This window comes from Melanerpes formicivorus, unplaced genomic scaffold, assembly GCF_026170545.1.
Source record: "Melanerpes formicivorus ecotype bairdi unplaced genomic scaffold, bMelFor1.0.p_v2 SCAF_45, whole genome shotgun sequence".
Lineage (NCBI taxonomy): Eukaryota > Metazoa > Chordata > Aves > Piciformes > Picidae > Melanerpes > Melanerpes formicivorus.
Window position 1 is genome coordinate 566,471 of NW_027142397.1, and position 53,530 is coordinate 620,000.

Genomic DNA, 53,530 nt, shown 5'->3' on the forward strand with positions numbered 1-53,530 from the left:
GGAGCAGGGAGCAGGAAGCAGAAGCAGGGAGTTCCCAAGCAGCAGGGAAGTTTCCAGGTCTGGAAAATTAATTTCAAAAAGGCTTGACCACGTTCTACCAACCCGGGGGGGGGGGGGGAGGGGGGCGAGGGAAGGGCATCCCGGGGGGGGAACCACCAGAGGTGGTTCCCCCCCCACCCCCGGGGTGCCTCCCCCCTCAAAAGGAGCGCGCAACGGCTGCGCAGCCTTTTGCGCATCACCAGGGAGGAGAAAAGAAGGAAAGGGGGGGTGGAGAGGTGGGAAAAGAAAAAGAAGGGGGGGCGAAAAAGGGAAGGACTACAAGGCCCGGCATGCCCCGGCGGTGCTGCACGGCTCCCCGGGGTGCCGGATGCTGTTCGTGCCGCTGACAGCGGAGCACAAGCGGAGCCGCCGTCCCCGGGTGTTGAAGGGAGAAGGGGAGAGGAGAGAGAGAGGGGCAGGGCGCGTCTCACCGCCGGCTCCACTTCTTTTTTCTTCCTCCCCCACCCCCAACCCCAGCACCATTTCATCTTTTTATTTTATTTTATTATTTTATTTTTCTTTTTAAATCCCAGCCCCCACAAAGCCGGGAGCGGCAGAAGGCAAGAGAGAGGAGGGAGGAGGAGGTGGTGGTGGTGGAGGAGGAGGAGGAGGAGGGAGGAGGAGGAGGAGGAGGAAGGGGGGAGGCAGCAGCAAGCCAGGGCTCTGCTGCGCTGTGTCTTTTCTTTGCTTTCCGCAGGCGGCGAGCGGCGGAGGCGCAGAGGGGAGGTCGGTTCCCCTCCGCCTCCCGTTCCGCTGCCTTTTGTGTGTGTGTGTGAGAGGCGAGGGGGGGGGGGGAGGACGCTAAGGAAGGCGGGGGGGGGGGGGGATAAAAGGCAAAAAATAGGGGGAGGTGGAAAGGTACGGGGGGGGGGGGGGGAGAAACGGAGGAAAAATCACACCGAGGGGTGGGGGGGGGGGTGGTGGAGGAGAGGGAAGGAGGAAAAGAGCAGGCAAAGGACGGAGAAGAAGCGGGGGGGGTGGGGGGGTGGCTGGCAAGGAGCGGAGTTGCCTTGGGGAGAATGTGAGCAGGAGGCGCTGGAAATGCTTTCGTTGAAGGTGGCGAACGGTGCCGAGAGCTCCGGGACTCCCGCTCAGGAGGTAGCTCAGCCGGACGGCAGGAGCCTCCCCGGGCGGGCGAGCTCCGGGGGGTTCGGAAGGCAGCAGCCGCTGGTGGGTGAGTAAAAAACGGGGATCCCCCCACACACTCCCGCCTTTGTGTGTGGGGCTGGGAAGGCGGGGAGGAAGGGGGGCGAGGACACAGGGGACACCCCCTTGGGGCAGAGCATGGGGAAGTGGGGAGGGGTGTGGGGGAGAGGCGGCGGCGTGAGCTGTGTGTGTGTCGTGTCCCCCCCTTGTCCCCTCCGCTGAAGTTGCGCGGCGAGTTGGTGCCAAATTGCCGGAGTTTAATGGCACTTGGGGCGGGGAGGGGGAGCCCGGGGCAAGCCCCCGACCAGGGAAGGGCTGTGAGCTCCATGAGTTCTGTCGCCTCCCCCACTGGCTGGGCCCCCCCCCGCTCCACTCTCCCCAGTGTGTCCCTGTCCCCCCCCGGCTGTGAGCAGTGAGTGACAGCTGTCAGAACAGCTCTCTCCGCTAGAAGGCAGAGGCCGTGCTGGAGCCCAGCGTGTCAACAGCGTCTGGGGGGGACGTGGGGGACCCCCCCCGGGGCACAGCATCCCTCCCCTCAATCATCCCTTGGCAGCTGAGCCCCGGGGGGGAGCAGAGGGCTGGCCCGTGAGGCGTAGCCCCCCGTGGCGGTGACGGGGGGATGGTGATGGGTGTAAGGTTGGGGGGGGTCTCACCCCAGCCCCGCTGGCGAAGTTGCGTGGTGGTGCTCGGCGAGCGGTTGTCACTTTGGTGCCTGTCATTCCCCCTCTGATTTGTTTTTATCGATCAGCTGATTTAAATTCCCCCCCCCCCAACCCCCTCGGTGCTTGCATGGCGACAGGGACTGCAGGGGACCGGTGGCTCTGGCAGGGGCTGGAGCCTCCCCGTGGGGTCACCCTAACGCTGGACCCTCTGCCCACCCCTAGGTGATGCGTTTGGTTTCCCCGAGGCTGGGGCAGGCGGTGACACCCAGGCCCTTGCTTGTTTATGTGCTGGAGGGTGGACATCTGGCCTTGGCTACGACCAGGTGGCCTTGTGCGCCCAGCCCTTGGGTCCGTGGTGGCCAGAAGAGCCACCGGGAGCCAGGGGCTGAGCTCATTGTGTGCCGTGGCGAGCTCGGGCGCGCGGTGGAGTCGCTCCAGATTTATCCTGGCGTGACAAGAGAGCAGAAGCGAACCCCCGGGGCGACCGGCAGGGATCCTGCCCTCTCCCTGCGACCCAGGCGCTGCCAGGCAGCGGGGGCGCATGGTCCAAATCGGGGCACCCCCATTCACCCCAGGCCTCCTCCCTCCTCTCCTTTCCTTGCCCCCCCAGGTGTCTCCTTACACTGGCTTCTCCTGCTGGGCTGAGGAATTTGCAGGGGAGGGTGGTGGTGGTGGTGGGGAAGGGGGGAAGAGGAGGGGAGAAGGGGGGGCTGGAGAAGGGATGGCGCGGCGCCAAATTCCGCTCTGCCATGTCTCTGTAACCTGAATAGGCCAACTCCATCCCCGGTGCGAGTCCCCCGGGGCTCCGCCGCGCTCCGATGCAGTCAGGCGGGAGGTGCTGGCCTCTTCCCACCCCCCCAACCCCCCTTCTCCAGCACACCCCAGCCAGCCACAGGCCACTTCCCTCCCTCTGCTGTCCGGCGAGCGGACGCCGGACGGAGCCACCGCGCGCCCGCCGGAGCCACCGCGTGCCCGCCGGGAACCGACCGGGCAGGAGGTGGAGAGGGTTGGGGTTTTGGCGGAGGGGGAGCGGAGGGTGCGGGGAAGAGGCGAAGGATTGGCACGAAGAGGTTGGCACGAAGGGGTTGGCACCGTGGCGAGGACTGGGTAGCCAAGGACATGCCGGGAGCGGGGCGGCCGGCGGTGGAGAAGCGATGGAAGGCTGTGGAAGGTTACGGGAAGCCTGGGGGGGCTGGAGCTGGCCTGGCCTCCTTAGAGGAGGCAGCAGAGACCCGGGGCAGGCTATTTCTGCTGAGATCCCGAGGAAAGCTCTGGGAGAATTGTGGGTTCTATAAATAGTGTGTGTCAGCCGAGTGGAAACAGGGCCTTGAAATGCTCCTGCTATTCTCCCGAGTGCTTGGAACCAGCTCTTGGTAAACAGGGCAGCGCTGGGGAGGGCTGTTTCCTTCTTCCGGGCTCGTGGTGGGGGGGAGCGGGAGGGATAAGGGGGGGATTTTTCGCCTGGCGATAGGGCAGGGCTCCCCGCGCCGGGGCTGGCCAGCTGGATGCTGGGCTGTGGCTGGGCTGCCCGGATGCGGGATGGCCTCTGAACGAGTCGCAGATGTGTGTCTGTGTCCCCCGGCCGCCGTCCCCTCCCCAGCCCTGCTGCTCGACTAACTTCGGGGCTGGGATGTGCCGCGCGGTGCGGACCGGTCCTCGGGGAGCTGGCGACGCTTCCCGGGAGCGAGGGCTTGGCTGGCCGGGAGGTGCTTGGCCGGCCCCCTTTGCTCGCCGACACGGGGGGCTGTGGGGTCACAGCCTCCATCCCCTGCTCCCCACCGCGCGTCCGTCCATCTGTCCGGGCTGGAGTGGTTCCTGCTGTGCCTCAGGGGCACGCACTGAGCGATGCTGTAGTCCAGTGTGGGTGCCCGAGGGCAGGACTTTGGTCCCATGGGACTGTCCCCAGGCACATCTGGACACCCAGTGTGCCGGGGACCCCCTCCCTAGGGGCGTTGTGTACGTGGAGGGACGTGGTGACGTGTGCCAGGGTGGCGCTTGGCTCTGGGGTGCATCCCCACGATCCCACCGCCACGCGTGGGCACTTCAGCTTTGCACAGGGACCCGGCGTCGTGCGCGGTGTCACCTCCCCCTGCACCCACCCCCAGTGTTTGCCCTGTGCCTCGGAGAGGGGCTGGAGAGCTGTGTGACCCTTCCTTTCCCTTCACAGTAACAGAGGGGAGAGAGAGGGTTGCTACTGGGGGGCCCGCAGGGAGTTTGTAAGGCAATGGACTGCGCCTTGACAGGGATCCAGCGTGGTGAGAGGGATCCAGCGTGGTGAGAGGGATCCAGCGTGCTCACGGTGGGATCTGGCATTGCAGACTGCAGCAGCTGGGAGTTCACTGGGATGTCACGGGGCTGGGGGGCACCCCGGAGCCGGGTGAAGGCTGTGGGGTGCTGGGTGCCGTCGCAGCGGGGAGCAATGTGGCTCTGCGTGGGTGGGAAGGGGCCAGCGCCAGGCCAGTGGTTTGTTGGGGTTTTGGTGAGTTTTTGGTGGGTGTTGTTGTTTTGGTTTTGGTTTTGTTTTGCTTTTGGTGTCTCCATATTTTTTATTTTTTTTTTCGTTTTTCCTTTCTTTCCTTCCTCTCCCCCCCCCCCCCCCCCCCCCGCGGGTTGAGCGTTGGGGCGACAGACAGGGAAAGTCTGAGCAATGGTCTCCGCGCTGGTGCTGTCTTCAATCACCGTGTCCCAGAATCCCTCGCTCTGGGCCTTCTAGGCACAAGGGCTTACAGCGAGAATCGGCAGCTGCAGCTGCGAGTGAAAGCACAAGAGCCCGGCTGGGTCTTTGGCATCGGCAGGAGAGCAAAAAGCTGGGGGAGGCGAGGAGGGAAAGAAGAAGGAGGGGGGGGGGGGGTGAGGGGGGGTGGAAATGTGCCCTGTGGTTTTTTTCCAGGCTTTGCCACCGAGGGTTGTGTTTCAGAGCATCGGTTCCCGGGCGCGGGAAGAGGCGGGAAAGGAGGGTGGGGGGGTGGGGGGTGCAGAGCGATGCCTCCGGGGAGCTCATTAAAATCTGCCGGCTCCCCTCTTTGCGCCGGCCGAGGGAGGCTGGATACGGAGGGGAAGGAGGGAGGGACGTGCTGGGAAGGAACATGCCTGCAAAGCGGCTGCCCGGTGGGGACAGCTCTGGCCCAGGCAGGAACGCAGCCCCGGGGGCTCACACGTCGGAGCACGTAGGACGCCTGCGTGCCAGCGAGGCCGTGACAAGGGCAGGAGCTGTGCCGCCACGCCAGGGACTCCTGCCGCGCCCCCCCAGCTGTCCCGCCAGGTGTGATGAGCTGCCATGGGGCAGAGCTGTGGTGAATGGGCTGAGGAGCGCTTGGCTTGGGGGCACAGGGGCCCGGCAGGGTGTGGGGAGGCAGGAGAAGGGTCAGCAGGGGATGTTGGCATGTGCATGGGCAGGGTCTGGTGTGCGGGCAGGGCACAGGAAGGGCTTGGTGCATGGACAGGGCTTGATGCATGGGCTGGTGACGGGCAGGGTTTGGCATGCAGGCAAGGTTTGGCGAGGTTTGGTGCACAGACAGGGTTTGGTGCGCAGGCAGGGCTTGGTGCACAGGCCGGTTGCAGTGAGGGTTTGGTTATGGACAAGGTTTGGGGCACAGGCTGGCTGCAGGCAGGGCTTGGTTCATGGCCCAGGTTTGGTGCACAGGCAGAGTTTGATGCCCAAGGACAGGACTAGTGTGAGTAACTGAGATGCACAGGTGGGCCTGTCAGGTGCTGGCAGGGAAATGCCACCATGGTGAAAATGCCTCCTTCCCCTCCTTGGAGAAGGGGATGGGGACAGGAAGTAGCAGGGAGCCCCCTCCCCATGCCAAAGCCCACCCCACACCAGCATGCTGGTGGGTGAGAGCTGATGCAGCCTGGCCTGGTGTGATGCAGGGAGAGGCAGGGGAGAGGCGAAATGTGGTATTGATCCTCTTGGAGGGAGAGCAAAGCAGTTCTGGCATCTGCCAGCTCCAACCTCTGCCCTTCCTGCTGCTAAATCAGCTGCAGGCGGAGGGAGCAGCAGCATCCCATCCCATTCTGTCCTGTTCCATCTCACCCCACCCCACCTCATCCCATCCCCACTCCACCATCACCGCCGCCGGCAGGGCCCCCAGCCCCACGCTCGCTCTTTGCTCTTCGCTCTTCGCCTCCTGCTGACTTCAGCTCCTCGGCTTGGGCTCAGCGCCTGAACATTCCTCCCAAAACCTGGGCCTAAAATATCTGGAGGAGGACAGAGCGCCTTGGGCGAGGGAGATGAGCTCCTCAGCTGCAGGAAGGAGGGAAGCTGCTCCGCTCCCTGCCAGCTGCCAGCCCCACTGGCCCCTGGGAATTGGCCGGGAATAAATCTTGCCCGGCAGACTCGGTGGCTCAGTTTGGGATGGATGTGGCCGAGCAGGCGCAGGGGCGGGAGGGGAGTGTGTCACCCTGAGCATTGTGGGACCAGAGGCACGGGAGCATGGTGACTGGGGAGAAGGGGGACAGGGAGTGGGGTGGAAGGGGATGGGGTGAGCAGGGTGGCAAGGGAACAGGATGGGAGGGAAACGGTGTCAGGGAGCAGGGTGACATGGGAGAAGGGTGGCAAGGAGCATGATGACGTGGGAGCAGCAGGTCAGGGAGAAGAGTGGCAGGGAGCAGGATGGCAGAGAAGAGTGGCAAGGAACAGGACATGGGAGTGGGATGGTAGGGAGCTGGGTTGCAGAGAGCAGAGTGGCAGAGAGCAAGCTGGGGCTGGGTGGCTGAGGAGGGACAATAAATGCCGAGAGGGAGGTGCTAGGCGGGAGCTGTGTGAGAACCAGTTTGCGAGGTCCAGATTGGCAGCAGATCCTGAACCAGGAGGAGCTGAGCATCCATACGGCCCCTGCCGAGATCAGACGAGACGACAGCGACTCGGTTTGGGGGAAGAAATTGGAGGCGGGGGAAGCTTTTTTGCTGAAATGAAATTTGAACCCCAAAGTGGGAGGGAAGTGGAGGTGGGGGGCACGGCTCTCTCCACATGGTTATTACTGCTGTTTTCCACCCAGCTGAAAGGAGAATGTAGCTTAATATGGACCCGCGGGGAGGAGAAGCGATCGGGAACGGGGATTTGTCAGGAGGGAGCTGGGAAACAGCGAGAGAGACGTAGAGGTGAGAGTGGCCAAGAGCATTTGCCCGGGGAGGTGTTTGCAGCCCAGCAGGAGAGGACAGAGTCGGGCTGGAACAAGGAGCTATTGTTCTTGGCGAGCGGGGGGCCGGCCCGCGGCCCCCCCAGAGCAGCAGAGCTGGCGCGGATGCGGGGAAGGCTTCTTTGGGGACTGTTTTTCCCAGTGGATTGTCGGCTGGGGAATGGGAAGAGCTCTGGCGGTGCTGGGGTGCACCAGAGAGACTGCTTGAAATGCTGGGGGGGGGGGGCGGGGGAGGCAGCACGCTGGGGCCTGGGAGTGGAGGGGGCGTTACAGCAAGTGAGAGGGGAGAGGACTGGCATGAGCTGGAGGAGTTTTGGATTGCTGAGTGGGAAGGTGGAAATGGCAGAGTGGGGGCTTGGTGGCTGGAGGCTGGCGTGGGGATGTGGCTGCTGTGAGCAGTGGTGAGGCAGAACTGAAGTCCTTTGGCTGGCAGATGTGTGAGTGAGTGGGGCTGCCCTTGGTGGCCTGGGGACACCCAGCACCCCACAACCCAGCTCCTGCTGCATTCCCCTCTTGGCTCTGGGTGTCTGTCTGGCTGCCATCCTGTGTGTCCCCCTGGTCCCTCGCCCCAGCGCCTGCCATCGCCACCCTTGGCATATGCCACTGCTGTTGGCACAGAGGTGTTGGTGAGAGCAGATGCCCTGTCCCACTGCTGGCATCAGCTGCCACAGTGCCACAGCTGCTGGCTGTCCCCCAGGCCACATGGTGCTTAGGGACACCCCAGGGTGCCAGGGAGTGGGAGTATGGGAGGTACACAAGAGCTGGAGGAAGAGGAGGAGGAGGAGGGACAGACACACAGCTCTGCAGGGTATGGGGGCTGTGGCCAGGGAGGGGCCAACAAGGCAGGAACAGCCTTTGCACAACTCAGGGTGAAGCTTGGCCTTGCCCCAGCCCTCCCTGAGCTCTCATGGCCACCCATGGCCCCTCCAGTCCAGCTGGGAGGAGAGAGCAACCTTCCTGCTCCCAGTGCAGGCCTGACACCTGCATCCACAGCCTCCCTGGGCAACCTGTGCCAGCGTCTGCTCACCCTCGCTGTAAAGAACTGGGTGGCTTTGGCTCATAGGTGTCATGGACATGGGTGGCTTTGGGGCTGCTGCTGCTCTTGTCCTTCTCCAGTCCTGTTCCTGGTTGCTGTGTCTCTGGAGCCCCCAGATTTGAGGGTTACCTGGAGGGGCTTCTCCTCTCCTCCAGCCCAGGGGTGCCACATTTGCTTGGCAGCTCTCCCTCTGAATCCTTTGCTGTGCTCCAGCCCAGCCAGGCAGTGCTCAGCATTGCCATCGTATCACAATTGTCACCGTGTTTGTCATTCCCTTCCCCCAGCCCACCGCTGCCAGCCCTGCCCGCACGTGGTGGCACCGCGGCACCGGCGCGACGCCTGCCTCCCCGTCCTTCATCCTCCATCCTCCTCTTCCTCGCAGGCTCAGCACCCTGCAGCCGGGCTGGGTGCCCATCTCGGGGTGTGTGTGTGTAGAGGGGGAGCAGCATTCCCCTCCCCTCCCCGGCATTCCTCGGGAGTGAAGCACAAGAGCTGGCAGGGCACTGCTGCTTTCTCTGGCCTCCGCTCCTCCGGTGCCTGAACAAAGCCCTCCTGCCTCTCCCGGGAACCCGGGGCTGGAAATGGGAGAGGCTGCTGGTGCTGTGTGGCAGGAGAAATCTCCTCCTCCAGAGCCTATTTTGGGCTTGTAGGGTGGGTGGGGGACGGAGGAGGGCACAGTCCCCCAGCGATCCCTGTGAGGGGCAGCTCTGGACAGACTCAGCCAGGGGATTACTGGGGGACTGTGCCCACCTTGTGGCATGGTCCCCAGCCTGGGTTTTGCATCCTCGCCATCTCACTGCCATCCTATTGCTATGGTAACTGAGCCCTGGAGAGGACCGCTTCAGCCCCAGTTTGGCCCCAGTTTGGTCCCAGCCTTCATGCATTACCCTTCCTGCTAATACAGCTGGGTGCATCCAGACCCTCTATCCAACAGGATGTGTCCCAAGGGGATTCTGTGCTCCTTCCCAAAGTCCAACACCCTTCTCCTCGCAGAACAAAGCCCCCCTTTTGCTCTCTCCCCACCGCCCCCGGTAAGGCAGGCCCCCGTTGGAGCGCAGTCCCCGACAGCGAAGGTTATTTTAATGGATGCATTACTTTAAACGAGCCCTCCGCCATCTGTTCCACCCCCTAATTACGCATGCAAAAAAAGAGCCCAGCTCGCAGCCAGCGCAGGGGAAAGTACAGAGCTCGGTGATTTAAATGCCTCTATCCGCAGCTCCGCCGGCAGCTGGGCTGGGCTGCTCCTCTCCTTCCTCCTGAATCCTTGCCTTGCTCCCTGCTCCTCGCCTTCTTCCTGGCTTCTTACCTCCTTCCTGACTCCTCGCCTTCCTCTGAGCTCCTCATCTTCCTCCCGATTTCTTGTTTACCTCATGACTCCTTGCCTTTCTCCTGGCTCCTCAGCTTCTTCCCACCTCCTTACCTGCCTCCCAACTCCTTCCTTTCCTCCTGGCTCCTCATCTTCCTCCTGACTTCTCAATTTCCTCCTGACTCCTTGCCTTCCTCCTGACTTCTCACTTTCCTTCTGAGTCCTCACCTTCCTCCCAGCTAGTCATCTTCCTCCTGACTCCTTTCCTTCCTCCTGGCTCCTTGCCTTCCTCCAGACTCCTCACCTTCTTCCTGGATCCTTGCTTTCATCACAGCTCCTCACCTTCCTCCTGGCTCCTCAGCTTCCTTCAAGCTCCTTACCTTCTTCCTGGCTTCTTGCCTTCCTTCCAGCTCCTCACCTTCCTCCTGGCTGCCTTGGGAGCTGGGCAAGTTTCAAGGAAGAAGACAAAGGGATGATTCTCCTGGGTCCAGCAGCTGCCAGCGTCTTGGGAGGGTGGCTGTGCTGCCGGACAATGAGTGTAGGCAGGGTCTGGAGTTTGGTGTGTCTCTCCCTCCTTCCCTCCTTCCCTCCTTCCCTCCTTCCCTCCTTCCCTCCTTCCCTCCTTCCCTCCTTCCCTCCTTCCCTCCTTCCCTCCTTCCCTCCTTCCCTCCTTCCCTCCTTCCCTCCTTCCCTCCTTCCCTCCTTCCCCCCCCGCCATTGCCTCCCCTCGCCACCTCTCCTGAAGGTGAGCTCTGCCCAGCGGCTGCCAGCCTCGGTGTGGCAGCAGCTGAAGCCTTCAAAGCACAGGGACGCCACTGTCCCCGGGCTGCCGCGGTGCACGGTGAGGCTCTGCGGGGGTCACCCCGGGCCGGGCTCGTTGCTCCGATGCTGTTTGGTGGTGGCTGGTGCGGGCAGGGGGGTCTCACGGTGCCAGGGGACGCTGGGCTCCTCGTCCCTAGGAGCGGGGCTGAGAGGGAGGCTCACCCTCAGGCTGTGCTCGGCGCTGTGGGGCTGTTTCCCAAAATCTAGGAGTCTGGGCCCTGGGGTCCAACCCCGAGTGCCCCCAGGTGATTTTTGTCCTGGGGGATGTCTGTCCTTTGGGGCTGTGGAGAGAGGGGGCAGAGTGGGGGGGTTGGAGAGGTTGCCTCGGAGAGGCAGTCTGTAGGTGTTGGGAAATCCTTCTTTGAAGTCGGTCTCATGGTTTGGGGAGTGCCAGCTGGGGACATGGAGGTGAGAATGTGCCGTGCCCAGCCACCACCTCCAGCTCAGCCCCAGCCTGACTCAGTTTCCCCCATCCCCAGTGCAAACCCCGTCTTGGGATCTGGGTCCAGCACGGCTTCGGGTGACCCCAGGGCTGAGAACTGCAGCAGCACAACCAGCACAGCAGGGCTGCCTCCTGTCGCCGACTCCTCCAGCGTCCCTGGGTGCCAGCGTTTCCACCCCCCCGCTTCCCTCCTTTTCCTCCCCTCCGTCTCCCCTCTCTCCGTGCCTGACTGCAGCAGATGCGCCAGCTCTGCAGGAAAAGGGAATTAAGTTGGGCTGGAGGAATTTTAAAGATTGCTGCAGGCCTGAGGGTCTCGGATCCCCCCGCGGAGATGGGCAGTCATGCAGAATTAATCCTATCGCAGCCTGGCTCGGCTTCAGCCGGTGCAGAGCTCCGGGAGAGCGCCAGGGAGCGCGGGGGGTGATGCTGGGGGCGGCTGAGCAAACCCCACAGCTCCTTGGCATCGATGGGAAATTAAGAATGAAAAATTAAAAGCCCCCAACTCAGCTTTCTCTCCCCCTCCCCTACATCCACACCTCCCCGAAATCCCGAGGCAGGGCTCGTAGTGGGGGGTGGGAAGGAGGTGGGAGGATTCTGGAAGGCTTAAGGAAAACCTGTTTGCTGGAGCCAAGGCAGTTGGTGGGGGGGGGGAGAGCGGGGGGAAAAATGCTGGGACTGCATCCTGCTGCTGGTGAACCCTGGCACAGCTCTGCCCTCTGCCAGAAGAGAAGGGCTGGCTGGGGTTTGGGTGGGGGCACCCCTTTGCTGCCATCCCCCGATCCCATCTGTGGTGGGCTCCTGCGGTGCTGGGAGGCGGCCTGGGGTGCTGTGCCGGCACTGGGGACATGCCAGACGTCCCCATGTGCCTCACCAGCCGCCTGCCACATCCAAAGGGATGCCAGGGTGGCATCTGGGTGCCCTGTGGCTCTGCCAGCCCCATGGGCAGCCTTGTCCCCATTGTCCCTCCTGGCTGCCTGGGCTGCAGTGCCATGGTGCCAGCGGGCTCTGTGGCTGCGTGATGCCAGGCAGGGTGGCCCAGGAGGGTTCTGCAGCTGCCGAGGCCTCAGCTCCTCTGGTTTATAAATAATGCAGCAGCGAGGTGCTGGCAGCCCTGGCACGGCTGCAGGGGCGCCGGGGGCGAGCAGTGGGTGCTACCACCCCAGCTGGGTGGCATCAAGCCAGGCAGTGCCCACAGTGAGGAGGGCAGCCCTGGTGTGTGTCCCCCGCCGTTGCTCCCCATGCTATCTCCCAGCCCCACGATGCCTGGGGGTGGGGGTGGGAGGGTGTCCGTGGTGACCCCACGTGCGGGGATGTCCCCACGCCTCGCGGCGGTGGCACCGCCGGCGGCACGCAGCTTGCGTGGTTGCCATGGTGATGTGCTGGCACTAACGAACCTGAGTAAACATTAATGAGGGAGAGCCCCATGCCGGGTGGGTGGCTTGGAGGCTGACAGAGTGGGGGGCTGTGGCACTCAGACCTGGCCACTCAAGTGTCCCACGAGGCTGGGTGCTGGGGTGGGCATCGTAGGATTGTCTGGGTGCCACAGTGTGTCCCCAGACCCCCGGGTCTGCTCTAGCTGATGTGTGAGGTTGTGCTTTGAGGGCCAGACTGGGGGTGATGGATCCTTGCGCAGGACGTCTGTGTCCCCTTGGGGACCCTGGGGGCACCCACAGTGTGAAGGTGCTGACCCCAAGGACCCAGGGGTCCTGTCTTGCCTCCGTGTGTAGTGGGCACTGCTGTGCAGCACTGGCCACTGTCACCCTCTCCATGCGGCACCCATGGGTGCAGGTGTGGGGTGGGGGGATGCAGCCACACCTGGGTGCCCCCCCGCCAGGGTTGGTGGGGAGCTCAGGGCGTTCCTGGCAGCCGCTGCCACACGGCCCTGCCACCACCGCTGCCTGCGGTTGTCACCATGACTCAACTCCCCATATCCCTCTCTTTGCCTCAGCCACGCCAGCGTGGGGACCCACGCCAGGGTTTGGGTGAGGGTCAACCCTCCGCACCGGCAGCCCCACCGTGCCCAGGGTCCCTTCCCGCATTCATTGGCTCCGCAGCTCATTAATCAGAGGTGCAGCTGCCCTGGGTACCTTCCTCCTCCCGGAGGGCTCCTAATGAGCGGCTGCTAACGAGCGCCTGCTCCCCGCTCCTCTCCCCAGCGCAGGGAAGAGGCTGATTGGCACCTGGCAGCGACGCGCGGGCTCCTTTCGGGAGCTCTTAGGGGTCGAGTGACCCCCACCTCTACTTGGCGTGGCCTTTGTGCCACGCATGAGGGTCTGTCACCATGCCAGAGCTGCACGGTGCCCACCGGTCTGCTGGTTCTTGGAGCTCTCCTGGCCCTGTTGTCCTGATCAGCTTGAGACTCAGCTCCGCCTGCAGCCTGCCTGCAGCTGCCTGGTTCTGCAGCAGAGCATTTACCTGCGGACAGGGCTGAGGGCTGGCACTGTCCTTGCAGGCGTGCGCGGATGCAGTGGCAGTGCCACCTCTCTCCCTGGTGCAGGGCTGCTGTGGGATGTGCGTCATGGGCACCTGGTGCCCTGTGCCTCAATTTCCCCTCCTGGCAACACAGGGCCCAGGCTGGGGGCTGGGTGAGGATGTGGGGTTGTGGTTGGAAGCTTGTGTCCCCCTCGCCCCTTTTTTGCCCCCATAATCACATCTTACAAAGCCACCAGACCCCTGGGAAGCCTTTCTTGGGTCTGCCTGCATGGGGGGGAGGGGGGCTCTGGAGGGAGGTCAGTCGAGGATCTGTGGGTCCTGTGCACCCCAAAACTAACCCAGGGGCACTGGTGCGGGGGTGCAGGTCCGTTTGGTACCCGGATGAGGTGGGCCGAGGAACCTTTAGGCTCGTCCCCCGCTGTGGGCGGCTGCAGCGGGGAACAGCCCATCCCGCACAGAGCCATCGACCCGCCCCGGGGCCGGGTCCCCCCAGTGCTCGCTGAAGGGAGCCCTAATCCGCCGTGCCACGGTGCCCGACCCGGCGGTGGCTAATTTCAGTGTCCCCAGCTGAGGATTAGGGTTTAAAGCGGGGAAGGAGCAGCGGGGGATGAGTTCCTGAGCAACAAAGCTCCCGTGCCCCTGCAAAGCCACTTTTATTAGGGGTATAATTAAAAGCCGACAGGAGGGGAAGATCTCAGGGACGGTCTCTGTGAGGGCTGGGGTGAGGCATGAAGCCACTCAGAGGTCCCTGTGCCCCCACCCCAGGCGCCTGACCCGCCAGCCCCCCGCTCTGACCGCAGCGTTTCTGGCAGGGCAGAGGTGCTGGGCAGGCAGAGGAAATCCAAACTCGGCCCCTATGAAAGGGGCTTTGTGTGCCCGGGAGGGAGCAGCCCTCCTCCTTCTCCTCCTCCCCCTTCTCCCCTGGCCACGAGGCTGCTTTCCCGCCCGGGGCTGGCCTCACCGTGGGTGCTGAAGGGAAACTGAGGCACGGGGCAGCCCCATGGCCTCCTGCCCTGCTCAGGTTGCCACAAGGGCTTTTCTCCAGCACTTGCACCCTGACGGTGGCACAGCCACACGCTGCAGGTGAGATGGGTCCTGGGGACATTCTAGACTCCCCCAGGGGTGCCCCAGCCAGTGCCATCCCTGCAGGGTGCCTGGGGTGGGTTCTCCCTGCCAGGCCAGGGCTGGTCAGGTCTCTAGCAACGGGGAAGGAGCTGTGGGGACAGAGAGACATCATGGAGACAGGAGGACATTTTCCCCTGTCCTCTTCATGCCCTTCTCCCAGCGCTGCCTGCCTCAGCTTCCCTTTCCCTCCCTGGTCAGCTCTGTGGCCGATGTCCCACTGCCCCCTGCTCGCCTTCAGGGGTTCAACCCGCACGCATTGGTGACCCCACAGTTGTCCCTGCCGACGTGGCTGAGGGCCCCTGGGAAGACGACACACTGCAGCACCCAGGGTTTTGCACAGCCCTGGGCAGAAGCTGGCAGGAATGTCCCTCCCGTGCCGGTCAGGTCCCTTTGCTGGGAGCCGGGTGGGTGCAGGCAGGACCTCCCAGCTGGGGGCTGGCCCTCTGGCTGCCTTGCCCTGGCCCGGCCGCGGCGGGCGGCGAGGGGCTCGTTCTGAGCCTGGACAGGAAGACGAATGAATTCCATTACGGGATGGCGATTTTATTCCACGTGTCAGGGAGCCTGAGATTAACTTGCTCACCAGGCTGTGACAGACCCAGACACCCTCCTGCGTGCGCCTGGGCACGGGGGTTTCGCAGGCATGGCGGGCACGGGGCCACCTCGGACCCCACCGTGCCCCCCCCCGGCAGCCAGTGCCGTGCCAGTCCCCAGTGCCATTGCTCAGGAGTGCTCCTGGCTGCTGGGGAGGGTGGCACAGGCCAAGGTGGGGGGCTGGCGCTGTCACCGTGCTGTCCCCTGTCCTAGAGGTCCTTGGGCCACCCCAGGATGTAGGTCTTGAAGCCGGGTGAGGGGTGAGGCAGCCTCTCAGCACAGCTCCCCTGCAGCTCGGCACTGTGCCGGGAGGCCTCCTGCTGCCAAAAAACAGGCTGGGAAGGAGGTGGGAAGGACGTGGGAGTTTGGGAGCCTGTTGTGATGGCTGCTAGTGCTGGGGACACGGCAAGGCCAGTGGGCTGCTGTCACTGCACCCCACAGGAGTGGCTGCCCACCCAGGGAGAACGTGTCAGGATCTCGCACGCATGTTGCAGTCATGCATCCACGTTGGGGTCATGGATCCACGTCGGGATCAAGGATCCACGCTAGGATCAGGGATCCACGTTGGGGCTGTGCATCCATATCGGGGCTGCACATCCGTGTGCACGGTGCCGTGCCGAGCCATGCAGTGTTGTGCGGTGCTGTGCTGTGCAGTGCTGAGCCGAGCCGAGCCGAGCCGAGCCGAGCCGAGCGGCCGGCTGCTCTCCCCTCGCCGCCCCTCTGCGCGGGCGCAGGCAGCTGGCTCTGTTTGCTGGAGGCTTTGTGCATTCCAGTTCGTGGGTCACTCGCCTTCAAAACCTCTCCGGGGACGGAGGCAGTTGGGAGCCGTAACAAACAACCCAAGGGCTCCGATGACGCCCGCGCCCGGCGCTGCCTGCCAGCACTTTGGGGAGGGGAGGATGGACCTGGGAAACGACCCCCTGCTCCCTTGGGGTGCCGGAGGGCAGCTTTAGGGTGGTGCTGGGAGGTCCCTGTAATAACAGCTGGGGAGGGACGTGCCGAGTGCGTTTCCCTGCGGGACGTGGGAGTGATGTGGTTTGGGGAGTGCAGGAGGGATGCTGCAGTCCCCTCTACTTCTGGGGTGTCAGAGGGGAGGAGGGGGGTGCTGGCTGTGTGGCACTGGCAGCCATATACTTTCAAGGGCCACCTGGATGCGTTCCAATGTGATCTGCTTTGGGTGATTCTGCTCTGTCAGGGGGCTTGGTCTCAATGGTCTTCAGAGGTCCCTTCCAACCCCACCACTCTGATTCTGTGATACGGAGAGGGGCAAGGGGAGCCAGCTGGGCACGGCACAAACAAGATGGCCAATGTGGGCAGGGAGCTTGAGGTGTTCGGGCTGCGGTTTGCTCAGGGCTGGTTAATGTGTCCTGGAATGTGTGTCGGAGCCATCCTGGGGAGATCAAGGGTCCGGCGAGGCTCGGGGGGCTGCCTGGCCACATGCTGGGGAGGCTGCGCTGGGCGGCCCGGGGAAGGTCAGCCTTAGCCAGATGCAGCCACTCCACCCTCCTCCAGTGCTTTGCACATTAATGCAAATGCACTGGCCTGAGTGGTTCATTAGCAGCATGTGGAATGGAATAATGCATCCGCATCCCATTAGCCTAATGAAAAAAAGGGAGCCGGCACCTGGAACAAAGCTGCCGACTCTTGGCTAGTGCTTTGGCTCGGCCATGCTGGGCCGTGGGGGCCCCCCTTCCCTTCCCCTCCCCTCCCCTCCCTTCCCTTCCCATCCTTTCCCCTCCCTTTCCTCTGCTGCCCCATCCCCAGGCCATCGCCTGCCAGCTCCCAGGGCACCCTCACAGGGCACCGCATCAGGGGAACCCCATCCCCAGGACGTCCTCACCATGGCAAGGAGGGGGACCTCGGGGTGGGCAGAGCCGGTCCCAGCATCACTCTGGGTGGGTGGGGAGGGACTCAAGCTGGGAGTGCCACAGAGACCCCGGCTGGGGTGTTGGTGCCGGGCGACGAGATGTCCCCAAGTCCCTGGGGCTGGGAGCTGGGAGCCTGAAGGATTAGAGGAAACATTGCCAAACAAACCAGGCTGTGCCGGAACCAATTAGCCTCCAGCAGGCAGAGTTTCAGATGCTGTTATTTCTGCCTCTTCTCTTTTCTCTCCCTCCTTCTGTCTCCCCCTTTCCCCCCCCCCCCCGGCCCTCCCCAGCCCCTCCTGCCCGCCCCCAGCATCTCTGCTCTCGCCATTCCTCTCCGTGTCGGAGCTTGTTTTGGGCACTGGCTCTGGAGTGACTCATGCCGCGCGTAGGGGATTTTAAAAGCTTTCTGCTGTCGCTGGGAAGCCGGTTTGGGCTGCTCCGACACTGGGGGTGGAGCGCGATGCCTCGCAGACAACCCTTGTCTAGGGAACCCAAAAAAATTAAAAAATCGAAAATCCCCCACCTTGGCGCTCCCCAAAAATACCCCTGGGGTCCCACGGGCCCCTCTTCGCCACGGCCGGTTCGGTCAACCCAAGCCAACGGTTGAGTCAGAGGCGAAACTTTCGAGCCGTTGGAGCTTCCTCCAGCGGGGCCCCTCTCCGAGGAAGTGGTCTGCTGGGGCGTCGAGCCCGGCGGGGCGGTTGCCCGGCCTCGGCGGGCGCTGCACGCAGGCGCAGGCTGCCGCCGCTGGAGGCTGAAGCGTGGGAGATTTTTTTCTTTTTCTCTACACCCCCCCCGCCCCCCTCTTCCCCTCTCTCTCCTCCCCTCCTCTTGTCACCTCCTCCACTGCCAAACCCTGGGGTGGGGGCCCTCGCGGCACGACCGACCCTCCCGTCGATCCGCAGCTGGCCCTGGTTTCCCCCCCCCCCCATCCTCCTCCTCCTTCTCCTCCTCCTTGCCTTGAGCTGTGCTGCTGAGGGACTGCAGCTCCTGTGGATCAGGAGGAGATTTAGGTCAAGCGCTCGACTGAGTCGAAACAGCCATCTGTGTGCGGAGGAAACCGGCCACCCAGAGCCCCCGGCGAGGCCGGCCTGGCACCGCCACCGGGGCCTGGCACCGCCACCGGGTCCGGCACCGCCAGCACCCTCCAAACGCTGCGCCCGGGCGCGTTAGGCTGCCTTTGTCTCCAGCGAGGCAAAAAAACCCAACAACTACCCACCAAATAAACAAGCAGGGGAGAAAAATCCCCCTGCCCACCCCTTCCATCACCCAGCTCTGCCGTGGGCATCGCCGCTGGGAGGTTTGGCACCGAGCAGCCGCGGCAGCGCTCCAAGGTCGCCCTGACACACGGTGTGCGCCCGGGAAGGGAGGTCGGAGAGATCCGGGCTGGGATGTGGGTGCTGAGGGCTGAGGTTGGTGCAGGCAGGGCGGGAGGTGCGGGCAGGAGGCAGGCGCTGGCTGCGTGCCCAGAGCCTGGACTCCTGGGTTCCTGCAGGAACAGGGTGGAGCGGGAGGAGGCCGGGGAGCTGGTGTCATCCCGGCCGCGGAGCGTTTCCCTCCCTGGGAGGGTGGAGGGTTCCGCGTTGAGCTGCTCCCGCCTCAGCTGTGCCTCAGTTTCCCCAAGTGCAGAATCGTCCACAGAACAGCCTGGAGCTGGCGGCACAACCGGGCACCCTGGCAAGGTGGAGAGCCCCAGATGACCCTTGGTACTCCGTGCCAGGGTGGGGGTGGTCACAGCCCCTCCTGCTCTCCACCTGCCGACTTCTCGCTTTCTCCATTTCCTTCCGGAGGCTTTTTTTCGCTCGCCGGTGTGTGTGGCCGCGCCTGTGCACACGCCCGTGCGCGGCGAGAGGAAGTGCTGCCGGTGCCGGGGCAGGGCCGGTGGGCTCCGGTCGGGACTTCCCGCCGCAGCCGGCTCGACGCGTCCCGGCCCCGCTACGGGTTCTGCCTGGCCTCGGGCTGGAGCCCGACCGGGCACACGGATGGTGCCCGGTTCCTCACCCTATCCGTCACCCATCCGATGCCCTGTGTACGCCCCGCTGGGCCCCTCGGGAGTCCGTTGTGCTGGGTAAGGAGCTTTGCCCGGTTAGCAGCCAGTTTGCAGGGTAATCCTGCCTTGGCCGGGGGGATTATGTGTGGGGAGAGCTGTGGGGGGCTGAGAGTGCCCAGGAACTGGCAGACGGCTTGGGGGCGTTAGGGGTTCCCTCGGTACAGCAGGGTTTGGTCTGCAGGGTGTTGAGGACTTTGTCCAGAGAAGGGCAAGGAAGCTGGGGAAGGGTCTGGAGAGCAGGGCTGGGGAGGAGCAGCTGAGGGCGCTGGGGGTGCTCAGCCTGGAGAAGAGGAGGCTGAAGGAGACCTCATTGCTCCCTGCAGCTCCCTGAGAGGTTGGAGCCAGGTGGGGGTTGGTCTCTTCTCCTAAGGAACAGGTGATAGGAGGAGAGGAAATGGCCTCAAGTTGCAGTAAGGGAGGTTTAGGTTGGAGATTAGGAACAATTTCTTTGCTGCAGGGGTGGTCAAGGATTGGAACAGGCTGCCCAGGGAGGTGGTGGAGAGCCCATCTATGGAGGAGTTCAAGACCCCTTTGACCATGGCAGTTTGGGACATGGTCGAGGGGCTGTGGTGGGGTTGGGTCGATGGTTGGATCTGATGCTCTTGGAGGTCTCTTCCAACCAAAGCAGTTCCATGGCTCTGTGACTGCTCCAGAGTGGATCTGGGGACCACCAGTGTCTGCCCATGGCTCACTCGGTGCTAGGGTGAGCAGTCAGGAGCAGGGTGTCCCTGCAGAGTGTCACCAGGCAGGGAGCTGGCAGCCCTGTGCCAGGGCTGGGCATGTGGCAAGCGTGGCTGCGCCCTTTGCCTGCGTCCCTCATGGCATTCAGCCTGGCAGCGTGCAGGGAAGGTGTCCGGAGCAGGGGCCTGGGAGCCGGCCTCGGGGACAGGCCTCAGCCAGGGGTCCCATCCTGGCTTCCCCACAGCCCTGGGTCCCCAGGGCGGGCTGGGAGGGGGTGGGGGCGTGCTGGCAGCTCGCTGGCTCTGCTCTCCGAGGGCTCCATGGATGCTTTAAATACCCAACCCTTCCAGGTGGGTTTTGTTGAAAATTAATTTCCGGAGCTATTTTAATTTTGCTGTGTTTAATTTGCTGTTTATTTTAATTAATTAACGTCGGGAAAATCTCTGCTCCTGAGCATCCTGCAGCCGTCTGGGGCGGCTGCACCCGGAAGGTGAGAGCCAGGGGGTGTCAGGGGTGCAAGGGCTACCAGCAGGGAGGGTGCCCAGGTCCCAGTGTTGCCCACCCAGCTCTGCCTCACCTGTGCCAGTCTGTGCAGAGCGAATGGGCTGTGGGCAGCCACCTGCCCACCTGGATGGGACTGGGGAGGCAGTGAGCTGGGCCCCTCCCCAGCTTCATCCCTGGCTCCAGGGCTCGTCCTGCAGTTTGCTGCTGGTTGCCTGGGATGGTTGCATCTCCTGGCTGGGATGTGGCTTGGGTACCACTTGGAGACACCTACCTTCCTCTTCCTCCTCCACCTCCTCCTGCTTTCTGGGGACCTAGGGGTCTGGCATCCATGAGGATGCAGTGTGTGTGGTGGTGTGGCCATGCCATGCTGTGCTGTTGCCATGCCAAGCATCAGAGCCCTGGTTGGTTTAAAAGCCCAGAGCTGTTTTACCCTTGCAGAGGCATGCAGGGCAGAGCTCAACCTCTCGCTCCCATTCCCAGATCACTCTGTCCAGTGCTTGATGTTCCAGGATCCCTGTGAGGGAGTCCCTGGAGGGGAGTGAGCTGAGTGAGGTTTGGGGGGGAAGGGACGGAGCTGCTTTCCTCCAGATCAAGGCCTCTGGTCTCTGCTGTCTAGACGCTGCCACACACACCTAATGTGGTTCTTGGCAGGAGCTGTGGCTGCTCTCTTGAGGTTAATTGCTGTGCAGAGCTCTGCAGACAGATAGCCCAGCTCTGTGCTTGCCCCTGGAGACATCTCCCTCACCCAGCCCCTGTGATGCCTGCAGACCTTTGGGGATGCTCAGACCTCCCTGCAAAGGATGCTCAGCCCCCTCCCCAAAGGGTGCTCTGACACCCCCCCACCCCCAGGGTAGAGGAGCAGATGGGAAATGCAGAGCTGGTGCTGCTGTGCCCAGATAGGTGGTTTGGGTGCAGGATCGAGTGGGGAGGAGGTGTCTGCCTGCTTTGGGGAGCAGAGGGCGATGGGGCAGAGGTGCTGGGGTTGCTTTGCAGGGGGTAATGGTGGCCCTGGGGGCTGGGCTGGGTGAGGGGACGTGCGGCAGGGGCAGCTGGGCAAAGGCAGAGCCTCACCCAGGCTGCAGGGCTGGATCCAGCCTCCGGAACGGGAGCCAGAGAGAACCGCGGTGGGGACTGGGCTGGGGAGAGCCGTCCCATCCTCCAGCCCCAACATCTGGTGGAAAGCAGGGCTGGGGAGAGGGAATGCAGAGGGGGCTGCAGGGGCAAGCCTGGGAGCTTGGCTGGATCTGGACTCCCTGGGATGTGCTGGTTGAGGCCATTCCCAGCAGCTGCTCTTGCAAAGGAACCCAGAGGTCTCTGGGATCTGCAGGGAGCTCAGGCCAGCCTGGCACAGGCACATTCTGGGGCAAGCACAGGCTGCTGTGACACTGCTGCTGGCACCATGAGTCCCTTTCCCTGCCCTTTCCCATGTGGAGGAACCAGATTCCCCATGGATTCCCCTTGCCAGGCCCAATGCCAGCTCCTGCGAACCATCCTCAGGGCAAGGTGGTACTAGGCAGGGTGCATCCCAAGGAGGGGAATCAGATCAGGTCTCCAGAGAGAGCCCCGAAGCACAACGTCCTCCTGTCTCTCATGTGGATGATGGCAGAGTTGGGGACCAGGCTTGGTCCTGGCTGCCAGGGCCATGCCAGAGTGAACCCCTGCCCAGGGGCCTGCCCCATGTGGCATTCCCCAGGGAACTGGGTGCAGGTTTCGGCTCGAGCTGTGTTTTGGTTTGGGGTTTCATCATGTTTTCATGGCAGGGAGTTTCCACTCCTAACCAAAGAGCAGAGAAAAGAAAAAATAAAGAAGAATCCCAAAGCAAAACAAAACCAGCAAACAGAACCCAACACAACCAAACCCCAACCCCTCTTGCACTGAATTTTTGCCAAAAAATTGGGATGTTTCCATTCTTGTTGTGGCTTTTGGCAGCCCCAAACTGCAGCCAATGGAAGAAAATGTCTGTATGGAAATGCTGCTGGCCCCCTCCGTGCAGGGCTGGTTCAGGGCTGGCTGGGCAGGCAGCTCCTGGTGGCTTTTGCGAGGGGGTTTTGGGTGCAGAAAGAAGACTTTTAGCCTAAGGAGAAACTTGCAGAGAGCGTGAGGAGGAGCGCTGGAGCCTGGCGAGCGTGGGGCCGGCCCCCACGGCTGCTGGGAGCTGTTGCAGAGGACATTGCCATGAGAACAGGGTCGCGGTGCGGTGGGGAGCACCGACACGAGGCAGCCGAGCGGCTGCAAGGACGCCGGTGGCACACGGAGCCTGCGGTTCCCACTTGTCCTTGCAGCGAGTCGCTCTCTCCTCCCCGCCTGGCAGCAGAGCCCACGTTCAGCTCTGGTGTGTGTGCTGGGCCTCCCACCTCCCTTCCCGGCAGCGCCCAGCAGCTCACTGCCAACCCTCTCTCTGCCCTCCAGCTTCCTGAGGGTCCCTTTGCAGGGCCGGGGGGCGTGGGGGGTGGGGGTGGGTTTGGGAGGAGCAGCCTCTGCAGTGCTTCAATGAGGTTGGGTTGTTTTCCACCCCCCTCCAATCCATGCTAGGAAGAATTACAGTCACCCAGGCATCTGTTCTGGCAGAGTCGAGCTAAAGAGCTTGTCCTGGGCTTGGCACAGCAGCCGCGCAGCCGACAGCTCTTCCAAGGGCAGCCTTGGCGACTGCGGAGCAGCAGGTTGACATTGCAGGGAGAGGAGCTCTGCACAGCAGGCATGGCCCCTCTGCCCCTCTGGGCAGGATGAGGGGCGTCCTGTGGTGAGGGTTGTAGGGGGCTGCAAACTTCCTGCCCAGATGGGCAGTGTCCTCCAGCAGGTCTTTGTTTGCAGCAGGGAGGAGGGCAGTCGGTGCCAGTGCATCCCAGGCCCCTTGTCCCCAGGCAGGCTTGTGGCACCCTGCTGGCCATGGCAGGATCGGTCCCTGAGCAGCCCTGTGGGGGCAGGCTGTAGAACCCTGCAAGGAACAACCACCCAACCCCCCTGCTAGCTGCTTCTGCCTCCCATCTGCAACCCAGAGAGGTGCCTTGGCATCCCCAGGCTATGCGGTGTGCCTTGCCACTGCCACCTCCTGCCACTTTGTGGCCACCCCACAGGTCCTTCCCTGGGGGTCTCACAGATGGGTACAGTGGTGGCACCAGGAGATGCTGAAGCACAATGAGCTTGGCAGGGCTTTGCTATCCCTTAGCTCTGTCCCTTGTGCCTCTCCCAGGCCCCTGTGCCCTGATCCTGCCCAGGCCTGTGGGCACAGCCATGGTGCAGGGAATTAGCCATAAATCGCTGTCTGTGTCTCCATTCAGCTCACGGGAGCCGGGCTTGGCACGGCTGGCAAGGAAGTGGCTGTTTGAAGGCACCTCTGCAACCATGCTCCCATCCAGTGCCCAGCACAGTGCCATATCAGTGCCACAGAGCACCCACCAGCACCATGGATGGGCCACATCCGTGCCCCACGCCGGCAGCAGTGGAGGCAGGGCAGTGTGGGGGCAGTGCTGGAGCCTGTCAGGCACAGATGGGATCCTTACTGGTGGTAAAAACGATCCAGCCTGGGCACAGCAACCTGACCCCGCGGGCTCTGGTGGCAGCAGTTCCCACCGGTGTTGTGCCCCCTGCCATCCCCACCCTTCCCCTGCCCAGGACACAAAGCCACAGCCACCCTCCACATGCCACAATGTCCCCACTGCCTGGTCCCCTCTGCTCTGCTGGCCTCTGGGCTTGCTCCTTCCCTCAGCCCCGGGGACAGGCGCCCTGACCCCGCACCCATCCTGGCTCCTGATGCTGCGGGAGCCCTGTTCCCACGGGTGCCCCCCCCCCCGCGATCCGACCCCTGTGATTTCCTATTGCTTTCTCCACGAGCCTCAGCCTCCTGTTTGCTTTTTTAACTGCAGTAACCACAAGAGGGAAGTTTCGGAGCGGTGCGAGCCCGGCTGCGCCGGGAAGGCAGAGCCAGCGCCGCGCTGCCGCCCATCGCCGCTCCGCCGCCCCCGGGGGCTTCGGCGGCGCGGTCCCGGAGCTGCTCTCTCCATCCTCCCCTTCCTGCCCTTCATCCCCAATCCCTTTTCTCTCGGCAGTGGTGAATTTAGGGTTGATTTGGCGCCGCCGAAGGGGCTCGGGCCCCCCGAGCACCGATCGATCGCTCTGCTCGCTCCTGCTCGCCTTTTTTTTCTGTTTGTTTGCAGCCGCTTGAGGGCTCTTGTGATGAATCCGGGCTGGACAGGTTTCAAGAACAGCTGAAACACAGCCCGGGTGGGGGTGGGAGTGGGAGGGCAGCGGGGCTGGCCAGCACCAGAATGCAAAATGGTGCTGCGGGCAGAGCTGGGGCAGCAGAGTGGGCACACACTGGGTCCCGCAGCAGGGGTGGAGGGAGTGAGTGCCAGCGGCCGTGGGTTGGCAGCGTGGGGGTCCTGAGGATTTGGTGGGGCTGAGGATTTGGGGTGATGTGTTGGGAGTGGGCTCAGCACCCTCTCCTGCCCCCCTCACCCATGTACTGGGCTGGGCTCCAGCCAGCTTTTCATCCTGCTGGTGAAGAGTTGATCCCACTGGCCTGGCTGAGGGTTTGTGGTGATCTGTGGGGAGTGGGCTCAGCCCCCTCGTCTGCTGCTGCCCACTGCTGGGAGCTGGGCTGGGCTCCAACCGGCCTCTCATCCTGCTGCTGAATGGTTGGACCCACTGCTCTGGCACCTGTGCCAGAGCAGTGGGTCACAGCTGTGAGGGGCAGGGGGTACCACACCATGCTGGGTGTGCCCCATCCCCAAATAGCCCCGGGGAGCATCCCCACAGCCTCCCATGGCTGTGAGATGGCAGCTTCCAAATGAAGGAGGAAACCCTCCCAAAAGCCTGAGCACGAGGAGGAGCATCAGCATCTCCCTGTGCCCCCAGCCTGGGGCTGCCAGCTTCGCTGGGGGGACAATGGTAGTAAAGGAAGGGGTGCACAGCAACCCCGGGGGCACAGGGGCGTGAGAGGAACTGGGCACTGGCATAAAATCTTCCCTGGCTGAAGTGGAGCTGATGGGCAAGGTGGTGGCTGCAGTGGTGCTGGGTGCCAGGGTGCTGGATGTTGGGGTGCTGGATGCTGGGTGCCAGGGTGCTGGGTGCAGGGGTGCTGGGTGCAGCGGGGCTGGGGCTGGGGCACTGGGTGCCGGGGTGCTGGGTGCAGGGGTGCTGGGTGCAGGGATGCTGGGTGCCAGGGTGCTGTGTGCAGGGGTGCTGGGTACTGGGTGCAGCAGTGCTGGGGCTGGGGTGCCGGGTGTAGGGGTGCCGGGGTGCTGGGTGCAGCGGGGCTGGGGCGCTGTGTGCAGGGGTGCTGGGTGCCGGGGCTGGGGCGCTGTGTGCAGGGGTGCTGGGTGCCGGGGCTGGGGCGCTGGGGCTGGCTGGCTGCAGCCGTGGCTCCGGGTGCGCGGAGTGCGCGCAGGCGGCAGCAGTAATTAGTTCCTACTCCAGCACTTCTCACTCAAAGTGCTTTTTAAAAGCCTCCATTCATTAGTCTCCGCTGCTCCCCCGAGGTGTCGTGTCCTGGTTCTCTCCCCTCTCCGACTCCCCACCTTCCCCAGAGCAGTTGGGGATCCTGAGCTGGCACCGGGGGGGTTGTTGCTGCTGGCAGATGCCGACTCCTTGTGAAACCCAGAGGTGGCAGTGAGGCTGCTGGGGTCTGTCCCGGTGCCCCCGAGGGGGCCGAGGGGGCCTTGTGGGCACATGGACACTGTCAGGAAGTTCGCATCAAGGCTGAGCTGTGATGGGCTGATAACGCTGTGGAGGAGAGTGGGTGGTGAAGGGCTGTGTGTCTGGTGGGTGCAGCTGGTGGTGGCAGGAAGAGCCGTGCCAGAGTGCCAGGGTGCCAGGGGGTGGCATAGCAGTGCCAGTTTCCAAATTACCCAGCGTGTGGCCAGCTCCCAGGGGTGAGCAGGCGGAAGGCTGGAGGGCGTCAGTGCAGCTCAGACCCCGAAGCAGAGCACCGTCGCTGGGCACAGGAGCGGGGGGGGTGCCCGGGTGCGTGCCCCCAGCGGGGTGCAGAGGCAGGCAGGCGCTGGCAAAGGGCCTCCTCTGCAAACCCTAACCTTATTTTCCCAGGTCCGACGCCAGTTTCCATGGAAACAGCCGGGAGCAGAAACGGGAACCAGAATCCAGGAACACGAAGCCTGGAGCTCCCATTCGCCTTCCTGGATTCCTGCTCCCCACAGCCCCAGGACGGCGGCTGGGTGCTGCCCAGGGGACACCCACGGGGCTCCCACACTGCTCCCACCCTCTCAGGGTGCAGGACTGGCTTGCCTGGGCACCCCATGGGCTTGGGGTGCTCCTGTGCCCTCCCATGCTGCAGCACTCGGGCACAGTGTGTAGGGATGTGTGGTGTGCCCAGCAGTCTTGTGCCATAGGCAGGGGGTACCGTGGGCAGGGAATATTGCAGGCAGAGGATATTCCAGGTGGCCCCATGTGCAGGCAAGTTCAGACCACATCTGCACACATCTGTGTGTCTGGATGGTGCACAGGGTGGGTGGGTGATGTACACAGCAGGGGCGCTGCATGGGTGTGAGGAGATGTGGGCACAGGATGTGTCACTTCTGGTCTGTGTGCTCACTGTCACTGGGGTGCACTGGGAGGATCCCAGTCCTGTGGTAGTTCTTAGTCACACCCCAACCCTGATGTCCCCATCCCCAGGACACAGTGGGGACTGGGGGCCTCAGCAGCCAGGAGAAGGGCAGCACCCAACATCTGTGCCCACAGTGACCTGGGTGCTGCTGGGGTAGGGGTGTGGCTGTGGGGAGAGGCCCTGCTTGGCTCCTCGGTGCTGGGAGCCTCCCAGGCTGCATAGGTTGGATATCAGGACAGGCTGAAAGAACTGGGGGGCTGTTGAGCCCCAGTGTTCAATATCTGAAGGGGCTACAGACAGGCTGGGGAGGGGCTGTTCAGAAGGGCCTTTGAGGATAGGATGAGAGGCAATGGTTTGAAACTGGAGCAGGGCAGGGTTAGGTTGGACATCAGGAGGAAGTTCTGCACAGTGAGTGTGGAGAGACACTGGAACAGGTTGCCCTGGGATGTGGTTGAGGCCCTGTCCCTGGAGACATTCAAGATCAGACTGGATGTGGCCCTGGGCAGCCTGATCCGGTTGGAGATGTCCCTGCTGCCTGCAGGGGGTTGGCCAAGACGAGCCTGGAGGGACCCTTCCAACCTGATGCAATCTGTGAGCTCCTCTGGGCCACCCATTCCAGTGTCTCCCCGCCCCGAAGGGAACGAACCATTCCCTGCGCCCTCGCTGCTCCCCGGGGGTGGCAGCAGCCCCTCGGCAGCGCCCTTGCCCGCGGGGGCCGCGGCGCTGGAGCAGAGCCGTGGGCGCGGGCACCGCCGGCAGGGTGCAATTCATCACCGGGAGACGGACAGGTATTAGGCTCCATTATGGATAACCGGCGGAGGGAGACGCTATTAATAATACAGACACATACAGAGGGAAGAAAGTGCACACTTGATTTCCATGTTGCTACCAGGAGTTGTGAGGCTGGCTCTGGCTGCCTCTTCCCACACGTGACTGCAACACAGTGGGTAGCTGACAGCCCAGAGAGCCTGGCTTGGGGCCAGGAAAAAGCAGAAAACACAATGTCTGTGCATATCCTCTCTCTTAAAATAACACCAACACCGTCTGAGACGAATTAAAATAAGATCAGGAGCGGTCTCGCGAAGAGGGAGAAGACGGAGAGGGGAAAAGGCAGGCAGGGGGATCGGGGTTTGGGGCTCGGGTGGCTTCGCCCCCCGCCCAAGGAAGGCGGCAGAAGGTTTGTTTTCGCAGGGTCGGAGCTGAAAATCCAGCGAGCTGCAGGAGAAAAGGCAGCAGCAGAGCCGCGCTGCGGGGCGGGGAGCGGGGCCGCTGCTGGCTGTCCAGCACATGGCCTTTGGAGGGGAGCCGCGGCAGGGCGGGGGATGCTGCATGATGGAGAGCATCAGGAATTTCCTGCAGCTGAGGAACACACCAAATACCAGAGAGCCAGAGCAGAGGAGAGCAGGGTGCCGGGGCGGGAGTGAGGAGCGGGGCCGGAGTCGGGGGCGGGGGGGGGGGAGCTTGAAATATCCAACGAGGGCAGGGGGTAAGGGGGGGGCGTGGGGAGCCTGGCGTTTTGGGGCTTTTTCCATCTCTTTGACTTTAATTTTTGCTGGGTTTGGAAGGAGGTGCCCCGCGGTGCCGCCTGTGCCCACAGGCCCCTCCTGCCTGCTCCCTGCCCGAGATGGGGTTTGGTGTTTTGGGGGTTTTACATCTTCCCTCCCTTTTTCCCCCAAATCAGCTGACAGGGTGCCAGAGGGGATGTGGGGTTGGTGATGGTGTGGTGTAGGGCTGGGGCTGCATCCCGCAGCCCTCTGCCTCTGCCGTGGGGTTGGATCCAGGCTCAGGGAGCTGGGAGCAGCCTGGAGAAGGAGCACATCCCTGTGGGATGGTGGCACAGACGAGCTGGGGCCCCCGGAAGGGACCCCCCGTGCTGCCCGGGGAGCCATGGCAGCACCTTCCACACACGCAACGAGTTTGCCAGGCGGCCTTTGGCCATGTTCCTCCTTCTCTCTGGGCCAGGCTGGGTTAAATACAACAACCCAAAATCCCCAGGCAGGCTTTAGCCCTTGCATCCAGGTGCAGCTCGACCTCTCTCTCCTCCTCCTCCTCCTCCTCCTCCTCCTCGGCCACCCCCCTGCATCCAGCTCCTGGCTGCATCCAGCCCTGGCTCCCCCGGGGATGCTGGGGGGCCGGAGGGGAGGGGAGATCAGAGGGGCATCTTGCAGTGCCGGATCCAGGTAGCCAGAAGGTCGCACTGAAAATCTGGAAGTGGAGTTTGGAGCTCAGCAGAGCGCTGAAATCCGTCTTGCTTTAGGGCAGAGAGGAGGGGGAGGAGGGAAAAAGGTTCAGTGAAGAGAGAAGAAGGGAGAGGGGCTGCATCTCCCCTGCGTCTTGGGGTGCTGGGGGTCCCCAGGCAGGTGCTGTGTCCTGCGTGGAGCTGTGCTGAGCATCACAGCGAGGCGTCAGTGGCTTTTGGGGTGTCTAAAGGGGGTGAAGAGGAGGCAGTAACCCCTGAGTGAGTGCTGGAGCCCAGCGAGGGATGCTGAAGGTTTTTCAGTCGTCGTTCCCCCGCCCCCCCCCGCCACTCTTTTCACCGAATCCTTCCCTTTTCCACCGATTCCAGCCCGCCGGTGTCCTTACCTCCCCGGTGACCCGCACCTGCCGGGGCCTGCCGGGGCCCACCGGGCCTGGGGGTGCTGGGAAGGGGCTGAGCTCATGAGCAGGCTGCAGCCTCCCCAGCACGGGGGTTCAGAGAGCAGCAGCCCAGGGCAGGGGGCTGCAGGTGCTTTGTGTGGGCTGGTGGCCTCTGGTATCCCCTTCGCCAGCCCCCATAAGCCAGCCCAGCTCTGCCCCCGGATCCGGGGGTGCAGCACAATGCAGGCAGTGCTGCGGAGGTCCTCGAGGGCTCCCCCACCCACCGCAGCACCTCACTGTCGTTTCCCCTTCCCTCTCCTGCCAACCAAAGCCCTCAATTGCCTTCATTGCACAACGTGAGCCCTTGGTCTGGGCACAGGGCGGGTGCTGTGCCCCTCCCCCGGCACGCCGGTGCCCGGCCCCGGAGCAAGGGTCTCTCTCGGCCGCTTGCATGTCAGGAATCCCTTCTGGCCCTGCTCACCCTCAGCGGCCCTTTGATCTCCAGCACCCGGAGTGAGAGGGCGAGAGGGGCCCAGCTGGGGTGCAGAGAGACAGGGCTGCAGCCTGGGGGAGAATCTGACAACCCAGGACCCCTCCCTGGCTAACGAACCTGGGGGCAAGGGGGTGCTGTGCCTGGTCTCAGCCTGCCTAGGTGGGAGATGCTCCCGCGGCTGAGGTCTTTCTCATTAGGCATCAGCTGCTAATTGCCCCTTTACCAAGTGCTGCAGTGCTGGGGGGTCCTTTCTCCATGGTGGGTGACTGCCCTTCCCCAAGGTGTGTCCCCGAGATCTGTGCCCTCCTTGTCATGCCTGCCTGGCACGGGGCAGGGTTCCCCGACATTTTGGGGAGGTGCCTGGTCTAAGTGCCCCACGTGCTGCCCACAGGGGATCTGGCACCTTTGGTCACACCATGGGGTCCAGGGGCACACCCCTCTGGCACCCCTTTGGCCAGAGTGTGCCAGGTGGGGGACAAGCAGGGTGTCTGTGCCAGGCCTCAGGATGGGGACAGGGTGGCATTTACCATACAAAAACCCCAGCAGTAGATCACAGGGTGCCCCAGCTCCCCCTGCCCACCCTCCGCCCCCCTCCCGGCACATGCCCCTGCTCGGGGGCTGGCAGGGCGCGGGGGCTGGAGGCAGGCGGTGTTGGGGGGCAGGGACTGGGGGCAGATACTGGCTGGAGCGAGTCTGAACCTGGCATCTGTCGAATGTCACCTTACCCAGGCAGGCTGCGCTTCCCTGTCTCCATATCAACCGTTCTGCTCCAGCCACCTGCAGGGGGGTGGCAGGGAGCGCCTTTGGGGAGGAGGAGGAGGAGGAGGAGGAGGAGGAGGAGGAGGAGGAGAGCTCCCTGCTCGCTTCCCGCTGGCTCCCCACTCGCTCCTCACTCTATCCCCTCCCTGTTCACCCGTGGGGTGTGAGACGCCCCCCGGTTATGAATCGTGTGGTGCAGGCACACCCTGATGCTCCTCCAGCCACCCGGGCTGTGCCTGGGGGGGACAGTGTGGGTGACCCCAAGCTGCATTGTCTGCCTCTGGCATGCCTCAGTTTCCCCTCCCTGAGGCAGAGGGACTGGGGTGCAGCCAGGGTGGGTGCCCCTGCAACCCAGTGGGTGCCTCTGCTCTCTGCCAAGCTCCGGCGCAGCTGCAGTGCAGGAGGGATGCTGGGGCTCGTTCCACCCCGGGCTGGGCGGCCAGGGCCTCTTCCCACAGCTCGGCAGACTTCCCTGTCCCTCTCCCTGTGACCAGATGTTCTCTGCCTTCCTCCCCCCCGGCCAGCTCCGGGCCAGAGCCAGCTCGCTGCGGCCGCGCTGGGACGGTCACTGCCTGCCAGCATCCCCCTCCTGCCCCGCACCTGGACTGCGACCAGGAGCAGGGACAGCTAACAGTGTCCTCCCCTGGGGCTGGCTCCCAGTATCCAGCCCTGTGCCCCAGCTGCACTGTGGGAAGCTCAAAAGCTGTGGGGAGCTGAGGTGGGTTGGGGTTTCCCATGTGTGTGTGGGGGTAGGGTGCGGGGGATGCACACACTGAAGCACCAGGGATGTGTGGGGGGGGGGGGTGCTGGAGTGTTTGGGGGTGCTGGAACCTTTGGAGGTGCTGGAGTGTTTGAGGGCTGCTGAAGCATTTGAGGAGATGTTTGAACATTTGGAGTGAGGTTCCTGGGGCATTGAGAGGATGTTGGAGTATTTGGGGGGGTGCTGGAGTGTTTGGAAGGTGTCTGAACGTTTGTGATGGGGTTACTGGAACGCTGTGGGGATGCTGGAGGTCTTGGGGTGGGGGTACCAGGGCATTAAAGGGAGATGCTAAAGGACTTGGGGGGATGCTGGAGCATTCCAGAGGCTGCTGGAGTGTTCCAGAGGCTGCTGGAGCCTTTGAGGAGGTGCATTTGGGGTACAGGTGCTGAGGCACTGGGGTTGTTGCTGGGGCATTTGGAGTGGGGGTGCTGGACCATTAGGGGGGCTGCTGGAGTGTCTGATGGGACACAGCTGAGTTCTGGTGGCAGTGGTGCTGCGGGCAGGAGGGGCAGGACAGGGCCTGGTGTGCAAGGATCCTCCTGGCAGGTGCATGCGAGGCGTGTGCTGAGCCACGCAGGATGAGCTGCTGAGCTGCATGGGTGCTGCTTGCTGGGCTGCATGGGTGCCGCTCATGGGGCCACAGGGCTGCTTCTCACCAGGATGCATGGATGCAGCTCATGAAGCTGCTGGCGGGGCTGCATGCACACAGCTCCTGCTCCCGTGGGAATGCTTTCCCAGCCTCGGGAAGGCAGGGGGAGTATGGCAGGGGGGATGGACAGGCAGCCAGCTGAGGATGGACACCACCGCCCGCAGTCTCCTCCCGCGGCCCTGCGCAGCGGCTCCCCGAGTGTGTAATTTCACCACAGTGCCTAAACCAGGGACAGAAGTAAATTGACCTTTTAACCCCTTTTCCTACCAGGGGGATTAGAGCCTGCTTCCTGTTAGATCTCTCCAAGAACCGGCTCCATCCTGCTTCACCCAGCAGGGAGGGGGACACCCACCCAAAAAGCTTTTGCTCCCCTGCCCATCCACCGCCGACTTAGCTGTGCCCACCCTGCCCCATCACCCACCTTCCTCAGCAGCTCTCTTTGGGGTGCTCTCCCCAGATCCTGGGGGCAAAAACCAAGGTGGAAGATTGCTGGGAGGAAGGAACCGAAGGCGGAGAGTGATAAATATTGAAAGGGTGGGATTTCGATGTAGGCTGCAACAGCTGTGCCGGTTACAGTGTCACACTATCTCTCCACAGGTTTACTGACCCATTTCCATTCACACGGCTGCCAGTATCTTAGCAACTGCAACAGTCCCCCAAGAACAGGCATATTGCCTGCTATTAGTGACTGCTGCAACTGTGTCAAGGTTAGCTCTCCCCCTCCAAGCCCTGCCGGGTTTGTTTTTTGCCCAAAGCCAAAGCAGGCTGCTCGGTGACACATCCCCCGGCAGCCAGCTCCGCTCCTGGGCTGCTCCTCATCCCTGCCGGAAAAATCACCAACAGGGCTGCAGAGGGCTGGGGGGGGTGGGGGTCAGGGGTTTGGGGGCGGGATGGAGGGGGGGTGGGATGGAGGAGATGCAGGATTGGGTGGTGGCATGCATGGGATCACAGGGCTAGAAGTGGGTGCAGAAGATGTAGGATTGGATGGTGGGATGAAGAAAATGCAGAGTTGGGTGGTGGGGTGGAGATGAAGGTCTGGGGGATGGGGTGGAGCAGATGCAGGGTTGGGTGGTGGGGTGGAGATGAAAGTCTGGGGGATGGGGTGGAGCAGATGCAGGGTTGGGTGGTGGGATGGAGATGAAGGTCTGGGGGATGGGGTGGAGCAGATGCAGGGTTGGGTGGTGGGATGGAGATGAAGGTCTGGGGGATGGGGTGGAGCAGATGCAGGGTTGGGTGGTGGGATGGAGATGAAGGTCTGGGGGATGGGGTGGAGCAGATGCAGGGTTGGGTGCTCCAAGGGCTGCTGTGATGGCAGTGGTGGCACTGGGGGTGTAAGTGACAGTGCAGGTGGATGGTGCAGCCCTGACAGTAGCAGAGCTGTCACCCAGCTGGGTGGCACCAGCAACACTGAGCCCTGGGGAGGCACCCAGAGGTGGTTGGGGGCTGTGCTGGTCCTGCCTGGGGTATCACAAGTGGGGACGGCCTCAGACTGTGGCTCGGTGCTGGGCGCTGCCATGGCCAGGCACGGGCAGGGGCATGGAGGGCTCGGAGTGGGAAGCTGTGTCCCTCCATGCTGGCATGGCCTGGCACCACTGGCTGGGACAGAGTGCCCCATCGGTGGGTGCTCTGCCCGGGAGGGATGTCTCAGAGCCACCCCAGGGCTGCACCCAGGGGTGAAGGAGCAGCAGGGTGGGTGCTGGGGTGGGCAGGCTGCATCCTGCCCCCTCCTCCATCGCCGGCAGCGCTGCAGACAGTCGGCTCCAGAGCAGCGCGGCCGCGGGGACGGCTGAGAGGGAAGCCACAAAAATGATTTAAGGGGCTGGAGGGGATTGATTTATTAAGAACAATTAAAAGCACTAAATGCGCTGAGCTCAGCCAGACGCCGGGCGAGGAGCCTGGGGCAGAGACCTGTCTGCTGCATCCGCGGGGCCGGGCTGGCGGCCGGGGGGGACACCTGCGGCACCGGCCAGGGCTGGGGCAGCTGGGGAAGGAGAGAGGTGCTGGGGTCTGGCGCTGCAAGGGGCTGTGGTGACCTGTGCTCAGGCTGGCACCCGGGGATAGGTTTGTACCTAGAGGTGGCTTTGTGACTGCCTAGGGATGGATTTGCCCCCAGGGATGGATATGCCCCCACCCAGGGTTGGATTTGCACCCAGAGGTGAGTCTGTACCCAGGGGTGGGCCTGCATCTGTGGCTGCACTTGCACCCAGGCCTGGATTTTCACCATGGGGTGGGTTTGCTTCTGGGGGACATGTGGTGGGATGCCAGGTGACAGGAGATCCCCAGGCAGCGCTGAAACAGAGCTGCTTGGCTCCAGTGCCCACTGCAGGATGCCCAGTGTGACCAGTAGTCCAGACTGGGTAGGGTGTTGCTGTGCCAGCCCTGCCTGGCAGTGCTACCTTGAGAGCTCACCAAGCACCAACAGTGTGCCAGGGCAGGTGCTGGGTGGCGGGGGAGGCTGGGCAGGAGCTGAGGGAGCAGAGCTCAGGGAGCGTTGCGACATCAGTGCCCAGATCCCGCTGGGGAAATCCCAACTGAGTCCTTGGAGGCTGGGAGAGTCCCAGGCCTTGTACAGACCTGCCCAGCCCTGGCACCTCCTCAGGCACTGCAGGTGACTCTGGGGGGCACTGGAAAACTGCACCCACCTGGGGTCTCTGGGGCTGTCATCCCCTGGGGTGGGCTGCGTCCAAGGGTGGCATTTGGTGCCCTCACTGTGCTGGGCGCAGGGGCTGTGTACTGTGGCTGGGTTTGTGCCCATCCTCCAGGGCAGGACGGGGCCTGTCTCCTCCCCTGGGCTCAGCACCTGGCTGTGCATTGTGGCGGCAGTTGGGGACCCAGGTGATGCTTGGGGACACGGGGATAGGGAGGAGCCACGCTGCCTTCCTCCCCTCCCCCTCTCCCTCTGCCACATGGAAGTGCTGTCGCGGCGGGGGGAGTCATGTTTTTGCGTTCAGCTTCACGTCCCCCCAACAGAGCAGCCACCCCCACCCCCAGTCAACCCACCCGGGGGGAGGATGATGTCCCCCACACCCCCAGCACCACCTGGCTCCCCAGTGCCATGAGCACGTTGGGAACCTCCTGCCCTGCCCTGGAGGCATCTGTTCCCAGAAACCCACGGTACTGGGGGGGTTCCTACCCTGCCCACCCCCGCAGGGAGGGGCCCTGGGAATCAGTGAGAGCCAGGAGGTGCTGGGAAAGGTGCTGAATGGGAACAAAAGGTCCGCGGGGCAGCTGGCAGGGGCGAGCAGAGCCCGAGGCTTTCTGCTGACCCTGCTCTGGCTGCCCCAGCCCCGGCCTCCCCCCGCCGCCCCCACCCGCTCCTGCCGACGTCAGCACTTCCCGGCAGAGCTCCCAGGTAGAGCTGGACAGGAGGTGGAAAAAACATTTCTGCCTCTACCCCAGCGGCGATGCCTCCACCAGCCTGGCAAAAGCCTCTGGCACTGTCCCCTGGCATCACCATGAGGCCACCTGACCTTTGTGGGGCTGGACCTGTGCTGTGTGCCATGGGTTGGGTTGGTGGCTATGATATGGGTGCTGCGCCCCACTCCAACTGCATCTGCACCCTACTGCTCCTGCCAGGCCTGCCTGTGGGCATCTGCACCCTACTGCTCCTGCCAGGCCTGCCTGTGGGGACAATGGCTGAGGATGGAGGTGACCAGGGATGGAGGTGGATGGGAATGGAGGTGTTCCAGCCCTGGTGGCCCTGGCACTGCCAGCATTTGCCACCATGCTCCAGCTTGGCCAAGTGCTGTCTCACCTGCAGGCAACAGGGGCAAAGCCAGAGCCCATGGGACAAGGGAAGAGTCACCCTGCTGGCCGTGGTCACTGGCTGGGACACTGTGGGCTCCCAGTAGCCACACTGAGGGAAGATGGATGCGAGGGCAGCACAGTGACTTGCCCAAGGCCATGCAGTTGGGGTGGTGGCGGAGGTGGGCCCATGCCAGGGTGCTGGGCCGCTGGTCACTGCGTGCCCCCAGCCGCAGCAGCGCGCCCGCCGCCGGCTGCCCAAGGGTTAACGAGGGTTTGCTGCTCCTGCAGACAATTAGTGACATCTTTGCTGACAACGCCACACTGAGCCCCGCTCGCAGCCTCCCCGGCAGCACCAGCACGGCCGCCCCCGCGCCCTGCGCAGCCCCCGCACCGCCGCCGCCCACCTCCGCCACCGCGGCCCCGCCGTCCGGCCCCGGCACCTCCTCTCCCCCCACCCCGGTGGCTTTTTTGGCAGCGCCGGGCACAATCGCGATGCTGAGCTCCCCTCGCTGCCCTCTGACCTGCTGTTGCTGTGGAAACTGCATCCCACGGAGGATTATGGAGCCTGGATCCGCAGGCTCACAGCTCCCCTCGAAATCCAGACGGCCACATGCCAGCCCCCCTGCCCGCGCTGCCCACGGCACCGCTGCCCGCCGGATGCCTGCCTGCGCCTGCCTGTGCCCATCAGGGTGGAGGTTGGGTGCTGGAGGAGGTGGCAACAGCTCTCCCAGGTCCCCTGGTTTGTACCTGTTGGTGATGTTGCCCAAAGGTGCCTCAGTGTCACCACGAGGCCATTGGCGACCCCTGGTACCTCTTCTCCCCTGTGCTGTCATCACCTGAGCATCGTCTCCGGGTGTGCCACCTACCCCTGTATTGTCTCCTGCTGTGCCACCATCCCTGCTTCATCTCCTGCTGTGCTGCCATCCCTGCATCCTGAACATTGGGTACCAGCAGGACCCCCCACCCAGCCAGCAGCCAAAAGCACCCCAAGGGAAGTGAGTGCACCCCAAGGACCGAGCCCCAAACCTCCTGTGCATGGGTACCCAACAGCTCTGGGGCAACAGCAGGAGCTGGGCCCCCCTCAGAGCCCCCCGTGTGCCCAGGGAGAGGCAGTGTGGGTCCCCCCAAGCCCGGCGGGTGGGTGCAGGGAGGGGGCGTGGAGCCTGTTTGGGGAGCTCTGTGGGCTGGGTTTGTGTCTCAGCATCTCTCCCTGCCACCCGGGGAGGCAGGAGCTGAATTAATCGCGATCAATTAGTGCTGCTTGCAGTCCCTGGCTGCCTCCCTGCACCAGCTTTGTGCTGTCGCACCCAGCAAGGGGGGGCCCCATGTCCCCAACAGCACCCAGCCCACCATCGGGGACCACGACCCCTCCGCAGAACCCCCTGGGATGGGGCTAGGGGACAAGCAAAGTGTCCTCCAGGCCACGTGGGCGCCTGCAGCCACAGCATCCAAACCACCACATTTGGCATGGGGTAATGACAGGGGTGGGGAGGGGACAGGCAAAACCCCTCGTAGCCACCTCTGCGAGGGCCAGCGTGGGATGGTTTGGGGTGAGGGAGGGGTCCCGAGCGAGGGGCCGGATCCTGCAGTATACTGCAGCAAATGCCCCTGCAATCTGCATCCGCCTGAATCCCACCTTCCTTCCCCCGCATCGTGCTGCCCTGGGCTACAGCTAATCTATTGTGCGCTGGGCTGCAGCCAGCACAAGCTGCAATACAGTAAATCCTTCTGCAGTATCCTGCGAGGGGACCGAGCCCAGCCGCAGCCGCTCGCCGCCTGCCAGACAAAGCCGGGGGGCCCACGCGGGGCTGGGGCGCAGGGCATGGGGGCACGGGAGGGTGCCAGGGACCCCTGGCTTCGTGCCGGCGAAGCTGGGAGGATGGAACCAGCCCCGGCCCTAAGCAGAGGTGGGAAGTTCCCCAAGGAGTTTGGGCAGAGCTGATCTCACCCTTGCACCCCAAGTCCTCCCTGCGAGCCTGAGGAGATGCTCCATGCTCTGTCCCCCCTGAACAGGGAGTTGTCCCTCAGCCCTGGCACCACCATGGTCTTCCCCAGGGTGCCAGCACGGCACAGGGGTTTGCATCCAACCCTCTGTCCATCCTTAGCATGAGGTCCCTCAGCCCTAGCACCACCATGGTCCTCCCCAAGGTGCCAGCAGGACACGGTGGTGAGCATCCCATGCCCTGCCCATCCTGAGCGTGGGGTTGTACCTCAGCCCTGGCACCAGGTTACCAGCACAGCACAGGGGTTTGCATCCCACCCCCTATGCTGCCTCAGTTTCCCCACCCAGCACCCATGAGCAGCTCCCAGACGCAGGCTGCAGCCCCCGCGAGCCCTGCTGCCCTTTGCCGCGGGGGCTGCCTGGCTGCTGTGATTATCCTGATTATTTCCATCATTATTATTGTTATTATTATGATTATTGGGATGCTGGGGGGGGGGTTCTGGGGTGGGGGTGGGGGGTGCTCTGCAGCTCTGCTGGACCCAGCCTTGGTGAGGGAGGCATCCTTCAAAGGCAAGGCGCTCTGTCACCGCCCCACAGCAGCTGCGTTCTCCTCAATTAGAAGAGGTAATGAAGCAATTTATGGGCATCTACAAAGTGATGTGTGAGTGACAGGCTGTGTGCGAGCCGCGCCGCGGCTCCGCCGGCAACTTCTGCTCTGCGATTGGAATGGCAGGCGCCTGGAGAGGGGGAGAGACCAGCCGGGAGGTGTATCCAGAGGTGTGTGCGCCCCGGAGCTCCCCTGGGGCTGCAGGGGAGATGCCAGAGGGCTGTGGCACGGTGTGGGCAGGGCTGGGTGCCCTGACTCGCTGCCTCCTGGGGACTCTGCCCCCCGTTCCCACCCCCGGGACATGTCGTGTCACAGCCTGCCTGTAACTGGAGCTGGGAGGGCAGCTGGGTGGGAGTGGATCAGGGAGCTGGGGTGGCACAGGACCTCTGTGAGAGTTGGCTGAAGCTGTTTGTTTCCATCTGCACCCTGGGCACTGCCTGTCTTGCTCCCTGCCTCAGTTTCCCCACTCGTATCTGCATCCCCACTACAGGACTCTGGCTGCTTTCCCTGTGCTCCCCCTCAGGCTTTTGGGGCTCTCTTGGAGGGGAATTGTGTTTTGGGGTCACTCATTGTGATTGGGGCATCACCCAGTGTGCCCCCTGGTATGAGCTGTCAATGGCATCCTGCTTCTGCCACTGCCAGAGGGTGGGATGGGAATCCACGGTGCCAGCCTGGCCATACCTAGAGGGGGTCCCTGCACTACAAGAGCCCTTGGGTGCTGCCTGGGTGCCCACTAGGCAGGAGGCAGGGGCACCGTGGTGTTTCTTTGTGTGTTGTGCCCCTGAGTGGGTGTGATCCTGTGTGGGAGGTGGGTACTGCACATCCACGTGCTGGCACACCTGTGTGTATGCCAGCGTGTACCCACGTGTGTACCCATGTGTGCACCCGTGTTCTGTACCTGTGGGTGCACCTGCACCCAGGTGGGTGCACATATGCACCTGTACCCATGCCCATGTGCACTGTCCTCGCCCCGTGGATGCATCCATGGGTGCCCAATCCTCCCCACGGGTGCCCCATGAGTGCCAAATCTTCCCCATAGTTTCCTCATCCTCCCCATGAGTGCACTCATGTGTGGCCACTCCTTGCCCAACCCTCTCTATGGGTGCCCAGTCCTCCCCATAGTTGCCCAATCGCCTCCATGGGTGCCCCCGTGAGTGCCCAATCCTCCCCATGGTCGCCCAGTCCTCCATGGATGCACCCAGGTGGGCACCATGCTCTGTACCCATGGGTGGGTGCTGTGTGGGGGTGCCAGGCTACCAGCACGCTGGGATAGGGATGCAGGGAGGGGGGTGGACAAATCTGTGCCCCCTGCCCGTGCCCCTGCCCCGACACGCTGGTGTTGGCACGGTCCCCGGTGGCTCCCACACCCCGGCTCGGCCCCAGCTCGGCCCTGCACCGCGCCGCATCTCCCAGGAAACAGGATCCGCAGCCAGGAGTTTCCGCTCAACTCCTGCGCCTCCCACAGCAGGAAAAAAAAAGAGAGAGAGAGAAAAAGGGGAAAAAAATCCCCCCCCGCCCCCCGCCGGCGCTAATCCTGCCCGGCCCATTCTGCTTTTCTTGTCGAGCCAGTTTCTAAAATTGGCCAAGGGAGGCAACTGGTTGCTCTCCCCCTGCCCAGAACCTCCCCCCCAGTCCCCACCTGCCCACCCTGACGCGGTGTTGGCACCCGGTGGGTGCTGCCGTGAAGCCATCAGCTCGCCAGGTGCACCTGGAGCCCTCTGCCGCCTTCCCCGCAGTGGGCGCTGTGGGTGGGTACTGTGGGTGGCCGCTGGGTCACCCAGGGCTTCCCTGGTGGGTTATGCAGCTGGCATCCCCACATGCCAGCGGGGTGCCCCTTGGCTGCGTGGGCAGGCCCCCATCCCCAGCGCCGGGGGACATGGCAGTGCCAGGCGAGCCTTCGGCACGGGCAGGATTCCATCTGGCACCTTCCAAATGTTACTGCGCTCCTGGCCCCGCTCGGCGTTAACCCGCAGTTCCCCGCAGCCTGGTGGCCACGGGGGTCCTGAGTAGCACCCCGCCCTTATCCCCAGGGGTCCCCTTTATCCCGCAGCGGTCTCAGGGGGCTGCAGAACCACCCCCGGTGCCACAGGCTGCGGGCAGGGGGTGCTGTGGGCAGGTTTTGGAGCCCCCGTCCCCGGCGGGGTGGCCGCGGGTGTTACATGACCCTGCGCGGCCGCGCCGGGCAGGGACACACCGCGGCTGTGACTCATGTGTGGCTATAACAGGGAGCCCAGGGAGGGGGGCACTGCCCTCTGCGCAGCCTCCGGCCTGCTGACACGGGTTTTTTTGAGGGGGGGTTGGCCATGCTCACCCCTCTGGGGCAGAGCACCACCATCAGATGGAGGAGCTGGCCACAGCAGCCAGCTCCCCAAGGGGTACCCCAGGCTCGCACCCCGAGCCGGTACCCTGAGGGATGGGTGTTAGGGTGTCCCGCGTGTGTGTGTCCGCCCACCCCCAACAAGCAGAGGGTAGAGGAGGGGGCCAGGCAGGCTGCTCTCCTCCCGCGCCGGCTCGACGGGGCGGGGGAACAAAGCTGGCACCGCGGAGAGCAGCTAAATTTAGCCCTTTCCCTGCGCGCTCCGAGCTGCGGCGCTGGGCTCCAGCCGGCCGAGGTGCCACCGTCTCTGCCGTCCATCTGTCGAGTGGTTTCACCGCCCCACCTCCCCCCGGGCCACCCCAAGCCCCACCGCCACCTCCTGCCACCCCCACCCAGCCAAGGAGGGGGCTCAGACCCTGCTAGGGACAAGGGGGTTGGGGTGGGAGAGGGGGGTTTGCGCCTGCGTTGGGTGATGCCGCCGAAGCTGGGGACATCTGGGTGTGGAGGGGAGGGCATCCCCCACAGCATGGCCCCGGGGGGCCGCAGCCACCTAGTTCCGTGGCGGAGGGGGTCCAAGGGAGGTGATTGCAGGGGAAATGGTCGTTGTGGGGGAGAGGGTCCTTGCAGGAGGGATGGTTGCTGCAGAGCAGGTGGTCCTTGCAGGGGAGATGTTCTGACAGGTGAGAGGCTTTCTCCTGGTGGGGGGGGTGGCTGTCACAGGGAAGATGGTCGCTGCAAGGGAGGTGGTTGCTCCGGGGGAGGTGGTGGTTGCACGGCAGATGGCCTCTTGCAGGGGAGATGATCACTGCAGGGAAGAGGCTTGTGGCAGGGGAGATGGTCACAGCAGGGAGCGTGGCTGCTGCAGGGGAGATGGTTTCTCACAACACCAGCACTAGACACTAGGTCACCCCCATCCCTGCCCACCTCAAGGGCACTGTGCCAGCCAGGCTGGGCACTGCGCTGGTGACTCAGGCCGAGGGAAAGGCTCTGTCCCCAGCCCAGCAGTGTTCCCAGCAGCACAGGGACGTTGCTGGCCCCAGGCTCCCTGCTCCCAGAGGGTTTGAAAGATGTTTTGTGCTGGGGGCTTAGGGGAACACCAAGACCTGCAGAGACCCCTCCCTGGTGCCAGGATGGTACTCGAGCGTGTTCTATGGACATGGCACCTCAGGGTGCCATGGGAGGTGGCTCCCAGCCCCAGCTCTCCCCTGAGGCCAAGTGTCCCAGGTGCATTTGCCTCAAGCCCTTCCTTGGCACCACCATCTCCTCCTGCAGTGACTCCACATCCTGGCACTGCACTGGGCAGGATATGTTACCCTACCAGCTCTCTGCTTGGGGGGGGGGACACCCCAAACCCCCTCTCTCCTGGTGCCCCCCCCAGGAAGGGGGGAAGGACCGTGGTGGCCGAGCAGCTTGGCCAGACCTGTTAGCTAAGATGAAACCCAGGTGCCATCTGCTCTGGCTCCTGGTGGCAGAGAGGGCAGCGCTGCGGTGACAGCAGGGTCGAGCCCCTGGGGCAGGAGGGGTCAGGGCCACCCGCGAGCACCCTGTGCCCCGTCTCTGCCCACCCCTCTGGACCCCCAGCCCTTGCCCTGCTCCCAGCCAGTGTGCTGGTGGCATCACAGGGGGGTGGGTCCCCAAGGGGGGACGGGTGCCCTGGGAGAGCTTCTGGGTGGGACCCTTGGTGCTGCTCGGTGCCCCTGGTTCAGAGGTGCACAGGGGGTGCCCAGCGTGGGGTGCAGGGAGGGTGGGGAGATGTCAGGAGGAAGAAGAGGGAGCAGGATCTGTAAGCCTTAGGGGGATGCTGGATTTAGGGGTGATCTGTGGAGGTCGGGGTGGTGGGGGTGAAGGCGAGGGGGGGTTCTCCTGCGTGTGTGACCCCCCGCATGGCTCAGGGGGGAGGTGGCCGATGTGGGGGGGGCCGGCTGGGGAACACGGAAGCCCTCGGAAAGCGCCTGCCAGGAAGCTATCACTGGAGGGACTGGAGGGGATTTTCCATTGGTGTCAGCAGGCGAGGACGAGCTGGGGAGGGACTCACGGGGGGGGGCGAGGGGGGGGGGGCGTGGGAGCCAGTGAGGGGGGTGTGGGAGGGTGCAAGGGACAGGGCACAGAGGGGACAGCAGCCCCCAGACACGGGGGGCATGTATAAGGGAGCTGCACCTCTGCAGTGCCCCAGATGTGTGTGCACGCACGCAGGGGACAGCTGTGACACAGACCATGGCTGATGGGGGTGTCCAGGGACACCCAACACCCATGTCGGGGTATTTAGGGCCACCCTGACACCTCCCAGTGCCCGTGGTGCCCAGGGAGTGGGGAGGTGTGGGGGCCGTGAGGAGGACCCCCCGTGCTTGGCGCCGGTGCTGCGGACGGCTGGGCACGATGCCGCGGGGGGGCGGGAGGCGTCGGGCCGGCCTGGCCCTATCTGTGTGGCGGCTGCGTCCCTGCCGCCTGCTTGTCTCCCGGTGGCATCTCCGGCCCCACCCTGACGTCTGGGTGGCCTCAGAGCCGGGCACCAAACCATGGCCGTGTCTTGTGGGGCCATCCCTGCCGCCACGCCGGTGCCAAGCAAAGCCCTTCCACAACCCCTCCCCCCTCCCCCCTTTCCCCCCCGCCCTCCTCCCTCAGACTGGGGGTCAGGGCTGGGTGCCAGCACCCCCAGGGGATGTCTACAACCCTCTGCACCCTCATGGTGCCACCTCGCAGCACCCCAGTGGGAGCTTGCCTGGGGAGAGGAGCTGGAGGGAGGGTGGTGCGGGGCGGGGGGGGGGGGAACCATGGCACTCGCCACCAAGCTCCATCAAGGCTGAAGCCGTTAAACTAATTAAAGCTTTGCAGCAGCAGGATTAAGGCCGGGCAGGGGAGGTGGGAGCCCAGGTAGTCGATTAGTTCAGCAGGCGAAGGATATTGGATTTCTGCGAGGCGAGTCAGCAAGTCTTCAGGGGCTGTTATCTTTGCAGGGCTGCGGGGTCAGGAGGTGGGATGTGGAGGTGACTGCAATCTCGCCTGCTTCCCCCCCCTCCCCTCCCCAAAATCACCCCCCCGCCCCCATCCCTTCCCAAGCCATCAGCGCACCCCCACCTCGCTGCCTCTCCCCCCTGCAGCGCCCATCTCTCCCCGTGTCCTGCTGGTTGCCTCCGTCCCTGCTCGCCTGTGTGGTCTCTGCTGGTGTTTTGTAACCCGCGAGGAGGAGGGGGAAAATTAAAAATTAAAAAAAAAAGGGAAAAAAAAAGGAGGAAACAGAGCCCCAGAGCCCCAGAGCCCTGCCCCGGGAGAAGCAGCCAGGAACGGCGCAGGCCAGAGAGCCTAATGGGAAACATGTGGTGGCTGCCTGGGGCTGAGCAGGGAGGTGAAAGTGAGCGCCGTGGCGTGGCCAGCGTCCCGGCCTGCCCACTTACCCCCCAGCAGCCCCCTCCCCACCGCCCGGCTCCCATCTTCTGCCCCACGCTGCGGGGGCGGGGGGGCTGGCGGCCGGTGGCTGTCTGCATGGTGAGGGGTGGGGGTTTTGAGGGTGAAGGAGGTGGTCCCTGCCCTAGGGGGCGTTGGTTGGGGTGAGGGAGGAGTGCCCCCCGCCTTGACGCTGGATATGTGACCCTGGCAGGGCCAGGAGCAGGACTCTGGTGCCAACCAGTTTGGGGTAAGAGCTGGTTGAATGGGCAGGGCAGCGGGGGGTGTGCCCAGCACCTCTGGCACCCATGGGTGCACACCGGCGAGTGCTGTGCACATGAATGGGTGGCATGCACGCCAGCGGGTGCCATGCACCACACTGGGCACCCGTGGCCATGCCACAGGCTTTGCCAGCACACCCACCGCGGGCACGCAGGGGGTCAGGGGTGCAGGCTTAGGGGACCCTCCGTCTCTGCCCGCCGAGCCGTGCGGCGGGGACCGGCTCGCAGCGGCTGTTCTGGAAGGGCTCCCGGCTGCTTCCTTCCTGCCCAGTTCCCCTCCCAGCGCTCTCTGGGCACGGCAGCAGCCTCGGCAGAGCCCGGACCGGTCTTTCGAGCGCATATTTTCCTGCTCCACACTGCCCTTGGCGTAACTCTACACCGAGCAGGCGGTTGCCGGAGAGGTGCCCGCATCGCCTTGGTGCCAACGCTGCGCCCAAAGGCTGCTGGGGAAAAGCTGGGGAGGCAGGGAGGGGGATGCGGACGGACTGACAGGTTTGAGTTCTCCTTCCTTGCCTTGTTGATAAGTTGTCAGCTAATCCAGACACCGGGAAGAGCCTGGAGCACGCCGAGCGGCTGCCTGTGTGTCTGCGGCTGTGTGCTGGGGGAGGGAGCCGGCAGGCAGCGATTCGCGCGGGCACGCTGGCAGGCAGGGCAATGGCGATGGCTTGGGGGGGGGGCGGGGCTGCCTGGCAGCCCTCTGCGGGATGGGCAGCTGCTTCGGGTGCCTGGCCCCCAGTATGCACCAGCGCCACATGAAGGAGTGGGGATGCCCACCTGTGAGGGCTCGCACGCGTGTGTGCAACAGGGACGTCCGTGTGGCCGTGCCCACACCTCGGTGTGCACACAGGTGTCCGCCGCCTGGCAGCGAAATGCTCTGCCACGAATGGGCAGCCCCCAGCTGGAGGCATGGCCGCAGCAGGATGTTCTGCCCCAAAATGCCACCCTGCGCCTCGGCATCCCACAGTGGCCCCGTCCCCGGGGGCAGAGGGGTCAGCATGGCTCCTTGGGCGTCCCAGTGGGTTGTGGCTTTGAACGGGTGGGCACCAAGCCAAGCGGGCACCGACGCCAGCCCAGGGCAGGGGGATGCTCCCTGGGGAGGGGTCCTCCAGGCTGATGGAGTTGGGGGGGGGGTCTCTGTTCTTGCTGGAGCAGATGGGAGCTCAGTCGCCTGCCAGCCCGTCGCACTGGAGAACGGTGCCAGCCTGCCAACCGAGTGGCTCCCGCGTGCCCAAGGCTCGGGCCCTCGCCAGCCTGGCAGCGTCGGTGACAGCAGGAGCTTCAGAGTGAACCTCCACTGCAAGCACCCCCGGCCCAGGTACCCTGGGGGGGGCCCTGAGCCCCGAGAACGGAACTGCACTGGTGGTAGCAAGTTGGCAGCAGGTTGGCTGCTTCTGTTCTGCCCATCCCTGCCCTGGCAGGAGAGAGGAGTGGGCCACGAAGTACGGCTGAGAGTCAGGGAGGAAGCATCTGCAGCTGTGCAGAGCCCATGGCTTGATCGAGGGGGAGCAAATAGGGGTGACTGCAGCCCCCGCACGGGGAGCAGGGGGGGGCCTTCGTGCCAACACCTTCCCCATTAGACGTCGCTTTCGCCCTTGTTGCCGCCAAGGGGAAACTGAGGCAGGGGCGATGCAGAGGGTGGGTGCTGGCACCGGGCAGCGTCACCGCGGGGCGGGGGCAGCAGCTGAGCGTGGGGTGCCCACGGGTGTGTGGGCGGATGGCAGGAGGTGGAGGGGAGGGTGTGCGGGACACGCTGAGCTGCCTCCGCCGGCAAAGAACCAACTCCCCCTTCCCCGCCCATCCTCGGTGTGTCCGGGCGAGGCGGGGGGGCCGGGCCGGGGCGGCGGCGGAGCGCGGCTCACCGGGGACACCTAGCGACAACGCGGCCGCAGGGCCCCCGCCGAGCCCCCCTCCCCGGGACACCCCCGCACCTCCCGCCAAGCCCTCTTCCAGCCCCGGGACATCACCCCTCCCTCCCTCCGTCCCTCCCAGCAAGCCCCCCCCCCCTCGACGTCCCTGGGACATCGTCCTCCCTCCCGCCGAGCCTTCCTCACCCCCAGGACACCTCCTCACCAAGTCCCCCTATCCTTGGTACACAACCCACCTCCTTCCCACTGCCCCCCCACCCAGCACCCCTTGTCCCCTGGAGGGGTTGATGGTGGGTGTGGGGGGGCAAATGTGTCCCCTTTGCCCCCCAGATCGGAGGAAGCCTCCAAGCTCCCTGCCACCTGGCTGCCTCTCAGCTGTGGGAGCTCAGGAGGATCAGCCCCAGGTGTGTCCTCTGGAGGGGCCAGTGCTGTGCCGTGGGGGTGGGAGGAGGCAGTGATACCCCTCCCAACTGTAGGCTAACCCTCTGCACCACCCCCTTCCTTTGCAGGGAGCTCAAGTGCAACAGCAGCAGCAGCAGCAGCAGCAGCAGCAGCAGCAGCAAAGCCGAGGGTGAGTCCCAGCCCCAGCCTCACCTCTAGCTCCAGCTCCATGACCCCCCCCAGACCCATTAACTACAGCTTCACAGCCCCCTGGGTGCCCTAGTTGTGTCCCACAGCCCCCCAGATGCCCTGGCTCTGCCCACAGAGGGGATAGGGCAGCCCAAAACCCCATGGGCACAGCCATCTTGCTTCCGCCTTGAAGGTGGCTCCATGCCAGGCTGGCACAGGTGGTTCTGCCACAGGGAGGGCATCCAGCCCCTTCCTAAGCAGGGCAGGAGGCTGCACCACATTTCCCCAGCACTGCAGTGAGCAAGGGAGGAGGCTGGGGGTGGCAGGGACAAGGTCCCAGGTCCTCACCGGTGACAGGGCAGGGGTGAGACGGGGAGGCGAAGGCTGGCACCCCCTCACCGAGGGCATCAGGGATGAAGCATGGCATCGCCAGCCGCCTGTGGCCGGCGGTGCTCTCAGGGCCTCACTGTCCCCTCCTCTGCCCCACACAGGTCCTGGTGCCACCTTCCCTGACCCCCATGTCAGCAACTGCTCGGCCCAGCGGCACGCGGGGGAGGAGGAGGCCAGGATGCGCGTGAAGCCCCCGGGCCCAGTGGTAACGACCAGCGTTGTGCGCGGCTCGCCCGACTACGCCCGAGAGCCCGAGTTCTACCCTGCGGGGCACCCCGCGCAGCGCCCCCCGGCCTGCCCGGCGGAGAAGGCCTTGTCCTGCAGCGTGCTGAGCTTTCCCGAGGGGTCGTGCCCCACGCTCGGCCGCGAGCACCAGGCGGGCTCGCTGCTGCACGGCGACCCGGCCGACCGGTGCCAGGGCGTCCACGGAGGCACCAAAGCGGCGCAGGACTTGCTGGGCTGTGCCGGCCAGCCCCAGATCCTGGGGCGAAGCGCGGAGGAGGCAGCCGCCTGCGACCGGGCACCCAAGACCTTCCCGGACGTGACGCTGGCCTCAGGCCGCTGCAACGTCGACAGCATCCTCGCCCTGCTCCGCAGCAAGTGCGGCAACGGCCACATCAACCTCCACCCCGTGGTGCAGCTCATCGACATCATGAAGGACCTCAACCGCCTCTCCGAGGACCTCAAGAGCAGCGGCCTGCACCTAGACTGCGGCAACCTGCGCAGCGGCGCCCACGAGGACAGCCGGCTGCTGCCCGCCGACCGTGACCTCCAGTACAGCTTCTTCTCCTCGCCCTCCCTGGCCAACAGCATCCGCAGCCCCGAGGAGCGGGGGGCGCTCTGCAAGACGGAGCCACCGCGGCACCCCCGGCCCCCTGCCCGCGACGGCGAAGCTGACGGTGGGGGGGGGGAGCGCCCCGCAGCCCCCCGGACACAGTGGGGGTGTTGGGGGGGGCTCCAAAGCCTCGGCGGAGGAAGCTGGATGCTCCCAGCCCGACACCGGCGATTACTCGGACCTGGCCGAGGCGGACATCCTGAACGAGCTGGCCTCGCTGGCGTGCCCGGGGACGCAGCTGTTGGAGTCGCAGGCGATGGAGCCGCAGCCCCAGTTGCTGCCAGCTCAGGAGCTGGACTCCCAGTCCCGGCTGCTGGATTCCCAGTCTCTCGAGTCGCAACCCCAGCTGCTTGACTCGCAGAGCTTGGAGCCGCTGCCAGAGTCACTGGAGCTGCAGAATCTGGAGCCGCTGGGGCTGCAGTCCTTGGAGCCGCTGTCAGCGTCGCTGGAGCTGCAGTCACTGGAGCCTTTGTCCGAGTCGCTGGAGCTGCAGTCGCTGGAGCCCCTGGCTGAGCCCCTGGGGCTGCAGACGCTGGAGCCACTGCCCGGGACCCTGGAGCCACCACTGCTGGACGCTCGGACCCCGCTGCTGCCCACTGAGCCCTCGCTGCTGGAGACGCAGCCACTGGGGACCGTCTCAGAGCTGCTGGAGGCACAGCCGGGCACCGGGGACCCGCTACGGCCCCACGGGCTGCAGGCCCGGCTCGGGGGGTGCCCCCTGAGCAGCGTGGTGAAACGGGGGTCCCTGTGGGGGCCGGGGGGCTGGGCGCTGTGGCAAGGACCACCGCAAGTACGCCCTGCGCCGGACAGACAAACCAAAGATGCTGTGCCGCAGGAGGAGGGCAGGGCGAGGGCGCCGGGTGGACATCGCCTCCGAAAGCCGCGTCCTGTCCCCCCTCTCCCTGCCCGCCGAGGTGCCCCCCGGGCCTGAGGAGCCCAGCACCCCGCTCCTGAGCCCCCCCACACCGCCCCCCACCACCACCCTGGACGCAGACGAGGTACCCAAGCCCCCCACCACAGGGAAGAAGATGAAGTGCCGAGGGGTAAGGAAGATGGTGGTGAAGATGGCCAAGATCCCTGTGTCCCTGGGCAGGAGGAACAAGACCACCTACAAGGTATCGTCGCTCAGCAGCAACCTGAACCTGGAGGGCAAGGAGCTGGCGGCCAGCAGCTCCATGGAGCCCACACCACTGCTCAAGATGAAGAACAATGGGCGCAACGTGGTGGTGGTCTTCCCCCCGGGGGAGATGCCCATCATCCTGAAGCGCAAGCGGGGCAGGCCCCCCAAGAACCTGCTGCTGGGCCAAGCCAAGCCCAAGGAGCCAGTCCCAGAGGTGAAGAAGAGGAGGAGGAGGAAGCAAAAGCTGGCCTCACCCCAGCCTTCCTACATCGCCGACACCAACGACAGCAAGGCTGACTACTCGGACGTGCTGGCCAAGCTGGCCTTCCTCAACCGGCAGAGCCAGTGCTCGGGGCGCTGCTCGCCGCCCCGCTGCTGGACCCCCAGCGAGCCCGAGTCCATCCACCAGGCCCCCGACACCCAGAGCATCTCCCACTTTTTGCACCGCGTCCAGGGCTTCCGCCGGCGAGGCGGCAAGGCGGGCGGCTTTGGGGGGCGCGGAGGGGGCCACGCTGCCCGCGCTGCCCGGTGCTCCTTCAGCGATTTCTTTGAGGGCATTGGGAAGAAGAAGAAAGCCCCCACGGCCCTCCACGCCGACGCCATGCACCCGCGCAAGCGGGGCCGGCCCGAGCCCGACCCCGTGGGCAAACCCAAGCGGAAGCGCCGCGCCCGCAAGAACGGAGCCCTGTTCCCAGAGCCCAACCCCGGGCAGAGCTTCGGTGACGGCAGCGCCGAGTGGGCTGCCAGCGAGAAGGGCAGCCCCTGGGCCCCCCATCACGGCCACCCCAGCAGCCAGGCCGGTCGCAATGGTGGCTACCAAGGGGCTGAGGCGAGACCCTTCCACTCCCCCGGGCTAGAGTCCGGCTCCTCCGGCCGTGCCGGTTTCTACGCCGGGAGCGCTCCGTCCTCGCAGGCGGAGGCCGGCCCGGAGCGGCACAGCCTCTTCACCGGCTACTTCCGCTCGCTGCTGGACTCAGACGACTCCTCCGACCTGCTGGACTTTGCCCTCTCAGCCTCTCGCTCCGAGTCCCGCAAGTCAGCCGCCGCCTACACGGCCCCCCCGGCCGCCCTGCCGGGTCAGCGGGGTCTGGCCACCTACCCGGCCCGGGGGGGCAAGGTGGCAGCGGCGACCCCTGGTGCCGAGGCTGCCTTCCACGCGGCACTGCAGGGCCGGCCTGCGTTCCCCACTGGCCGTGCCGCCGCCACCGCCAGCTATGGGGTAGCCCAAGGGTCATCGGAGTGCCGGGGTGCTGAGGCGTTTGCCAAGCTGGCACCGCCCTCAGCCGTCTCCCGGTCCCCCACTGCTCACCCGGCGCCCAGTGGCACCTCCGGCTATTCGCCCTACGGCAGCTACGGCAGCGGGCAGAGCGTGGCACCGGCCAGCGTGTTCCCGCCGGGGAAGCAGTACCCGCAGGACTGCCCCAGCAGCAAGGACTGCAGCTTCGCCTACGGCAGCGGCAGCAGCCTCCCGTCCTCGCCCAGCAGCGCCCACAGCGCCGGCTACGCGCCGCAGACGGCCGGTCCCAGCCTGCCGCTGGGCAAAGCTGCCTTCTTCAACAGCGCCGAGCAGGGGGCACAGTTCTCCAGCGCCTCACACACCCCCTTGAGGTGTGACAGCCGGGCCAGCACCGTCTCGCCCGGCGGCTACATGGTGCCCAAGGGCTCGGCCTCCTTCCAGCCCTCGCCCGAGAATTGCCGGCAGTTCCCAGGCGCCGCGCCCTGGGCTTTCCGGCAGGGCTACGGAGGGCTGGACTGGAGCTCGGAGGCCTTCAGCCAGCTCTACAACCCAGGCTTTGAGTGCCACCTCAACGAGCCCAACGTCATCCTGGACATCTCCAACTACACCCCGCAGAAAGCCAAGCAGCAGACGGTCTCGGAGACCTTCTCGGAGTCCTCTTCCGACAGCACCCAGTTCAACCAGCCGGCCGGCTACCGGCGTGCCAACAGCGAGGCCTCGTCCAGCGAGGGCCAGTCCAGCCTCTCCAGCCTGGAGAAGCTGATGATGGACTGGAACGAGGCATCCTCCGCCCCGGGCTACAACTGGAACCAGAGCGTCCTCTTCCAGAGCAACTCCAAGCCCGGCCGGGGCCGACGGAAGAAGGTGGACATGTTCGACACCTCCCATCTGAGCTTCTCCTCCTCTTCCTCTTCTTCCTCCGTGTACCCCTCCAAGAGGAGCACAGGACCCCGGCAGCCACGAGGGTCCCGGGGGGCTTGTGCCTCCAAGAAGGAGAGGGGCACGGGCAAAGCCAAGTTCCCCACCAAATCCCAGGCGGTCAATCCCCTGTTCCAGGAGAGCACCGACCTGGGTTTGGACTACTACAGCGGGGACAGCAGCATGTCCCCACTGCCCTCCCAGTCCCGGGGCTTCGGGGTGGGCGAGCGGGACCCCTGCGACTACGCCGGCCCCTACTCCATGAACCCCTCCACCCCCTCGGACGGGACCTTCGTGCAGGGGTTCCAGAGTGACTCCCCTGGGCTGGGGCAGCCGGATTTGGAGGGCAAGCACTTCCCGGCGCTGCCGCACCAGCTGGCCGGCCCCGCCCCGCAGACTGTCTTCGAGGCCGGGCTGCAGAAAGCCTTCTCGCCCAACTGCTCCCCGACCCTGGCCTTCAAGGAGGACCTACGGGCGGGCGACCTCCGCAAGCTGCCCGCCTGCGACTCGCTCAAACACAGCATGCAGGGGGGGGCGCTGCCGCACGCCCCCCACCTGGCCTGCCGCGACCTCCCCATGCCACAACCGCACTACGACTCCCCCAGCTGCAAAAACCCTCCCTACTGGTACTCCCCCAACGCCAGCACCCGCAGCCCCTCCTACGACGGGAAAGCGGGGTCCGGGATGCTGGTAGACTTCATGGGCAGGACGGACCCCTCGTGTCTGAACCCCCACTTGGGCAGCCCGAGCGGCGCCCACCCCTCCAAGGGCGAGAAGGAGCCCTTGGAGATGTCCCGGGCTCACCACCGAGGACCCTACGCTTGCCCCTTGATCAATGACTTGAACATCTCCCCCGTACCGAGAGACTCAATGCTGCAGCTGCAGGACAACTACAGGTACCCCAGTTTTGCACCCCAGGGGCACCCCGTCATGGCCCCCCCCCAGAAGAGCGGGTTCCTGGGACCCATGGTAGAGCAACAGCACCCTGAGGACACTTTTACGGTCACCTCGTTGTAGTGCCTGCTGACGTGCCACCCGGACAGCGAGGTTTTGATACAGGGTAGGTGGGGCCGAGGGCGTCGGGGGGATGGCACGGGGCAGGCTGGCATGGGGCACCCCCAGGCCCCTCTCATCGTGTGTCCTCCCCCCCTCCCCCCCATCTCCGTCTTGTGTTTCTCTTTCAGAGGTAATTTAGCCAGCACTTTTTTCTGGAACACTTTTCAAGTTCTGTATTTAACTGGGATCGGAGCCCTTTGGTTGGTTGTTTTCTAAGAAAAAGGGAAAAAAAGGAGAAAAAAAAAGTTTAAAAAGTTACAAAATAAGCGAAAGAAAAAAAAAAAAAACAAAACCCCAAACAAAAACAACAAAGGACGAAGAGAGCAAAGCCCCCACTCTGGCCCCCCCCGCACTCAGACCTGCTCCGCCTGCCACCTGCCTGGCTCTGCTTTCCAAACCGCCGCCCCCGCGCCCCCCGCCCCGCAGCAGGACAATCCGACCGACGGACGGACAGCTGGACAGACCGACGGCCCCCGCCAGGCCCCGCCCAGCACAGCTACGGAGGGCAGGAGGTGGCCGCAGGGCCTGGGGGGTCGGTGGCTGGGTGCCCCCTGCCCGCAGCCTGGCCGGGGCTCTCGCTGGGGCTGTGGGGGGTTTCTTCCCCGCCCCGTGCCCGCTCGCTTTGCCCCGGGGTGTTTCTGTCGCCGGATGGAGGCCGAGGGGTGTTTGGGAGAGCTGACCCCCACCTGGCTCTGGCAGCTTCGCCAGCGGGGCCCGGAGGTGCCACCATCACCCGGTAAGTGCCACCCAGCGCTGCCCAGGGCGCATCCGTGGGAGCGTGGGGTGGGGCTGAGGGGGCCGCGGGGACGCGCTGGGTGCTCTCTGCTTTCCACTAAACTTCACCCACTGGGTGCCCCCAGCCCCTTTGGGGCTTCAAGTGCTGGCCCCGAGTGTCACCCACAGGGACTTCATCTGAGCCAGCATCTGTGGGTGGCTGGAGCGTGGTGTGTGGGGTGCCAGAGCCTCGAGTGGACTCCAGGGTGGGCATGTGCCAGAGCGTAGGATGCTGGTGCTCAGGGTGATGGGGTGCCAGAGCCCCGGGGGTGGATGCTGGACCCCAGGGAGGGGAGGTGCCAGAGCCCTGGATGAGGAGGTGCCATAGCCCAGGGTGATTGGGTGCTGGGAACATGGTGCCAGGCCCCTGGGTTACCTGGGTGCCAGGTGCAGGGTGAGTAGGACATAGACCCCTGGGTGCAAGACCCCTGGGTGTGTGGATGCCAGACCCGTGGGTTTCTGGGTGTCAAGATGGGGGTGAGGAAGACCCCAGACCCCTGGGGCACCAGACAAGGGTGATCAGAACCCAAAATCCCTGCGCATGAGGGTGCCAGACCTGGCTGAGGAGGACCCCAGAGCCTCGGGTGCATGGGTGCCCGACCCCTGGGTTACCCGGGTGCCAGATGGGGGTGAGCAGAACTCCAGACCCTTGGGTGCATGGGTGCCAGATCGCTGGCATGTGGGTGCCAGGTGTGGGTGGGTGCTGAGCCGTGGCAGTGGGATGCTGACCCCTCCTCTCCCTTCTCTCCCCTCTCCCCCCAGCCTGCCCTCCCGCCGCCGCACCCTCGGCCCTTCGCCTCCCCCAGCCCATCCCGCAGCAGAGAGGAGAGCAGAAGAGGAGGCTCTG

The 53,530-nt window shown here is 64.6% G+C and overlaps 1 protein-coding gene across 1 annotated transcript; it reads left to right on the top strand.

Moving 5' to 3' along the window:
- Positions 1-572: 572 nt before the first annotated feature.
- Positions 573-52,242, top strand: AHDC1 (AT-hook DNA binding motif containing 1). The gene is given in 8 exon segments (XM_068159016.1): positions 573-599; positions 1,096-1,213; positions 45,071-45,233; positions 46,293-46,354; positions 46,845-47,644; positions 47,646-48,317; positions 48,319-51,913; positions 52,038-52,242. Coding segments are annotated over 3 exon segments (4,947 nt in total). The 5' UTR covers positions 573-599; positions 1,096-1,213; positions 45,071-45,233; positions 46,293-46,354; positions 46,845-46,921; the 3' UTR covers positions 51,871-51,913; positions 52,038-52,242.
- Positions 52,243-53,530: the final 1,288 nt, after the last annotated feature.